Raw genomic sequence first — 60,948 nt, 5'->3', positions numbered from 1 at the left:
TCTCTCTCTCTTGGTGTTGCAGCAATGCTTTTCTCTCTCTGTTGGTGTTGCAGCAATGCTTTCTCACTCTGTTGGTGTTGCAGCAATGCTTTCTCACTCTGTTGGTATTGCATCAGTGCTTTCTCACTTTGGTGTTGCAGCAATGCTTTCTCACTCTGTTGGTGTTGCAGCAATGCTTTCTCACTCTGTTGGTGTTGCAGCAATGCTTTCTCACTCTGTTGGTGTTGAAGCAGTGCTTTCTCACTCTCTCTTGGTGTTGCAGCAGTGCTTTCTCACTCTCTCTTGGTGTTGCCTAACCCCTTTTCTCACTTTCTGTTGGTATTGCATTAACTTTGTCTTTTTTTGAATTCTTTCCTAGGGGAGCAGAAAATGGAATCCATAGAAAAATGGAACAAAGACTTCATTGCACTTAAACTGTTGGACGAAAAGTTACATTTAAAGAGAAATGGCACGACAGGTAATTCAGAAAACAAATGTGTGGTAAACATGAGTTACTTCGCCACCATAACTACTATACATATTCTGAAATATACTGACTTCAGATGTGAGTTGGCAATTTTAAGGTGGTGCTGAAATATTATTGTAGTTCAGCAGGTAATGCAGTAGGCAGGCAGTAATTACCTTCAGCTATATTGCAGCGATTCTGCCTTAAATCATCATCATGTCATTCTCTGTTAAATATCTGCCAAGTCACTGTAGACATATCAAAATGTCAGTCTTATCACAAGAGGCATTTTTATGATACGTTTCAGTCAGTTTTGCATAATATATATATATATATATATATATATATATATATATATATATATATATATATATATATATATATATATATATATATATATACACACACACACACACACAGTGGCTTGTGAAAGTATTGACCCCCCCTTGGCATTTTTCCTATTTTGTTGCCTTACAACCTGGAATTAAAATAGATTTTTATTTGGATTTCATGTAATGGACAGACACAAAATAGTCCAAATTGGTGAAGTGAAATGAAAAAAATAACTTGTTTAAAAAAATTCTAAAAAATAAATAACGGAAAAGTGGTGCGTGCATATGTATTCACCCCCTTTGCTATTAAGCCTCTAAATAAGATCTGGTGCAACCAATTACCTTCAGAAGTCACATAATTAGTTAAATAAAGTCCACCTGTGTGCAATCTAAGTGTCACATGATCTGTCACATGATCTCAGTATATATACACCTGTTCTGAAAGGCCCAAGAGTCTGCAACACCACTAAGCAAGGGGCACCACCAAGCAAGCGACACCATGAAGACCAAGAAGCTCTCCAAACAGGTCAGGGACAAAGTTGTGGAGAAGTACAGATCAGGGTTGGGTTATAAAAAAATATCCGAAACTTTGAACATCCCACGGAGCACCATTAAAGCCATTATTAAAAAATGGAAAGAATATGGCACCACAACAAACCTGGCAAGAGGGGGCCGCCCACCAAAACTCACGGACCAGGCAAGGAGGGCATTAATCAGAGAGGCAACAAAGAGACCAAAGATAACCCTGAAGGAGCTGCAAAGCTCCACAGCGGAGATTGGAGTATCTGTCCATAGGACCACTTTAAGCTGTACACTCCACAGAGCTGGGCTTTACGGAAGAGTGGCCAGAAAAAAGCCATTGCTTAAAGAAAAAAATAAGCAAACACGTTTGGTGTTCGCCAAAAGGCATGTGGGAGACTCCCCAAACATATGGAAGAAGGTACTCTGGTCAGATGAGACTAAAATTGAGCTTTTTGGCCATCAAGGAAAACGCTATGTCTGGCGCAAACCCAACACCTCTCACCACCCCGAGAACTCCATCCCCACAGTGAAGCATGGTGGTGGCAGCATCATGCTGTGGGGATGTTTTTCATTGGCAGGGACTGGGAAACTGGTCAGAATTGAAGGAATGATGGATGGCGCTAAATACAGAGAAATTCTTGAGGGAAACCTGTTTCAGTCTTCCAGAGATTTGAGACTGGGGCGGAGGTTCACCTTCCAGCAGGACAGTGACCCTAAGCATACTGCTAAAGCAACACTAGTGGTTTAAGGGGAAACATTTAAATGTCTTGGACTGGCCTAGTCAAAGCCCAGACCTCAATCCAATTGAGAATCTGTGGTATGACTTAAAGATTGCTGTACACCAGCAGAACCCATCCAACTTGAAGGAGCTGGAGCAGTTTTGCCTTGAAGAATGGGCAAAAATCCCAGTGGCTAGATGTGCCAAGCTTATAGATACATACCCCAAGAGACTTGCAGGTGTAATTGCTGCAAAAGGTGGCTCTACAAAGTATTGACTTTGGGGGGGTGAATACTTATGCACGCTCAAGTTTTCTGTTTTTTTGTCTTATTTCTTGTTTCACAATAAAAAATATTTTGCATCTTCAAAGTGGTAGGCATGTTGTGTAAATCAAATGATACAAACCCCCAAAAAATCCATTTTAATTCCAGGTTGTAAGGGAACAAAATAGGAAAAATGCCAAGGGGGGTCAATACTTTCGCAAGCCACTGTATATATAATACACTTACAATTTATTGTTGCACATATTCTAGCTTTTTTATAAAGCAAACTTTCTGGGATATAGCCAACAAAAAACATATAACCTATAAAATAATATATATTCTTTATAGCAGTATAAAAATATTGATTCTTTTTTGATCAAACTAGAATGCTTTCACCAGATTAACCAATTTTTAACTGCAGATTTGCTTTGTAAAACTAGTGCAAGGCAATTCATCACTAATCTTCAAAATACAATTCCTTTATTTGTATAAGATTGTGGGGTACAATTAGTTGTTAATAAATTTGCCACCAAATGTTGGATCCCTTCTATCGTGGATAATTTCATTAAGGTCAAACATCTGCCACAGTAGGCTCCTATTAATTCAGAAAAAAACAAATACAGAAGAGCAGCCACATATAATAAAATGGCTCATGGTATGGGACTTTGGTCTAATGTAACATTGATGAAATATATTGTTTAATTTGTAAGAATGTAAAGTTGGAGCACTCCATTAACCCGATTAGTGTGCTTTTCAGTTGTGTCTTTGTCTGTGGTTGTTGGTTACATCTTGTTTGTTTCCTTGCAGGTGTGATTTCGAAGCATCTTCACCAAACATTTAAGATCCACAATTATTTACAGTCGACCATTACCCGCTCAGAATGTGGCACAGGTATGTCAGTCTCGTTTAAAGCCGAAAGCTCATAATGCACACACAGCAAAAATTTCATTGGCCATTCTGTGTCAAATCAAGTAGTTCCTGATGCCGACCCCAGATGTTCAGTCCTGTCAGTGAACTGTTGATTCTGATTTCGCGGTATGTCATCCATGGGTTTGGCTGCTAAAACTGTTTCATAATTGGTAAAAAGAACCTACTCTGTGAATCGAAACAAAAAAAAAAAAATACTGCCATTAATCAGATCTTATAATTAATATGAACAAAATACAAGATGGCTGTGACAGGTATTTAAATTGGTACTCTAAATTGTACATCATGGTATGTGTCTTATTATTTAAGCCATACTTTTAAACTGTGTCAATCATAAGAAACACACACACTATGGTAATCCCTGAGTCTAGTTCTTGGTGACCTGTTTGTGCACTATGTCTTGCTAATTAAAGGAAACCTATGAAACAGTTTTGTGTTGAATCAGCCTGAATAAAAACTGCAAAACTGAACATACTTCCCAGAGATACTGCATTCAGGGTCCCTTATTTTTATAATGCCTTTATTGTGTCATTCACTGGAGATTTGGAAGTTACTTACAATTTTTCTGGTTCTTTTATTCAATAAGGAAGAACATGCAGTAAAGAAATGGTGAAAGCTTCCCTTAAACACACCCTGTAACTGGCTGCTTACCCTTGCATAAAGAATTCCAAACATCAATACTGAAACTGCATTATCACAGGCCACAAGAGATGTTTGACTTCTTTACAGGCCCTCCGTCATGGTGGCAATACATCTGTGCTAATTAGTTTCAGTGACGCATGCAAATATTGACATTGCTTTAATAAAATGTGTAGCGTGCATGTGTGTTTGGTGTTAATATTTAGCCAGTTACTGCTGGACTAATATAGGTCATCCTTTTTGTGGATAGGTCAGTAAGCTTTTTGTTCATGAGTTTTTCTTATTCTTGGTTGAATGATAATATGCTATGTTTAAATTATGCATAGTATCGATGGTCTTCTGTAGCTGTTAAGAAAAGGCATTTTAAAACCCATTCTTGGCACGTTGTTATACTGGCTTGTAGCGTTGGGACAATTTACGCTAACGTGGTAATATTGTATCGGATAGAAGTCGCAATAAAAAAACTTGCATTGTAAAAGAGTTATCAGAAATGTACGATGTTGTATTCATCATGGTGATTTTTAGCGACCGCTGAATTTTTTATGCTGTTTTTGTTTAGTTATTCCACAAGTAATTCCAAGTATTCCATTTGTTCTAGTCATATTTAATTAGTACGTCTTGCAGAGTATTAAAGCAACTGCCCCCTCCGGCCTAACTTGCGAGATTTCTTTGAGAAAAGGTGGGGAGTAAAAGCAACAGTGAGCACTCTTTTAAAACAGCTTCACAAAAAAGAAAGTTTCAAGCTCAGTCTCTATTTTGGTATTCTTCGAGAAAATGGAGGTGCCCTATGTGCAAAATGTGCTACACTAAGGTTATCGTACCAACAGAAAACAGTTGTGGACTATTTTAGAAAAGAACAGGTAGGCTATATGTTTTACACACACACTGTAAACTGTTATATGTAAATTTGTTTATTTCTTTGTGTGCAGTATATGCAAGGTACTATGTGGTATCATAACTTGTAAATGCGGCAACATTAACCATTTGGTTGTTTTGTGTGCTATTAAGCAGTTGGGTAGAAAGTAAGTTTCAACTTAAAATAATATTTTATTCCGAATTCTACAGTTGTGTGAACAGAGAAGGCATGATTTATTTGTGTGCTACTGTTATTTACAGTAGCGTATGGGCTAAAGTGAAACAATGCACTGGGTATTCGTTTGATTTTATTATCTCTTAACTGTACAGTCATTCTTAATGTCATGTGTACAAAGAACACAACACAGAAATTGTATTTTAGCGAAAAGGGAAATGCATTTAAAATAAATTGAGCAGTATAAATGTTCATGCTTTTTTTTTTTTTTCTTTTAAAAACCGGACCCTTATTCTACCAGCTAACCCGTCCTCGGCCAGATCAATGAATGTAAAAAAAAAAAAAAAAAGACAAAAAAAATGTTGGCATTGATTGTATAAGTGCAATGTATATTCTAATGTGATTGTGTGAATAGGGAACGAGGTATTCCTACAGGTGTAAGTACAAGGCTTAGGTCAGTTAAGTGCTTCATAAGCAGAAGTGAATGTTTGTTAGTTTTTGTAACATTAAGATGTTTTCTATCGCCACTCCTTGTAACCCACATCTTTCACATTTGCATAGCAAATTGCATTTGTTCCACTTCAGTCATGATTCATCAGCTCCCACATGCATGGGTTTTCTATCAGAGAGCTGCTCTTTTGACCAGTTTTTCATTCTGAAGGTTACATGTTCTTAGTATTGGTACATTTGGCATGCAGGGCAATATTAAATCTTTTTATCTACTATACTGATAATGAGAATGAAAATTGTATTAAAATGGTCTGGTTGTAATTCTATTACACCAGCAAGAGAAACGAGATCAGTCAGATATAGGCTACAAGTTAAAAACACAATGCCAGTAGTTGTAATATTAACGTCTTAGACTTGCATTACAGGATGCTCACTTCACTTTCCAAATGTATTGGTTTTATGAAGAAACATACATGTGGTTGCCTAAGATATTATAGGCTATATCTTGGGAACCTATTGGTTTGGTTAAACTGGGCATGAATATTTTAGGTAATGGGGGTCTGCATTTTTCATAATAAAGAACATGTTTTTTATATCCTTAGTGGGCGATATGTATGCTACTGACGTGCATGGTATTTATAGATATTTCTCTTTGCCAGGTTCCTGTCCAAACCTAATCATGAGTAGAAGCGAGCAGCCCAAAAAGAAGCCGGCGATCATGGCCTTAACTCCCCAGCTCCCTGTGCGAACCCACCGCCCTCTCTGCCTGTCCGTCTCTTCTGACAGCAATGGAAGGTTCAGAGCTCTCGAATCGCAAGACTGGAAGAACAACCTCAAAGCTCAGGTACACGTCACACGTTGTCTGCAAGGAAACCTTTACAATGTTAGTCTGCAGAACTCTTGAATGTTATACTCATACAGCACGTGCTGGTGTCTGGTTTGCAGTTCAATAAAATGTATGTTAAAGATTGCTTGGAGATGGTCAGAAAATATCCAAAAGGTTGTGATTGCTACATTCAAAAAGGTTTTTACTTCTATAAATCCACTAAAGTCTCAAGTAATTGTTAAATCAATATAGAGTCATTGCAGTATTTTCATATGTAGAATTGTATTACAGTAAAATTTATTGGTTAAAGTAATCTGATTGTAACTGATCTAAATGCTACTAGATTGAAGACTTTCCGTGTTGAAGCCATAGCTGTTTGTGTAAGGTAAATAGAGTGAGTGGAATTATTGACAAATTGCCATTCTTCTCATTATTCTGTACTAACAGTTTAGGTGGCTGTTTATCCGTAACAGAAAGAGATAGATACCTTGAAGATACCAGTGTGCATGCAGCCTGTAATACGTGCAAAGTAGAGTAACCCTGGCCTCCTCTTTTTGTAGATGGAGCAGGCACACAGTGCTGGGGCAGCTAGCAGCACCGGGTCTCTAGAAAGAGCATCTCTCTTCTGTGCTTCTGGATCAAATACACCGAGCTACAGTTTATCCAGTCCCGTCGAGCCTCTAACCAAGAGCAAGTCCTCCAGCCGCTTCTCCTTGTTCTCACCTCCCTGGAACAGCAGCTCTGAATCGGACTCCAACCCACCATCCCGGTCGGGTTCCAAGAAACTCCATAATTACAACAAAAGAGGGGGGAACAAAGCAGAGGACTCCCTGGACTCGAAGCAGAGCATCCCAGAGCATTTCCAATTCTCAGAGCCGGTCATTGCTAAAGTGACAGACTACATCTACGTGGGGAATCTCAACGCTGCCTACAGCGGGCGGATCCTTTGCAGAAACAGCATTGACAGTGTTATCGACATGAGCAGCTTTGCTGGTGAACACAAGGTGGGCCTCATCCCCTGTACCTGCTCCCGGGGCACCAAGCACAGCTGGTCCCGCCTCAAGGTTGACATCAGCGGCCTTTCCGACGAGGAGAGTGTGGCCGTGAAGCAGCGCAGCTTCGAGGACATCAATGAGTGTATTGACGCTTCCACAGAGAAGCGAAAGCGTGTTTTGATCCACTGCAGGGATGGGTATTCGTTGGCTCCCACTTGCATTATCCAGTATTTGATGGTAAAGCAGAACATGAGGCTGATTGCTGCCTATGAGCTTGTGAGAGCCAAGTACCCAGTTAACATTCAGGCGTGTCATCAGAATCTTCTGGTGAATTTGGAGAAATCGCTGAGACCTGGTGGGAACGTGGATCCAGAGTGCTTCAAACAGGCCATATCCCGCAAGATGGCGTGGACCTAACCTTACTTTGCTCAGTCTGTGGTTATAGGGACTAAGAAATTGAGTTCTCATTTCAGCAAAAGGGACTGCAGGGTAATTGAGCTATAAATGGCTGTAGACTGGCCAAATCAATTGATGGGCTCTGTCTTGCAGGCCATCATTACAATTTTTAGATTTGAAGGACCCCTTTTGTAGTTTTTATGGAACCTGGTTTTTATCATAATTTGGACTGGGGACACTAATAATGGACACAGAGTACAGACAGTTTTACTTTTGGAACTGTCCAATTTTTACTGTGTTATCAGATGTATGACTGCTGAATTTATTAGCTGTAGGGCAGAATAATAGGCCATCAGCATGATTTGTTGTTTATTGTTATTATTATTATTAGTAGTAGTAGTTTTATTGTACCTAGGGGGATACTGCTGTTTTTGTAAAGCTCAGGTAACAAGGATGAATCCAATGCCTGTCGCTTTAGGGAGATAGAGGCAATGAAGTGGTTCACTCCATACTGCCCAGAATCACACGGCCAGGGCAGCAGTGCTAGATCAAAGCTTACAATAGTAAGGAAATCATTTTAAAATGCATTTGGTGCAAAGGCATTGACAGTTAACACCAGATTGGCAGCTACTGTGAAACAAGTGGCAACTTGTACCTAGGCAGGCATGTTTACTGCAAGTGCGCCCAGGCATCCCCGAATGAAAGATCTATTTATATACACCCTCAATGAGGGTTCATTTGGTGGACGCTGCAAAGTTGTTTTTATACACAATTAACAAGATCCTCTGCGCTTTTATTGGCTGGACACTAGATGATTCCACCCTGGTCCAGATGTTGTATTTGTTTTGTGAGTATCTTTTGTTCGTTTGACTTGAGTGTCCTGACCCACTGAGATAATGTTAGGAGCCTCAAAATACATTGGAATTTATGAATATTGCATTGAACTAATACCAGCATTACTTTCTAAGATGCATTTTACGAAATAGTGAGAGTAACTATTTCCGTACAAAGAAACCTATGTAGAGTACATCCAGTGCAGTAATCGACCAGTTTGTTTATTTTTTTATTTTTTATTTTTTTTATAGTACCTTTTTTGTGTCTGTTTGTGTTGATACACACACTGCTGGTAATATTTCGTGGAATATCCTGGGTCTCTTCCCGTTGTGGCTTGTGAAAACTGAGTATATTTTTAACTGGTTAATAAATAAAATAAACTAGTCTTGGTGGTGTAACTACTGTATAATACAATGGCCTGTGCAGTGGCAGTATTTGTGTTTTTAATGCAAAATGTGGTGACCAATGAATGATATTGCTTTAATACCATCAAAATGAAAATATGTAATTAATATATATATATATATATATATATATATATATATATATATATATATATATCTCCTGTACTTATTGCTGCAATAGCGGTTTGCACCTTTTGAATAGGAGACGGGGGCATAGTTGGTATTTTCTAACTTAATGTACAGAATTTTTTTTGTTGGACAGTTTGTCAGTCATCCTATTCTGGTTATATGAACCTTTGCACTCGGGTGACTTTTTTTTTTGTACGTCCTGTGTTTTTGGTATTAACATTTGGAGATTGAAATTAAGTTTACAGATTCTATTATGCATTTTCATGTTCATGCCATGTGTATTGTACATAATGTGATTAAACGTACAGTGTTGAAATGCTGCCAATCCTGTGTCTTAATTGTCTGTGGTTTTGTATTATTAGTATTATTCTTATGTGTTTTTGACTTTACCAGAAATGGGTTTGTTTCTACCAGAGCTCAGCTTTTGCCCAAACTGCAAGATAAAATAGACACACAAAGTATTAACTTATAACTGATACGCTGTCACTTTTCTTGGATATGCACTCATGTGCTGCATCCTTAGAGCCAGACTGCTCAATTAATATGTATCTGTAGAGTGGCAGTCTAGTTATGGAGATGTGATATGTGAAATAAATATTCACAGTGTACAACTTGATAGGTTTAAACATGTTTCCAAGTCTTGAACGTTTAGAATTGTTCTTAAATGTTAAACCATTGTCGAAGATATGCATGCCAAATATAGATGCTGTGGCATCTAGGCTGCTGTGTTTATACAGTAAGATGTGGATAGTGTAAGGCTATTTAATCAGATATCATAAAGTAACAGCACCCTACTAGAGAGCTTCTCATGAAGATTGGTTACACAAATTCTTGGTATGGTTAAACATTTAGGAAATTAAATGGAATCTAACATCCCAGCATTGTTAACCCCTAAAGCTCAGTGGTTTGTTATATACTGTACCTGTGTTTTAAACCATAGGCTCAATAGAAAACTAGCTTGAAAGCATATTAGAACGTCAACTGGGAAGTTAATGTGACTTTCCATCTTGTATTAAGGAAGGACATCATTTTTTATATGCATAATTAGAGTTGGAACTTGTGAATTTAGTGCTTCTACAAAGTGAGTGACAGTTGCACACTGACAACTGTAATGCACAGCGCAACTTTCTAAAGCAGATGCCTTTTTCTAAATGATAATGAATGATCCTCCCACTAGATCAGACCACTGCATTGAAACACAATATAGATATTATTGATTGCTATTACCTGTTGTATTCATTATTTATTACTTTTACATGTTTAAGGGAGCCCATGTGGTTGACAGTTTGTGAACATGCTCAAACTAGAAGAGCCTCTTGAAATGTCAGCGTTGATTTGAATACCCACTGAGTGAGAATGCTGGTCATCTGAGCTGGACATTTGAGGATCTATCCAATTGACACCTGCTTGCAACCATGTGGTACTTGAACTAAAACACACCACTACAGTACTGCTGTAGGTGGTTACAAATTCAATTCCAGCTCTCATTGCATAAAAAGACTCTATTTTTATAACTGTTTTAAATTTAATTAAATTTATAATAACATTTTACCGGAACATACAGTGTTCACCTGTTTAACATGGTCCTAACAAGTTAACAGCTGCTTATGAATAAAAGTGTAAAACCTTTATTTATTTATTTTTAAAACTTGCTTCTTTGGCATAATCTTGGATAGAGCGTGCAGTGATGTTCAGTAGTATTTACTATAAAAAAGGTATTTTTACGATACAGAAATCTGGGAATGCTTGTTCTTAACAATAAAGAAAGTGTAATTAACAATTCTTTCACTGCAAGGCTTACATGATAGGTGGTGTTCTGCATACAAGAAGGTGACAACGTACAGATTCTTACAAACGGTCTTACAAAAGTCTACCTCTAATCTCCTCTTCCTGGTTTTCTAAGTTATGTCCGTTCAGTCCAGATGTATAACTGCCTAGCTGGAGCTGATGCAGATGTTACTATATCCTCCCCCAGAAATACGAAAGCAATTTTAAATATTCACTGTAGTCAGGATGGCCCTTCAAGGTTGTGGTTGTATTTCTGGAGCTGCTTGTCCAATTGGTTCAAGGATCTATCCACTACCATAAAGAGAAAGTTTTTGTTTCGAGAGCTACCCCAGAAAGCCATTTATACCACCCACTGCTTCAGCTGCCTGTGGCTCGTCAGTCTTTTCCACCTCCCAGTCCGGTCTGTCTTGTTCCTTTCTGTGCTAGGTAAGACATTTGCCTTCCTTAACCTTAAATCTTTTATTCCTTGCTGCTGATTTACATTTACAAAATGTATGTTCAGGTTGTTACTGGTGACTGCCAATGTGTGAGACAGTAGTGATCTATCGATATGACAAGGACAATGATGGTATAGCTAATTGAGTCAAATGCTCACCCATGCACAAAGTCTAGAAAGCTTTTATAGTACTGATGCTAGTCACCAGCCAGATAAACACACGTTTAATTATCAGAACTCGAAAAGAAAAAAAAAAAAAAACAGAAGGGTTTTATATTTAACCCATAATAAACCATTTCCGCAGGTGTCTCACTTTTCATAAATAATGGTGCTAGTAAAAACCTTGTATTTGAAAATCCAAAGGATTCAGCCATTCAATATGTAAATGTACCTAATTCCTGCTTTTTTTTTTTTTTTTTTTTTTTTTTAGTTATAAGTGAAAAATACAAATCTCGATCTTGTTACTTTTATTTGGAGTTATATTTTCGTATTATATATAATCTGTGTGTGTATAGGCTCATTAAAATGTTAACAATTAAAAGATCTTAGGTCATATTTTCAAAGCTTTTTCTCGGTTCTTTAATTAGCATCTATTTTTTGAAAGGAGAAAAAAATCATGTCAGTAACAAAATGAAAAACAACTTTATAAAGAGCTTAAAGAACTTGAAATAGATAACTTAGTTAATTGAAGACTGGAGTAAACACTTTGAAAACATGGTCTCTTGTGTTGAATAAGCACATTAACAAGTTGTAAAACATGCAACTTCAATAATTAAGTGAACCTGATAGCGGAGGATTTTAAATGGAATACGGAGTACCGGTATGTAAAAGGTCAAGTGCAAGCAGGGAAGCTGACCCTGGGCATTCCTATATAGTGCTGATGATCATAGCCCCTATAGTCCTTGGAAGTCTTGCATTCCAACTGTTAGGTGTAGAGTTTATTGGCTTGCTGAAAGACTGCTGACCTGACTTGTCATTCAAATCAGCTGCATGTAGATCAAAACCATGCATCAATGGGGCAGAAAAGGGACAGTTAGCACCCTGTGAAAGAGGCTCCTAAAATGAAATAGGGAGGTGGTGTACGAGTCCAATTTTAGAAAAACGCTTTCTCTTTTTAAGTAATTTCTAATGTGAATTAATACAATGAATAGAACAATAATTTTGTAGTAACACTGCTCTAACCTCTATACTTTTTATGTAGTAGTGTACATAGCAATGGATTTATAGTACCGAAATGACTGTTAAAATACAATATATACCCTTGAATTACTGGAACAGAATGCTGTAATTGGTGACAGTGTCAAATGCCTATCCCAGACACATTTATATCAGTTACGGCTTAAGTAGTAGTTTACTTAATTTGAAATCATGGTTGCAAACATTTCTCAGAACGTCCACATTTTTCTTTTGTTGCAGGTTGTAAAAAAAAAAAAAACACAAATAAAAATGGGAGAGTAAGTATATTTTTGGTTCTTGCAATTTTCTAATTATTTTGTTTTCGAAAACTTGATTGTTTATCCTGAACTTGAAAGTGACATTTGTATTTCTTTTCCTCCACCACTCGCCAATGAGGTAAATGCAGTGTTGGTTGACGGGTTACGAAGACCACTGGTCATGACTGTGTAGCTTCTGTGTGACAGCTGCTGTAGCCCCTATTCACACACAGTTTTTTCTTTCACATCATGCGACTCAAAAACCTGTAAAAACACTACAAACCCCTGGACCTTTGTCAGACTTAAATTTTGACACTTCGGATTAAGCCTAAATTCGAAGTTGTTGTTTCATGTTTATTTATAGATATATATATATATATATATATAATATATATATCTATATATATATATATATATATAATGTACATTACTTTCACATTTAAATTATTTATTTATTCTCCTGTTGGGAGAATTCAGTATTATTAACAAGTTTTTTTTTTTTTTTTTTTTTCCTACATTATTTTAATACAAACCACTAGCACTTTTTTTAAAACTGAGTTAACATGCTATTTATGTTCATTTGCTGTGCTAACTGCATTGGGTTGCAAATACAGTAGTATATTTGTTTAGACATCGATAAACTCGTATCTTGTTTTCTTGTCCCATCTGCAGAAGAAATCCAAGATGTCCTCCAGCCGTAAGCAGAATCTGAAAGTAAAGTATCTTTTGTTAATTAAAATTCTTAGTTCAGTTTTTGAAGAATTCTAATTCATCCATAAGCATAAAAAAATCATAAGGCAAACGAGTAATGCCACCAGTATAGTCTTTCTAAAGAATAATAATTCCAAAGAACTTTGTATGCATCTTTTTATTTAAATTCATCAACACTGTATCAGCATTATTTCAGAATACCTTAGACACTACAATTTGCTGTTGATTTCTAACATTAACCTCATTTTGGACTGGATAATCTGAGAAACTACATATTTTTTTTACTGTGTGCAGTTATATTTTTCCAGTATAAACAGGTCTTTGCATTTGAATTTCATTTTGATCTCGATTTTTGCAGTTCATGTAACTGCTGGGCCTGTAACTTTGCCAAATAACGATTTCTCTCTCTTTTTTGTTCCCCAGAGCTTGATGCTCCAGATTGCCAAGCTGGAACTTCAGAAGGAGGAAGAAGAAAGAGTGGCTGAGAAGGAGAATTACATGGCAGAGCATTGCCCTCAACTGAGCCTGGGTAGTTCCATCCAGGAGTTACAGGTACCACAGCTTACACCAAAATGTAACAGAAAAAAAGCATAATGTTCTGCACTGTGCAATGCAAATAGGTATAACACCATGAGAGGGCTGTCCTGTGCTCAAGTACTGCATACCAACTTGTATGCATTACCCTTTATGTTTTTAAAATGTATTTACCATCTAAATGGACCTTGTGAGGTTATTTCCATGCAATAGCAGCTGTATGATACCAAGACATTTCAGATGATCTAAGTGACATCTCTACATTACAACTGTAGTGTATTGAGACAGTTATGCTATTTAGTAAACGCTTACTACTAATATGTGTTCTAGTAATTTGGCACTCAGTGGTCGCCTGTACTAAATGCAAGTTCAAAATATCTTTTCGAATAAAGCAGTTGCTGTTCAAGTGCATGGCGGCATCCGTCTCAGTCAATGCATAACAGAAACAAATTGGTGACAAAAAAGGGATCTATAAGGAGGGCAAGACTTGTCAAGTTGAACAGAAGGCTCCATGCCAAATGCCATTGCATCTGTACATCGACTTTGCACGACCATTTCAACATGTCATGTTTATGATTGTGGTGGATGCTCATTTGAAATGGTTGACGTGTTCAAAATGTCAGCAATAACTTCTCAAGCTACCATAGCTTCGGAAGCTGTTTGCATCTTATGGACTGCCTGAACAGATTGTGACAGACAACGGTACCCACTTCACATCACTTGAATTCCAACAGTTTGTAAGACAAAATGTAAATCTGTGCACCAGGACACCCTGCTTCGAACGGGCTCGCTGAGCGATTTGTTCAAACTTTCAAGTCAGGCATTAAATAACTTACAGCTACTCCACTAGATATAAAAGACAGGATTTCATTGTTCTTGCTGCAGTATCGTAACACTCCTAATTGCACCACAGGGCACTCTCCTGCAGATCTGTTCTTGAACAGACATGTTCATACCAGGCTTGACTTCATTAAGACTAACAAAGTGTTAGCGGTTCGCAAGAAGCAGTACATACAAAAGTTTTACTATGACCAATACGCCATGGACAGATCTTTTGAAGTTGATGACACTGTGTACCTGAGAAACACCTCAGGAAATGGTCCAAGATGGATTCCAAGAATTGCATGTGAGCAAACTGGACCAGTGTCTTATGAAGTCAAGGTCCGGGACAGCGAAAACACCTACTGCAGACATGGGGATCAGCTGAGACCTTGTGTTTCTGCTTGCACATCCAACATGCACCTGCTACTGCAGATGAAGATGCACCTGCAGAAAGGGATTCCCGGGGTAAAGTCCAACACGTCATGGCCGGTGTTCCAGACAGCTCTGTACCCAGTGTGACGGACAATTGTTCCAATGACCTGACTGTTTTGCGTTGCTCTCACAAAGATGGAAATGTGAACTAAAAAGTAATTATTTTGATTGAGATGGACATTTCCATGTTTTTGTTAATGTTATACACGTCTTAGTGCCAGTGTTATCATCCATTAAACTCAATCATAAAAAGGGAGTGCAATCCAGCCCCTCTACAAACCAGCATTCTGTCCAATTAGGTAAGATTTTTTGGGTTCTGACCAAATCCCAATTGAAATGAATGGCATAACCCCCTCTGTGATCCAGAAGTGGTCTATTCGGGAATGCGTCATGTTTGCAAGTCATGTGATTTTTCTTTTCTAAGTTTAGAATCAAGTATGTTGTGTAAATATGCACATGTCCCACAGGTATGGTACGGCTGCAGTAAAATCATTTTTACATTAAGGAGAAAGTAACATTTTAATTAATAAAATCCTTGAATTACAGGATATATACTTAGCCTCATAATAAACTTATATCACTTATATTTGAACATTAAAAGAAACTTATCTCTTATATTTGAATAAAATTAACTTGATGTGATCAAAAAATGACAAACTCTGTTTTAGAGCAGGTGCAATGACTTTTTATTGTGCTGATTAACACAAAGATGCTGCTGATCGATCTTGGGCAGGTGTTGTGACTCTTGGTCTCCCAGTTTTTTCTGTGATTTTTCTTTATTGTTTCTATTCAAGCTTGTAATTCAACAGCTGAAATTACTCCATATCCAGTGTCCAATCAACTATCTCACTAATTACGTGATTAAGTGCATGTGCTTCAGTCATTGTCACTCAAGCATGTCATGGTCAAGGATGAATGATCGAGTGATTAAAAAGAAACCAAAAACATTTCATCAATGTCCATCATTTATATGCCTTTTTTTTTTTTTTCAAAAATAAACGTGTTAAGTTTCTTTTGATGCTTGGTATAACTTCATAGTATTTCTACATTATATACCTGGATTTTTTTTAATAGTTTTTAGATGCAGTATTATATTTTACAATACCCCTGTAAACTAGCACACTGTATACGGCACAATTTTCTGGTCCCACAACTAGATTCTGTGGTGGATGTCCTATTTAAAGCAACTTCTAATAATCACTGTTGCCATTTGTTTGCACATTTCCCATTTGTGCGAATAAGAAACTTTGACTGTGTACTTAATGAACACAGAGTTCACTGCAATAATAACTGTAGTGCCTTTTTATCCTTAGGATTTATGCAAACAGCTCAACGGAAAGATTGAGTCTATTGATGAGGAGAGATATGACTTGGAAGCCAAAGTTAAGAAGAACAACAAGGATGTAATTATTATTTTTTGTATTATTTAATTAGGCAGACACATTTTATAGCATCACTAGCTGTTGTAGATTGCTTCTAGAATATTATATTTTATATTGGCCTTTAAAAGTAAACCTAAATCATAGGAAGCAGCATGGCAAGTTATTTGTCTTGAACTGTTTAATCCACAAGTTGTCAATACAGTGGGAGGGTAAGACTACATCAGGCATTACATGAGCTTCTCAGTAGCCTATTGTGAGTACAGAAGAAATACTTTAGGGACTTGTTAAATTTTATATATGGATGAACAATTACTGTCACAAACAAAGTTACACAATATTCAGCTATATCTGTTGTACAGTGTTTGGATTGAGTGCAACCCAGTCATCTCATGAATGCATAGTTATTATTTTTATTTAATAAGATTAAGACTTCTTTTCTGAGAAATACTATGTCATCAATAATCATTTAACGCAGTTGTTCAGAGATTCTGCTACCCAGAGTGAAAATAGAGGTGGAGAAATACCAATCTGCATATTGAGATAGGAAAACCTCCATTTCATGGCTCTCAAAGCTAAATCATGCTTTACCTGTTACAGATTGATGATCTGAAACAGAAAGTGTTTGACCTGAAAGGCAAGTTCAAGAAGCCAGTTCTGCGCAAAGTGCGTATGTCTGCTGATGCTATGCTGCAGGCTCTGCTGGGCTCCAAGCACAGCGTGTCCATGGACTTGAGAGCCAACCTGAAACAAGTAAAGAAAGAGGAGAAAGAGGTAAGAGCCTGCTATGGAGTGGTGGACATGTTCAAGCTCATTACTTCAAATTCAACGCTCTTTACTGCACCAGTGCCCCAACACAATGCCACTGCATACTCTCGTACTTTTGTATCAACAATAAACTGGAGATTCTGGAGTGTTTTATACATTATGACTGTGTATTACGGTAAAATTAAGCATCCACAATTTAAGTACTAGAAATACTGTATTGAAAACTTACAACAAAGAGATGCAGTTTTTATATATTACAGAAACATGGTTGGGGATTTGTATAACAAATTAATCAAACATGTAAATGACAATATTATTGTCCAAACCCTGTTGTTTTTATTTGTATTGACTGCTTTTCTATTTCTTTAAAAAGCAACAAATATCCGAGCTAGTTTTTCTAAGATTACAGCATTCGAAAGCGATGACTAATTAAAAAAAAAAAAAAGAAAAAGAAACGAAACAGTGGGAGTTGCAGTAAGATTCCTCACAGCATTTTCGTTCAAGTTGTGCAGACTCACGCAAGTGCTGCAAACCCCTTTTTATTCACCTGCCTTTATGTTACAGCTGCATGTGTGTTTGCTTTGAGAAGACTTTCTAAACGTTGTGCCCCTTCTCGCTTTACAGGCAGATCTGCGTGACGTTGGTGACTGGCGTAAGAATATTGAAGATAAGGCTGGCATGGAAGGCAGGAAGAAGATGTTTGAGTCTGAGGCTTAAACTGTGCATCAGCAGCCATTTTTTGTTTCAAATTTGATACACTGCATCACCCATAAGTCTTAAATACACTCCTCTCTTCTGCTGACCCTGCAGACAGACTTTGCCAAATTTTAAAACCAGAGGCAAGATTTTTTATTATTATTATTATTATTATTATTATTATTATTATTGGGAACTGGGTGGAGGTCACAGCTGTTGCCATAGTGATAACAAAACACACACAGCTTTGTAAACAGTTGATGTGCAAAAAATATGTTTTGTTTAGAGATATATTTTAGTGCAATGTAACAGATGTAAATAAACTATTTAAAGAAAGCTTTCATTTTTAAGCCTATTTGACCTGAGTTCTATTTTCCCCTGGCTTCTCTTACTGTGTCTAGGCATGGGTAAAACTCACACTTCCCACCCAAGGTAAAGGCACTCGCTCACATGATCCCTCCAGAAGTCTATGCAACACATTCACTGTGTTTTGAATGACACCTTAAAACTTGAAACTAGAAATGGTACATTAGGAGGGCTGAATCCTCATCTGAAGGTCAGCTAAGGTCTTGCTATGTGTTTCTGGAGAGTAAAAGGTACACAGGGGAAGTGAAATGTTTATCCTGAATTCAGCCAGGAGATGGCGATAAAGACACCATTGTGATGCTGGATAATCTCTGCTGCTGAAGATCTTTTGGCTCTGTACTTGTATTTAAGTCAAATTGGAATGTGCATCTATTTCACCACTAGAGATGAAAGATGCTGCTGCTTACAGGTAGTTCATGTGTTGGACTTTAAGTTCACTATAGCACTGCAGTGAGACCAACAAAGGTACCATGATGACAAATAAAAGGCAGACCAGTAATAAAGCCACAAACAACTGAATATAACTATAAAAAAGATGTTGTCAGAGATGCTTTTCAATGTGTAATCCCAGTTCCATATATTAGATGTTCAGTCAACATATAACAGGGAAAAGATGAAGCTTCACTCAATGAGTTTAGTTACACCTACATTCCCAGTTTATATTGAGTACTATTTCATTTTTATTATTGAATGAGCATTCAAGAAAGTCCTTGAAGCCAGCTTGCAGGGAAGGTCTATTTATAATGAAGGAGGGCGAGGGTCAGGATTGTATTTCTGGAGCTCAGGGTCTAATTGGTCTGAGAGGTTATTCATTTCCATAAAGAGAATAGTAAGGTTCTGCTGAGCCATCGAAGAAAGGCATTTATACCACCCCACTAACACAGCTAACCGTGGCTTGTGAGTCTGTTACATTCCTCCACCAGCTCTCTGTCCGGTACTCCATTCTTCTAGGTGAGACTTTTCCATTTTTTTACTAAAATATTTTAAGAGGAGGACAAAATGCTTGTCAAATTAGATTTGTATTGTTATAATCAAATAAAAAAAAAAAATCTTAAATTTTATTTGACTGAATTACATGAACTGGGTTAGATTTATCCAGTAATACATTGTAATATATACATATATATAATTGTAATACAACTGTTTTTTTTTTCCCCTGTATTTTATTAGGTTGAAGTTATTGTTTTACTAAAAGGTGCTCTGAAATGTGTGAATAATTAATCAATGTACTGATTAACCAGTTTGAAAGAAAATGTCACAAAGTAAACTTATAATATTAAGATATGGGGCAAACAAAGATATATGGTACTTTAATCCTTACTTTAAGTTAAATGATGAGAATAAACTCCTAATAAAGTGGTTTTAGTTAAATTCATTTTATAAATATTTACTTTGAATTAGGGAAAATACAATGCTTTTATTTATTATAAAATAGATTTGTATGCTTAAAAAAAAGCTAATTAAAAAAAAATAATTGGTGTGCCTAAATGTAAACAATATTTAAATCTGAGATATAATTCTGTTAATAATATAAAGAAATAACTGTACCAAGACACCATTGTAAATGGGACGGCTTCATCTCAATGGGCATTAAAAATATTTAATATAAAAATAATTATGATAGTCTGAAACACTGACTTTATTTAAAATGACAAGAGAAAACATAACCGCTCACACCCTTTCTACACCCTAGGGCCTCTGAACTGACTTCTTCTAGAACTCTAGAATGCCGCCACCTGTCATGGTGTTCAATTCTACTTAATTCTTGGGAGAAGGGGGTACAGATGAGGGCTGCATACACACGAGCTGTCCAAGGAGACAGCTGTCCTTCCACTTTAAAACCTGCCCAAATTTAGAAGCATCTTCTAACTGGCTCTGGACTGTGGTTTAAAATAGATACCATGGAAATTCCAAGACGTGCCATTACACTTTGAAATCATGCAGCAGAATACCACAGTTAAAGCATAGCTAAGTATAGTAAAGCATGGTAATCACTGTGCGCAGTAACAGTGGGGAATCTTTACATTTGAATGTACCCAGTGAATGACTACTATTTTTTTGTATACATATATGTAGATACTGGCTATGCTTACCGATCTTTTTATAGTAAATTTGTGTCAGGTAATTTATAACTTGATATTAGCTGTAATAATCGACACGTTAAACATACATATATATATATATATATATATATACACACACACACACACACACACACACACACATATATATATATATATATATATATATATATATATATATATATATATATATATATATATATATATATATATATATCAACACGTTCAACCTTACTAAATTTTTTTATTCATTATAAAAAATAATACCATGTAATATTTTTGCATGTGGTACCAGTGAAAACGAACAGGCTAATGGTTAAATTGCTTGAACGATAACAAATATGAATTGTGTTTGAATACAAAAACTTAACACGTCCATGTTTTCTGTTGTGTGCGGTTTTGAGACAACACACAGCTCAAAATTACTATATATATATATATATATATATATATATATATATATATATATATATATATATATATATATATGTGTGTGTGTGTGTGTGTGTGTGTGTGTGTGTGTGTGTTTAATGCACTTTAATGCTAGTTATACATTTCACTTGTGTTTTATTGATGTGAAACTGACATTTTTCTTTCTTTCCTTCCACAGCGAAGAGGTAAATTGGCAGCTTTGCGTGGCTGGTAACATTTGAAATGACTCTTTGCTTCTGATAAGCAATGCTGTGACCATGCATTCAGTGTAGTGAATGCTCAGCAACTTGAATACAAATGATACAGGCTAAAGCAATAAGGAAAAAAAAATTACCTTAGCTAGTCCATGATAGAATCAAATCAGTCTGTGAAACCATCCTTTCGAATGTTCTACCCCTTACTGCTATTTCTAACACGTAACCCTTACAACAATTAGACATATGACTTGCACTTAATCCAGGCACTGACAACATCATTTTAATTACCGTTCTTATCTATTAAAAACACACATTTTTATTGGGAGAGTGAGTGTTTCCAATCTACACAACCTTTATGTTACTATTATTGTAATACTATTGTGTAGATTTTGATAAACCCTGTTTTTTCTTGTCAATCTGCAGAAGAAGAAGATGTCTTCCAGCCGTAAGCAGCATCTGAAGGTAAAGCGTATTTCAATAATCAACAGTTTTAATATCCAATCCAATCCAGAACTATATAATACTTGCAGTAAAGCTAAAAAAAAACAAAGTATACTATACGAATCGTCATGTACCGAGGAATCATGATCCTTTCTTTACATGATATGTTGCATCACAATAGAAGTATGTATTGTTTGTATTGTGATACATGATCAAAAGCACAACATAGCTCAATGTAGATCACCATATGGTTCTTGAATGAAGAATAAGTGTGTTTTACAGTTGATATGGATACATACTCACCCTATCTAATTACATTAGTGTCTTTTAACAAAATGTCCCTCGTTAAATGACTATTTGATCTTCTTATGCATCATACCATGATACATATCGTCGTGCGACATGCATATCGCAATGCTGACTGTATTGTGAGACTAGTTTATCGTTACACACTTAACATTGACTAGAACAAAAGACTACCATTCTACTTCCATTCTACATTTGGCACATTCATGTTTCAAAGCAGTTAAATTTCTCAATCTGCTGCTTATATACAATTTAAATACCAAGTAACCACGTATCATTCAATTACACCAAACTAATGAAATATGTACGGTGCTGGTGCTTTATTTTTAATTATCGTAGACTTTATTTGACAATACCAGGGACTTTATTGAATAAGAGTCACTATTTTTTATGTCTAAGTCAGATAGAGACTAACATACTGTAGGAGCAATGTGTTGCAAAGTCTTTAGTGATTATATTGGGAATGCCAGTGCAAGTTGTCTTAATACATGTTGCAGGCCGTTTGAAGATGAATAATACTGTTACATAGTCCACTGAATGGTCATTTCTGTATACACAAGTTCCACTGTATGACAAATACAAATAGAATATGGATTGAAATTTAAAGAAGAAACATTTAGAGCCATAACCCCAGCTTTTACAGCCGTGGCAGTCTGTCGCTGGAGTCGTTTCTCTTGTTGTGCTGCAGAGTTTGATGCTCCAGATTGCCAAGGCTGAAATTGAGAAAGAGGAGGCTGAAAGAGCAGCAGAGAAAGTGAGCTACTTGAACGAGAAATGCCCTCCACTGTCCATGGGCAGTGGCTTGAAAGAACTGCAGGTACTGTATCACTGTATACTATTTTGATAAAGTAAAACCTGTTGCCTCGTTTCCACTGCCTGGCGCTACAGGCTTCGGCTGCCCACAGCTATCCAATGAAATCAAAAGAGCATTTTGCTGCTTATTTCTAAACAACCCGGATAATTCTTGCAGGTCACTGGGGGATTGTGGGATCATACTGTTTTTAGCTTTCAGTGTTCTCGTTAAAATAAAGGCATCACACTGCTAAATGTAAAACAATAATACTGTTGTGTAGGAAATATTGCTTTAATTTTTTTCGGCTAACATCGCTTAGTTTTTATATATCATGAACTTTCATCAAGAGCTTAAACATCTCCATGGTTACAAGATGATGCACTTCTTTGTAGCCAGACCAGAAATCCACGGTAGTGGAAACACCCTGTTTTGTTGCAGTGGGCAGCTATTAAAATATATAATTTTCTGTGTGTTTGTAAAATCGAAGTAGGGGGACTGCTTATAATCTAAATTACGATTAAACATGTGTTTACATTTATGGACATTTCTTATTCTGTTCCACCTTTATTAATCAGTTCCCTCAAAAAAATTGATGTTTGCATGCGTGAACTGTATATCACACCATTTAAAATGTACCTCTGCTAAATATTGTATGTAATGCTTTCATGCCCTTAGGATCTATGCAGAGAGCTCCATGGAAAGATTGATGTTATTGATGAGGAGAGATATGACATGGAAGCCAAAGCTAAAAAGAGCACCAAGGAGGTAATTTCATTGCCTTTTCGTATTTTACGTTCGACGAGGCTCTCAAAGCTAAATCATGCTTTACCTTTCACAGATTGAGGACCTGAAACAGAAAGTGTTTGACCTGAAAGGCAAGTTCAAGAAGCCAGTTCTGCGCAAAGTGCGTATGTCTGCTGACGCTATGCTGCAGGCTCTGCTGGGCTCCAAGCACAAGGTTTCCATGGACTTGAGAGCCAACCTGAAACAAGTAAAGAAAGAGGAGAAAGAGGTAAGAGCCTGCTATGGAGTGGTGGACCTGTTCAAGCTCACTCCAACAGTTACAATTGTATTAGCATAGTCCCTTACACAAATGTATTGCAGTTATCCTACAATAAAATCTGAACAAAACACCCCATTTCCCTAATTTGAGGGCAGTTCTTTAAAATTATAGAGTAGATTTTTTTTAACCAGATAAAGCCTCTGTTAAAAACAACCAGCCTAAAAAAACTACAACAGAATCACTCAAGCTAATTGTTGTAGAAAATTCTACAACCAAAGATATAATATGTTGTCATTTACTTTGATAAGACCCTTTCTGAATTTTGTGCTCCTTCTTTCTCGCTTTACAGAAAGATATATGTGAGGTCGGTGACTGGCGCAAGAACGTTGAAGATAAGGCTGGCATGGAAGGCAGGAAGAAGATGTTTGAGTCTGAGGCTTAAACTGTGCATCAGCAGCCATTTTTTGTTTCAAATACATTTTATATAGGCCGATATTGCATCACCCATCTTTCATCCCCCATAATTCCTCTCTTCTAATCTGTTGTTTGCATATGGTCGGCAATCTCTTCAGGCAGACTTTGTGTACTTTAAAAACCAGAGGCTGGCTTTTAAAATTATACGTTTGGCTGCTTGTTACCATGGCTTTGCTCTGTCTGTGCTGTTGCTGTAGTGCTACCACAACATCCAGCTTTGGAAACAGTTAAATATATTTTGTTTAGAAATATATTTCATTGCAAAGTTACTTGTGTAAATAAATGGTTTAATGAAAGCTTTCATTTTCAAGTTTTTGTGATCTGAATTGTCTTTTTTCCTTGATTTTTTTGCAAATGCCTGTATCAAACGATGCTCATTAATTCATTGTGAAGACTAATGTATGAAATGGCACTTCATGTAGTTTGAATCTCATGTGCAGTATGATTTGTGGCTTTCAGAGTTCATTCTAAATTATTAAAAAAAAAAAAAAAAAAAAAAAAGATGTGATTTGAGGCCATTGTTTGGATGTGATACAAAACTAGTATGACCTGAACCTGTACAGGACTCAAATATACACAGCCACCAACTCAGCCTCAAAAACAAATGAGCATAAGAAGCAGCTTGCCCAGCAAAGACTCTCTTGTCCTTGCTCAATTATATCATGCAAAAAAAAAGACATTTTAGAAAGCTTTCTTTCTTTAATGAAAATGTTTTAATGTATTTTGATACAAGGAACATAATCTGATCCAAATCAAACTAAATCTAAGAAGAGAACGTAACCAAAGTCTAGCTTACTAGATGATAGAGTATATGAAGGTTATAACTTTAGTTTGGGAGTGAAGACTGGCCCCTACACATATTATGTCATCCATTTTGGGCCTATCAGAGAAACATAAACAGTCAGGTAACTTTCCTCTCCTTGCATTTGATTAATTTGCCACCCTTGGTGCTGTTATGGGGGGTCTGCTGCCTCATCCAGTGGGTTTGAGGCAAATGTTCACCCCTGTAAACTAAACCAGGACCAGGTGCTGCCATTAACGCATTACCAGATCACCACTTAGTAGCGGAGGCAGTTAAAAGAAGTTTCACTTCTTTTATTAGCTTACTATTCAAGTCATTTTTACAGAGAAATGCAATACTCATTAAATGTATTTTAAAAGTAGATGCTTAGTTTTTGAGGTGTCAAACAATTGTTTATTGCTTTATACTGAACATACCTTTATTTTATAATGATTATTATATTATTGAAAATGTATTTCATTCTTGGTGTGTTATTGTTATTATTGTTGTTGTGAAGATGTGAGGCTGCAACTTCACTCTGCCATTTAATTTTTGTTTCTGTAGATATAAAGCTTAATTTGCACATTTCAAAGGTTTGTGAATGGCTCCTTTCGAGTCTATACCACAAAAGCAATAACGCAATTAAAAGCAAATGCATGAAGTGCTTTTAGGTGAGAAATAATTAGCTGTTGACTGTAGGAGAAATCCTGTAGGGCATTGGATAACTGAAGTGTAAGGCCCCTACAGTATTACAAGTTAAGTGGCTTCTCTTGCAGCAGAGATGGTCAGCTAAACAGGAAATAACATCTCTAAATGAACTATCTGTATTCTTTCATTCTATGAACCTCTGACAGTTATAGGTGTGTCTGATCACAGTGTTATGCATTACCTGTTACAGCATTAATAGCACAATGCAACACGTTTACTGAGCTCTTGTCTCTAGTGCAGAGTTTGCAACACATTTTTGCATGTCCCTCGTGCTATTCTTGGAATACCTTTCCATTGGGATTCCATTAATACCATATTGGAATACCTTTCCATTGGGATTCCATTAATACCATATATCTATTCCATTGTCATTGTAATGCTCTGGTATTGCCATTGAAGATTATTTAGTTTATATGATTCCTAAATAGTTTAGTGAAGCTGTAATCTGTCATTCTCATTATTTGACAATACCAGGGTCTTCCTTTATAACACTTTACTATAGTAAAAGCTTATCAAAGTATAATAAAACACAGTGAAAGCATGGTAAAACAAAGGTGAGCATTGTACAGGCCAGCAAGTTATGGTAAAGCATATTAGCTATGGCAAATGCATAGCATAAAGATGCAAAAAATACCATGGTAACCTTTTATAAGGGCTAAAATAACTTTCTAACTCAACAACTTGGTTAAGCTCAACACCTCGTGATGCTCTGACTGGTTTCCTGTATAACATTTAATTTTACATTGCAGGAAGTGAATGGCAAGAATTAAAAAAAAAAAGAAAAAAGTTTTGAAAGTACGCTGTGTATTGCAATATAAATTAAAATAATGGAAGAGTGATACAGAGGAGAGGAGCCAAACTGGACAAGAAGGACTAGCAGCAAGTTGGTGCTTTTTTTTGTTTTGTTGTTTTTCCCTTATAAAAGTTTAGCAAGAAAAGCATATGTGAGCATTGTAAAGACTAACAAGGTATGATAAAGCATATTAATAAACAAGACAAACCCGGGTAAACTATGGCAAATGCATGGTATAACCATGGGAAAAGCATGAAAAAAACGCAAATACAGTGCAAAAATACTGTATTAAACTTTTATAAGGGTTGGCAGGACAAGAGCCCTCTCCATTATCCAAAGGCAGAGATACAGTGATCTATTCAATGTTGACATTGAAGGTGGCGTTTTAAGCCTTTTAAAAAAACATTTAAGGAGTGTGTTTGTTTTGTGAAAGGCAGAAAACAATTAGCTGTCTTGTATAAACTATTGTTCTGAGCTGTGTCTTGATAGATTTAGATGCACCAGTAAAACGATGGTCTTTTGCACTTGCTTCACATGGTTTTTTGATTTATTATTAAAAGTATATAAATATATTCGTTTAGTCAGCTCACAGTCAGTCATTGCTTGATGTGGGTGATTTTGTAGAGACAGCTAAAGTGTGCCACCTGCAGGATTGTTTGCAGAACTTCATGCACCTAATTGTTTTAGTCATGATGAATAGCTTATTATTATGTATTAATATATATATATATATATATATATATATATATATATATATATATACACACACACACACACACACACACACACACACACACACACACACACCTGGCACTATTTAGAGCTTGCATAGTCTGTATGGGTGCAGGGAAACAGTCTATAAATGTTGCCACAGCTGCTGTTTGCTGGCTCCAGGGTAGGGCTGAAACCTATAGTGATTTCAGTTTAGGTCACAGTCAAAACCAGTGTGGCTGTCTCACCAGTGGACTGCTGTCCGAAGCATTAGATTAACACGCACTTCAGTGAGTGTCAGTGTTATCTGAAAAACATGTCATTTTGATATTGATTTTTTGTCAACAAAGGGGAACGTTTATTTTTAATATAAATTGGGTGGCAACAGATTTGGTATCGCTTTATTTTGCAGATGAAAAGTAAGTATATAAATGATATGCAACTACCTATTACAAAGCTCTAATAAGCTATATCCTGACATGAATAAAAAACTAAATTATTTGCATTGTAATTATTAAGTACTGTTATTTTAGCATTACTCTGTAGCTGCAACGCACACTTATAAATATAATAGTAATGTGGATTTAATTCAAAGTTTTATCAATCCGTCTATTATCAATATAAATGGTAAGCATTGATTACAGAGTATTTAAATTTTAGTTTTCAAACAATTACCAAGACATGCCCTGAACTGAAAGAGTTGCCCACTAATTTAAATTCTCTATTGTTAGTCTATAATAAGCCTGTGATTCTTTGCCAGTAGACTCCATTTACTTTCAACAGCCTTTGGGAACTCTTAGCTGCCCATCTATGGTTACAGCAGTCTGTGGGCTACATCCTTTCTCAGGCCTTAGTCAGTCATGTCAGAATGGTCTTCAGTTACTTTAAGAAGCTCAAATAAAGGCCAGCAAGGAGATGGCATGCTAAACATATTAGAGATATGAGCTCAGTACTGTAAGAGGGATGCCTCAGTTCTATCTTTGGAGTGACTGACTAAACTGGATATCACCCATGGAAGAATCATTCAAGAACATTCCTAATTCAACTAGCAAGAAGAGATGGAGTAGCTAACTGTTTATTACACATTTGGCATGTGAAATATGCTTGGTAACTATATAGGGCTTGTTGTAATACATAATGGACCTTGTTAGAGCAGTTGGTTCTTCTTGGAAGAGTCCTTATGTGCTCAAAAATAACATTAAAGCAATAAACTTTGAATCCATAATTCTCAGGACCAGTTTCAAAATAAATATGCAAGTGCTGAAAATGAAAGCTTAATGTACCATCTCCATTTTTATGCCAAACAAGTCTCCTTAAATTGTGAAATCCTAGTACATTTTATAACTATCTGTTACTACAGCAGTGCCAAAATATTTATTGAATCGGTTATGAAGTAAAAGAACACCAGGAGAATGAGAAGGTTTGCTAGCTGTACTCCTACTAAATAAATCAAGTCCTTCTGAGGTTTTGACTTTTTCAGATGGGAAGACAAAAAACAAAAAACAAAATTACATCTGCCAGCTAACAGAATAGGCACAAGGGAGGGAAAGAAACAGAGCCAATACATACAAAAGATAGTCTTGATGAGGTGCAATGTGAATGTGGTTTAAATGAAATGTTTGGCATGTGCTTGCTGAATTTAATTGAATGAAGACTTTGGTTGATGCATGAGGAGGAGGAAGAGGAGAAGAAGAAGAAGAAGAAGAAGAAGAAGAAGAAGAAGAAGAAGAAGAAGAAGAACTTCTTTAAAACATCTGTTTAGTTAAAAGATTATTTATCTACTCTGATTTATGTTTATCTACTATGATTTATCAGTAGACGCTTCAAAAGATTTGTGGACTTTAACATGCTATCTCCTGCTATGCCATTGGTGTTCATGAAACTGTTCTGAGTTTATTTTAATTTCTTTTACAAGAAAAAAGTTCAATGAATGAAAAAAATGTATAAAGCTTTGCTAACAGGGTCCACTTCACTGGACATGGTCTTAAGAGTTAAGCTAACAGCCCTTTTCACATGTTTCCTATCCTTCCCCAGCGACATGTTACTGCTGAGTCAAACATAACCAGATATGATACACATCAACCTTCTGACCTAAAGGAACCTATAAGACAGATATTTAGGTTCGGCAATGCATAGAGTTTACATGCAGTTCATTCCAAATGCAGTATACATGACCACTGCTGAATATACATTTTCAAAACCAGAATATTTAAATAACCTAATATAGTATGCAGCTTTCTAGTTTTATTTTTAGTTTTTTTGGTGTGTGTATTTTAAAAATTCTTCCTCTGGATACTGAAATACACATTTAAGTAATCACTAGAGGGTGCTTTGATTGTACAGCTAGGAACATAATTTAGATATTTTATTTAGCATCATGTAATCAAAGAAACTACAAAAAAAACATCACAGTACAGCATTTCATGTTATTTCTGAAATGTCACATTTTTCAATGTTTGTTGGTTTGTCATTAAGTATATGGAAAACTACAAACTTTTGTTTTTAATCACAAGTCTGAGTTTCTTTTTTATGGATAATAATATAACAAAAAATAATTAATTTCAAGACAGGCAGCCTACTTAAGGGAAAAAAAATCCTTTTCACAATTTTTAAAATATGGACTTAAAAATGTTTCCCTATTGTATCTTTACAGCAGAATGCCTTCAAGTGAATGCATTCTCAGTTCAGCCAGCCCCATTGCAGACTCAACCCTTTTTATTTACTCATATAATTTACAGTTAGCATAAAGTGAAGAATTCAGAATACAGTACCCAACATGAGCTTCCACAATTCTAGACTATTCCATATAATGTTTTACAAATGTTACGAATATCCTGTCATTATTCATTACGCAATTTCATTTCTAATACAACTCTACAATCTATGGAGCCAAATTAAAATTAGTTTTTTATGCATCAAATATATATTATTTACATAGAAGGTGCAAATTATATAACTTGGCCAGACATTGGCAGACCAATATTAGAGTGGTGTATGACAAATAATGTGCAACCCTAAGGCTAGTATGTTCTCCTTCCAACACTCTGATCTGATATTATTATTATTATTATTATTATTTGGCAGATGTCGTTATCCAAGGCAATAGGGCAATTACAGTACTGGTGTAATTACAGTAAATGTTGTAAGCAGTTAGATTAGTTGAGTTCTGATGGGTATTTGCTGTTCAACACAAAGTGAGATTAGGCATGTTGTGGCAAATAATTTTTATAGTCAAAAATTTGACTAGAAAATTTTTAAATGTATACCAAAATGATATCTGTAATACATTAAATATCCAGCAGGTGGTGTTGGTGTGTATAATTATTCTGCTTTAGTCATACAGATAATAATATCTTTATTTGTATATAGTGCCTTCATAGTGGACCACCATGTGAGCCGTGCATTATATGCAGAGTATCTTACAAGGTTATAATAGATTTATGAAATCAAGAAAACACCAATGAGATCATTTTACATTGGGGTGCAATGTTGGGTGACATGACATGATTCTTGATATTATCTGTGGAACAGTTTGCAAACTATCTTCTGTAAGTTGATTTGGATAAAAGCATCTGCTAAATAATAATAATAATAATAATAATAATAATAATAATAATAATAATAATACCATTATTTTTTCAGCTGAATTTAATTTAAATTCTAATTCACAAAAAAAAAACAGTATTATACTGATTTTTTGCTTTCAATTGCACAGGATTTAAGATAATATTTATTTTACATTTAAACCACCAGAGGGCATCTTTGTTTAGGTTTTTTTATTATTTTTTTTTTGCATTACAATACTAGCTGTCATTTTCCAACATGTAATATACATCTTACACAAAGTTGTATTAATCACGCAAGAATGACTTGTAAACATTTAATATATTGTAATAGCTTTTCACTGAGAGAAAACGATTTTGGAAAGAATTGAAATTCTAAATAAATTCAATGACAAATGTTCCGACTAACAGTCTTTCTCAATATCCACAAAGGGAAAAAAAAAACCTAATAAATAGTGAGGCCATGTTTTTACAACCATTATTATTTTTTACACATTAAAATGGGGTTCAAACTTAAAATGTCAAAAACATTTAAATAAAGGTTACGTATATCATATTTCTTTATTACCGTTCCATCTGTTAAAACTACTTGTCCAGACAGCAATGCCATTGTATTCAGTTTCCTATCTATTTTGTTCTGTTTGCTAGGGTTTCTGGTGTGCTGGATCGTGTTACTTGAGTACAGTAAGCATGATAAATAGCTTTTTAGCTATTATAATCCTTAATCTAATAAAGGATTCAATGTTACAAGTCCATACCAGCAGTGTTCTATTTTTTTGTGCAATTAGGTTTTTCCAATATGCAAAAAAAAATACATAAATAAATAAATACAAAACTCTGTGCTATGTGTGTTAAATTATTAAGTGCACTCAAAAGACTAAATGCTTATTTTATTTGCTGTTCCAGCTAACTGCACAGCAGTCTACTTTCGTTCATGTGAAATCTCTGATTCGCACTTGGAATATAAAGACTGCAATGCAGACATGATGTAACCGGATGTTAGTACAAATCTGTAGAAATATCGCTTTCATTTTTTCCCAAACCGCAAAACACCAGTGGCCACTGCCAGATATTTCCTTTTCTATTTTAATAATAATGGGGCTTTTCTGTGGTGCTACAAACCTCTTATTGAGAAGTTCAGCTGTGTTTCTGCGGCCCACATTTCTGCATTATAGGCACAGTCGACTGTGACAAAGCAGGAATGATTTGGATTCTAGCTGTACAGCACTGTCACTGTTTTATGCATTTACTAGGCAGGTTTGTCCAGAATTTTTAACTGCTATTTACTGTGAATGGGTTACATGTCTTGGCAGTGCTTGATTGTTTCTTTATTTGAAATGCTCAATCGGTCCATTAAAGAGGTAACAACCAAGGGATTAAAACAATTTTCTTTTTTTACACTTCATGCAAGTTTAATGAATATACAGGGCAGAATAAAACAATATCAGGTTAATGTTATGCTAATGAGTCCTGAAGTTATTGATTTTGCATTCAGCCATGTTAATTCATCATGCTTTAAAATATTGATTAAGGGTATTTAAATCCACAAGAGTTAACGAGGCAGAATTAAAAATGAATTACTTCAGCACGTAGAGGAATAAGATATTCAGGTGTTATTCTTGTGGTATTTAGTTGGAATTCATTATGAAATTGCGACCATTATTTTAAGGTATTACCAGTGTCATTATAAATCTGCTTGATACCTAGTAAATTAGGAGTCTTGAAACTTCCAAGTGTGATCAAGGGTAAACATTAAATAATAAAAACAATATGTTTTTTGGTTTATAATAGCAGTAACACAAGGCAGAGTGCATTACTAATAAAAAAATAACCTTGTTTTTCATTTAGGGTCCTGCTCTTCATCTCAAGTATTGCTGTTTATATAATGATATAGTGGAGAATTGAACAGGGGTCTATGTAGTTCTAATGAAACGGTCAGTGGTTTTGTTTTCATAATAAAAACTACTGACCACATTCATTTCTGATTGCAATTTAACTTGCTAGCTTATTTAAATATACCCTTGTACATTACAATGTTTTATTTCTATAAGAGTGCAGTTTATGAAAACAAATCCAAATTTAATGTGAACCTTGTTGCAGGTGCCTGGAAAAAAAAAAAAAAAAAAGCTTTTAAAAACATGACTCAACAAATTCTGTTCTTTCATTGCCTGGAATTCAGCAGCAATCTGTTACTTGGCTGGGCTAATACATGATTTCAGTAAACCCTTTGTTGTAGACTTGGAGAAAACATCATTATTCATACTTTAATGCATGTGAGAGGGATTAGGCTGTGGAGGCATTCAATGTATATGAATATGTTTTAGTAGCCAAGCTAAACAGCAGTCAACACAGTGCTATGGAACAGTTTGTGACAAGAGATCTCAAGAGAACAGAATTGGGCTGATGGGAAGATTCATTTCAGATGTTGGTGAGTTTAAGGTGGATAAAGCAACCTGATATTTTTCTGCAGGAGGCTTAACTTATGATAGCTTTTAGTCTGAAATCTGGTTTCAGCATCTGGTAGAAGTCATTAGAATGCACAGTGATAGAAGTGACTGGATGTTGCTTGTTCCGATCCCTGTACAAATTCACTAATAGTGTGTATATGTGGTGTTCTTAGCAGTCCAGTGCTAAGAAAATCAAGGTTGTTCTACTACTGCTATGCCAGGCTGAATAGAGGTGTCAGTAGTGGCTTGCAAGTTCATGAATTTCATTGGTTCACGCATTTACCGTTGTTGCAGATATCCTTGGAAATCGTGTTGGTGTATTATCATGAAGTAACAACAATGGCAATTGCAGTATTGAAGTGCATTACACTGCTATCCTGTGTCCACCTAGACCCCACTAACTTACCTGTAATTAACAAGCTGATCATGTCTATGAAAAAGGCTAATAGCAGAGTTTTTAACTGATTCACTGATAATATTCACAAAGCAATTGTCAGCATACTCCATTTGCACCACAGTTTTATAAAACAAAAAACAAAGCTAGCAAGAATCAACTATGGTGCATTTAGTGAATTGGCCATTCGTGACGTCCAAATAAATAACAACTGGATATTGTATTAGTTTACCGGTCTTCCGTTTTGAGTGGCGTTATCTTTCCTATAATGGTCAGTGATTTGAAGTGAAGTTGTCTGTATACAGGTTTGCAGTGTTGAAACAGTTAAAGACCCATTATCCCACAAACTTCACCCATGAAGGTTATTTCAAAAGAGAGCCTCTCAAGTTGCAACATAGCATTGAATTGTGAAATGTGAGACCTCTTAGCAGAGGTCTAGTTTCACCCCACCCACAACTGTCCACATACCCAGGCTTATCAAATGCTTGAAATATTCTTAACGCAAACCCCTTACAAATACTGAAAACCCCTTCAAATATTGTAAAGATAAATATAGCCTGCAGTTGATTTAACACCTGAGGCTTTTTGTTTTGTTTTCTTGCTACAATGCTCACACTGTGCTTCAAGACTTTCCCTTCACAGTGAGCAATCAACCCTCAGTACTCACCTGAACCTGACATTCAGTCCTAGGCCTCTCTCAAGTTGAGGCTGCCAATTGAGAGCTGAATTAATGTCCACTGAACTAATTTCCCTTGTCAACATAATTGTACGACATGAGAAGTCTGGTGAATAGGATGGGTATGGAAACACTTTGACGTCATCGTCATTGGTTTCTCAAGTGATGGTTGAAGTGCATATAAGAAATAACTTAAAGGGGTTTATTTTGAAATTTATTTACACATAACTACAATGTTATTATCCATAGTTACAATGTACTTAATGTGTAAACCTAGCCCCCTAACCCTAACCCTTTTCTGATACAACTGTGAAATTGCATATATCGTTCAAAAATATGTAAATATGTGTAAGTACACATTTATTTACTAAGTAACTAGTATGTAAATACATCGTAATTTGAGAACTTAACGTAAAGTATTACACAGTTTTGCTATTCATTGTCTTCCCTGCTTGGATTATATTATCGCATAAAGTCATACTGGTTTTGAGAACCAAATTCTGCACATAATGTACTTCACTTATTTGCAGGTTTTAATGATACAATTACAGGGTGTCAACTTCCTCATAGTCACAATGAAATACAAAGTAGCATTCCAAAGTCCTTACAGATTGCGATATTTATTACTTTACCTTTAAATCTTCAACATTTTTTAATTCATACATATGATGCTAATTCAAAACGGGGTTCTCAGAAGTAATGCCTAAGTCAGTCCGTCTTAATAAATCAGCATAATCCTCTCAAGTGGCACATAAACGCAACTCAGATTTTTTAATATAATCTTTTATCTCCGTGTTTAATTAAACAGTGGTGCTGCTTTCCTGCACCTGGGTATAGCCTGGGGTGTGTAATGAAAACAGGAAGCTCAAAGTGATCACAGAAGAGTCCCATCTGTTTCTCTCCAACTCCTCCCTGTCTTAGCTGGCAGGATTGAATCCTCTGATTGCCTGCGGTGTAGATAACATACGCTGTCCTTCTTTACTGAGCTGATAAACACATAATGCTACTTATGCTGTTCTTTTTGTATCTTGAAACCTGTAATTATAAAATGTTCTCATAAATAGTAATAAACAAACGAGCCAGTGGTGTAGCTAAGGGGGTGGTTTTAGGGGTATGCTAATTAATTAATTTGCAGAGACTTTTGTCTACTTGTCTCTTATAGTTTTACCTGCCAATGATCCTGCCTAAGCCTGTCTGGGAGGATCACTCTTTCTGTAAGTTCAGTTCCATCTCCCTATTCAATAATAGGCTTCTGTTTATTTCTGACACTGCCTGCAATGGCGAGTATACTGAATTTTATTGTATTTTCATATGGTGGACTTCTGGGCTAAATTGTAATATCACTTATACCAAAATCTGAATGCAGGCCTCCTGTGGCAAAAAGCCTTATATTAACCCAAGTCTTGATAATATAGTCCATGACTATTTTAGAGTTATTTGTATTTTCGTGGGTGCATATTGTAGGAACTTGGGTTAACTGATGTCACTATTAGGGGTGTAGTTGTATGTAAGAAGTGATACCACAGTGTGGGTCTTGGTAAAATATATAATTAATGTCAATACCTCAACCATCTGTTGCTGCAGGTGTCTACTGTAACATACTTTGTATATTTATTAAGGCAGCGACATGGAAAGGTGTAGGGTTTCTTCATGCATATAAAGTAACAGACAAGGTTGTGCTGGTTTATTATTTTAACATGTGCTTCATGATTTGTGTGATCTACATTGTATAGTTTTTACAAGTAATTGACAAGCATGTTAATTGTTTAGTAAGTTACTGAATGTGGTCAAATGTGTGAAAAAGTAGGTGGCTTTTCATTCTAAAAATAAAAGTGGAGTTATTGTCATCTCATGTGTGCATAGTGTCAATGGGAATTTATTTTCCAAGAATGCTGACAATGAAAAAGATGACAGACTTTCCATACAATGGGATAGATGTTTACATTATGCACAACCCCAGGTATTTAAAAGCCTTAAGATAGCTTTCCAATTCTTCGTATTCAGTATTTTTTATTTCAAAACAGCCAATTGTCCCTCATGCAGACTGAAATGCCTACTAAGTCATAATGTTTCTATACCATATCTTTACACACTGTATTGTGCATGAACTCCCTCAAGCCAGGAAACAGAATCATAGGAGGCAAGAGCACAGAAAAAAATTAATTAATCTCTGCTACACCCTGATCTATTTTGCCAAAATATTCCCTTGTACATCTCTGTTTTTCATCACCTTAATGAGGGCCTAAAACGTTATATAAAAATGCACATAGAGGAGGCCAACATTTTAAAGTTTAAAATACAAGAGGGTTAAATAAAGTATACAGCAGAAGACAGATTGTTGGACCGTTTGTTTCGAAATATTTTTTTTTTTCTTCGAACTAATCTATTGTTAGAGTGCTTTTCAAAATTTGTAGGCTTCCATGCCTAATTGCTTGAGCCTTCTGCAAAGTTTCAATGCAATATATATTTTTTTCATTGTGTATTTCCATAGAATGACATATACCCAGACATTTCTGAAGCAGTCCAAAGATAACGCGTCTTTATCGGAGCTGCACTGTAACCTTACTATACATTTGATGAATGGTGAAGCTCAGTGCTGCACCTAATTGCTGATTGTAACCATGGTTCTTTACATCAGCTTTCGTTAATAGGACAGTGCTGAGTCATTGAGCTACTGGACTAGAAGAATATTTGATTCATACCCCTAAATATATACTGTAGATAGCAAACCTATGCTTTTACTATTTAAACATGGTGTGAAAGTGGAGGTTGGCAATGTGCTGTTTACAGTGATGAAATTGCTCATGCTGACATTATGAAGTAAGAGTAAACCCCTTTAACAGTCATGTTTCTGTTGTTGTTTTTCTAAGCTTTCAATTCCCTTTTTACTGTTCGCAATCTGTCTGCCCAGGTAGTTACCCTTTCGTAGCAGCAGTTGATTTAGCTGCTAGTTAGTTAGAAATGCAAGCGTGAATTCCTCCTGTCTGCGTGGAGTATGGTTACAAGATGAGGCGATATCTGCTTTTCTGAACGTCTGAACTGTGTTTCATTCCCCGTTTGTTATTAGGTGGCGTTACGATGCGAGTTTGAAACGTACTCAACTCTAAACCTAACATTTATCTAGCTTCACTTAATTTACACTGCAGTACAGTGTGTGGAACCTTGTGGTCTGGAAACTCTAATATTGGAGCAACATAATTCAGGACCACTCAGAAGGATTAAAACCTGTGTAAAAAAGCAAATGGTAAATCACTACATACAGCATGAACAGACAGTGCTCAAATGGCTGTATATTCAAAGTCATAATAATGTTCCTGCTGATGGCCCTAATGCTCTTGTGGCTTCTGTCTAGACACATAGCTGCATTGCAATACATTTTCCATTGAGTCTTTGCAAAACAATACATAAAGTAGTAAGTTAATGAAATTCTCTGTATCCAAATGCCGTAATCCAGAGTGCAATTATAACGGTGTACAAGTCCACCTGTGTACATTGTTGCATGCATGTTGTAAAATCTCAGGAGAGTGCTATAAAACTGCATTATACATAGTCCTAACTCATAAAATTAGAGGGGCAGCTCTAGTATGGATTTATTGCCTCCATAACATAATATACCTCCATAGTTTCTTTTTATTGTTATTATTAAGCTCCTCAAATAAAACTATGAACCACCACATTTTTGTTTTCCATGAAGAGTAGGGCTGGCAGAATAGGACTAACAAGATCAAGATCTGAAAAGCATGTCTCAGCACAGGAGATCCATGAAGGGGTTAGGATGGGTTACTTGTATAACGCAGGGTAAGAATGAAAAAAGGACAGCTGGCTTTATCAGCGAGTTCTTTTACAGTTATTGAAAAGGTGGTTTATATAATGGCTTGTGTGATCAGAGGATCCAAGTGGTACTATTGATAGATAATAGAGTACTGGTTGGATCTCTTCAGAGATCACTAAGCTTTCTAATCTTACCCTACTCAGGTTTTTCTTTTTCAAGCTCTGTGTTGTTGTGGGATTGTTGTGGCTGATGCACTTGGCTTTGCTCCATGCCTATGAGTGCTATAATTCTACAAGCATGCACACCTTGGCATGTGGTATTACTTAAAATTACACCTTTTACTTCAGCTGGCATACTGCTGCCAGACAGTTAGTGGACTTTCCAGTAAATGTTTTTTTTTTTGTTGTTGTTTTTTGCGTTTAAGACCTCAAATGAATCAACATTTTAATACTGGTATTTGAACTTTAATGCCCAAATCAGCAGACCATTTATTACTTTTTCTGTATTAATAAACAAATGCTCATGCCAGACCTCACTGCTTCAGCAAATAACAGTTTTGAATAACTAATGCAAATTTCGTGGTGATGGTGGCTCTTCACTCGCTGACGCTGTAGACCACAGTCAAGGAAGGGGGGCTTAGGGGCACACCAGATTCATTTCATTCAACGAACTGTTGATCTTTGAAATCCTGCCCGTTCTTACATTTTCATTAAAATGATAAGATATTCTAAAAAATAATTCTGAAACTATAATACGACGTCTAGGTTTTGTGGCGCGGTTGCTAAGGATGCCAGATGTGAGACAGGGTGCTTTGTAGTCTGCAGTGTTTGCTCAGTACTTGCTTCTTTTCTGCCAAATCACCAACTCCTTATTGGTAGATAAAGCTGTCAGCATGTCAACACTTAAGCTACACAAGCCATTTCACAGCCTAGAAATCCCCTATGGAGTCCAAACAGATATCGATTCAGATGGTGATGGATTACTTCATTCTCAGAACAAAGAAGATTCCAACAAATGACATTTTATTTTCCAAGTGATCACCCAAAATGGAAACTGATCTATTTTATACCGAGAAGTTGGAGAACCCCCTCGTGATTACATTTCCCTTGCATGAAATGTCCTCTCCAGACGTGCCGTACTGTACTGTGCCAATTTAAACGGGAGACAAAAATGGCTTGCTGCAAATTCCTGTGGTTGGAAAATATTCAAAAATAATATGGCTATGATGTTATAGTGTGATGATCCTCTTTTCCAGGGTGTCATTGTTATACCTGTGGGCCGTATTCATAACACTTCATAGGTCTGCAATATCGGTTCACTCTTTTTTTTATTATTACGGCCCTGTATACAGTTGGGTTCTGAACTACAACACTAGCTGTAGTTGACTGTGACATAAGCAGGCACAATAATGCCCAGCATATCACCCAAGACTCCCAGTATCATTGTATCACAACTTTATTTCCCACCTTTCAGTTAATAAAGCTCCCAATAATGTAATTTAATTTCTACATCTGAGTTTGCTGCTTGAATTTTACTGAACATACAACTTTGCAAGTATTGTCTGTTGATGTTCTGGGGAAAAAGGGTTGCAAAATGAATAGGAATGGCCTTCCATACAGATGGTGATTTCATCAGTGTGGATGATGGATAACCCAGCCACAGGGCAAAGGTTAGCCAGAATTTGTTTGTTGAAAAAAAGAAAAAGATAAATAGATGAAAGATTGGCCACCAAGTTCTACTTATTTCAATCCATCTGGGAATGCCAAGGACCTTCTTGGAAAAGTTTGAAAGAAAAAGCCAAACAATGAAAAGTATTCAATAGCATTGATAGTCATGACTTTGAAGTGCTCTTAAACTAGAAAGATAGAAATGTCTTTCAAATGTATAAACCAGTATTCTTTTAAATTACACTGCAGTGTATGTGTGTTAATACCTTAGAGTTTAAACAGTTACACATTTTACAAGTGTTACACGTTTAAACATTTCCCTAAAAGTTTCACTATTGTCAAATTACACAAGTCACATTTAGAGGTCTCCTGTAATGTTTGTACAGGTTGGATATGTACACTACAAGGTCATTTTTTTTTATATTTGATTCCATATATACATAATGTTGAACATGTAGTCTCATCCACATTATTGTTTTAATAAATTCATAAAAGCAACTGCTTCTCATGTTGGCTTTTATGATTGGTTACAGAAATCCCCAATATGTTTAAATTTAAACATCTAAACATATTTAATCCTAAAGTTTAAATCTTTAGGAAATTAAATGGAATCTCACATGTGCGTAGAATGAGTTAATTTCTAACGTATTTTCAAAATGAAACAGAACAAGGGGAAACTGACCATAGTTGGCCCATGGAACCAATTATGTTAACTATCCAGACATAGCATAGATACAGAAGATAATTAATATGTGTGGAATGTAATGGAGTTTCCTTATTTCTGTGATAAAATGCTCATTTAAACCAACTAGAAAACAGCAGACTATTTTACGCTTTCACACTATTGCAACAAATTAAAAACGCCTCTGCCTGTATCATATTCAACCTCCCCCACTCCTTCCACACCTCCCCTCTCCTCTTCCAGCTACACTGGCTCCCTGTCTATTATCGTTGCCTGTTCAAATTCCTTACCCTTGTGTGTAAATCTCTCCAAGGTCTTGCCCCACCTTGTCTGGCTGCGCTGATCACCTGATCTAATCTGTATCTTCCCACCCTAGTCCAATAAACTTTATTTTTCATCCATTTTCTTGATTGTTCTGTTTTGTTTAAACTTGTAAAGTGCCTTGGCTAAAGACGCTATACAAATATAAATAAATAAAAAATAATTGACAACAAAGAAATCATATCTTTTTGCTTAAAAGCTTCCTCAGAGAGAATTGCTGTCTTTTTTTAATTCCTGTCCCGGAAGAAACTGAAGTACAACTTACAAGGAAATCTAAATTTAAATAAATAACAAATGATCCCTAAAAGCCGTAATAGGTAAATAAATCTGTGGATATTTTAATCCATAAATGACAGTTGTATGTTTTCAGGTTCTATTGCCAAACATTTTTTGATCTGAGTTAAACAATAAAGTCAGTGCATTATGCCCAACAATTCTCTTTATGTCTACCACTGATTATAAGAACCTGCCATAACATGTCTGCTGGTATGACCACTTAGTCATCAAGAACAAATTGGTTTCCAATTTGTTTTAATAGAGATGTGATTATCTATTACATATATTTTTGATGTAAAGCTATTAGTTCTCCAAGCACTCTTAGAACATGCTGGCTCAGAATGCTGTAAGCTGATCAATCTGTAGTGCTTCTGAACAATAGTATTAAACAGGTCACATAGCTGTCCTCTATGACCTCCTATTGCTGCAAGCTGGCTTATCAAGTGATATAGCAGCAAGCAAGCAAGCAAGCAAGCAAGGGAAGCGGAAGCTTTCCATACTAAAAGATCTTGTTTAGTAATGCAAGAGTTCTGAACTAAGGGGTAGTGGTATAGTACAAGGTCCAGAAATAAACCACACTTGAGATGGAGAGCAGCTATGTGTCTGAGGGAGTGTTACCTCTCCAAAAATCTTTAATAGCTGCATTGTCACAGGTCAGTGCTCGTTGTAAGATGATACTATGTCCAGGTTCTTTCTTGACACAAATCGTTAACAAGAATGGAATGCTTGAAAATGTCACGCTACTTTTATCAGTCTCTTAGTTCAGATTAAAATGAGAAATATTTGCAACCACCCTGTGTTTTCCATTTCAGTACAGACATCACTCCAGTAAAGTTGAATTACATCTTCTCCAAGGTCATTCTCCTCCCTGAAAAAATGCACCTTAGCCTTTTATGTTACTTATTACAAGACAAGGTGGTGATTGCAAGAAATTTTATTAAAAAAAAAAAAAAAAAAAAAAAAAAAAAAAAAGTGTGTACAAAGGTGTTGAAAACATATATGGTTGGGATACCAGCTGAAGAAATGTTTTAATAGTATGTTTTAATGTTGCAAAATAAAACTTGATTTTATGAGACAGTGGACCAGGAATAAAGTAAAGCAACCTGTTCAATGCAAAATCCACTTTTAAGTGATCTCCTGTTCCTAATAGCAATGTATCCAGAATAGCATATGCAATACAAAACTGTGCTTTACCAAAGAGTGAAAATAACCTTACCGGTTTTGGCTGTAGGAACTTTATTGTAGATCATGTAAAGTGTTTCATATAGTATGGTATGTATCAAAATGGATGTGCAATTCTGTTTCTGAACCTTGTCCTTTTTGTTAGTAAACACAGCCTCCTCGTTCTGTTTTTGATGTTTTATCCACCCATTACGTTTAGTTATAGGTTTTGTAGTTAGATTTGTAGGTGTTTAAAGGGGTCTATGGGAAACTGGTCCTTTGATAGAGGGCAGGCTAACCACAAACCTACACCCAACAGAAAGTTTCCTCTTTACATGCTGGGGCATTGAGTTCAAGCCCCTACTGAGTTTAACATATTGACCCATCTGCTTAGCTTCAGATATCTGACAAGGTCAGAATCCAGCTGGTCTGGTCACAAATAATAAAGATACTACAACAAATAAATATAATTACCCAAACCTTTGTATTGCTTAGCATGGGGTCTAAATATGTCCTTGACTCACTGGAAAAGGGCCACATTCTTTTTCCCCATCACAAACAAAAACGACAGCACATTTCAGGCAGCTGCAAGGAATGCTACAATGATATGAGCCATTGGTAGAATGGGATCCCATTGGTTACATTTTCATTTTGTGACATACAGTAGCAGAAGTATTACTGATACACACTGGTATCCATTGCAGAGCTATATTAGTTCCAGTGTGCAAATGCACTATATGGCATTTTAGCTGATAAAGGACTTTTATGTTCATAATGTCTTCACTATTATCAGTAGCAGAAGCTTACACTTCTTAATACATTTTCTTTAGTTAGTCTTTGTCTGCTCTATTATCTAGGCTGGATATGTTCTATGAATTGGACCCGTGGGAATGTGATGCTGTGCATGCTGTGCACACATGCTGTGCACCTTCCAGTTAATAGAAATACATCAATATCAGCCTTCTTATTTATTACCACGTTCACGTCTCAGTCCTGGTCAGTATGCAAAACTCCCATTGTACTGTATATCACAAGTATGCTTGCTGTCCTTTGAGATATACTGATTTGTTTTTGATTCTTAATAAGATGCATTTTTCAAAACTTGGAAATAGATTTCCCAGCAGCCTTTGATATTAATTTGCACTCACTTGTGTCTAAAGCACATAACTACATGGATGGAAATAAGACTCCTATGGCATAGCAGTTTCACACATTCCAGGTTTTAATATGAGGTTGATTATCCACAGTGAATAGTTAACAAGCTCAGGTGTGTCTTATTAAACTCATAGTTAAACCAGGAACGGATCAATCCACTATGCAAAGTATTTGTGTGGATGGAGAAGTGTTTATCATTGTTTAACTATCAGTCAAAAAAGAATTATTAATAGTATAAAATTTGTTCCAAATTCTATATACGCCATGTCTGTTCTTTCTTTACTCACAAACAACATACGTTACATCCATACTGTACATATTGGGGAACAAGTGCTTTTACTAATGAAAGGAATCTACAATACTTTTGCATGATTCACAAAACAAAGTTCACATTTGCGAGCCATGTCTAATGACCTCCCTCCTCTTTCTTTTCTTAATAATCACTATGACTGGGCATTCAGCCACTGTCTGAATTAAATGTCACAAGAATGCACAATAGAGCTACATTAGAGCTGCTAGCTGATGAAACCCTTATTTTGTGTTTGATGCTAGACTAATTCATTTAATTGACAAAAAGCAGCTGGTTAAGGTAGGCAGGTAAACAGTGAAGAATAAATATTCAAGTCTTATATATTAAAAACAGGAAGATCTTTAAAGTATTTTTACTTGTAAAAAACAATACATTTACTGTTGTTGCTCGTTTACAGCATTCCCCGTGAGACATCAGATTTTAAATTGATTGTAACTATTTTCCTTTTTAAATGTTTTATTTTAAATACCAATTCACTTCAGCAAATTTCAAGGCTTTGTGTCACTGAACCACATTACTACATAGTGTATTGAGGTTGCAAGTACAAGCCAATGAGCTCCCTAGCCAGCTCAGACTAGCTGATAGCTAGCAGGACCAGCTCTGGACAGCTTCAAACCAATGCTGACCACTGCTGGAATTTGAAGCTACTTGAGAAACTAGTGGTTTGCTGTAAAGCAACCTGATGTATCCAAATGAGATCCTACCCCATTTGTTTTAATACTCTTACCCTGAGATAGTGCAGCACACCTAGTACAGAGATCATGGGCCTTGCAGCACTGCTACTGCCCACAGGAGAAATGAGAGCATTATAATTTACTTGTTTGCTCGTTGAATAACATCAAATGACTTTGAGCAGTGGTGAAATTTACAACCAGCTGTATTTATGAATGCATTAATGTACCTTAAGTATGTATTCCAGGCCAATTACACTGACAAAAAGGACTGTGTGGTATGAATATACTGTGGTACTAACTGAAACTACTCACTTTAGGCCTCTCTCATTGTCAACCTCCATGTTTATAGTCATCATTATGCAAAACTTCCTTAATTGTTTCAGTAAAGCACCCTCTGTTTTTCCTGTGTTGCTATGCATGATCGCTGCTGTTTTCTAAAGCATGCTTGTGTAGACCCCAGTAATTAAGGGGGGGGGGGGGGGGGGGGGGGGACACGACACCATTGATCTAGGGAGTGTATTGAAAACTGAGTGTTCTGTGTCCAATAATAGTCTTACATGTAATCATTAAAGAATAGATACATCTGCAGGGCTGAATACCTGTCATTTTGCCATGGTAACTGTATTGTCATGTGTTATTAGTCCTCAGGGGAATGGCTGCGGCACAGACAGAGGAAAGAGCTTGTGTATGGTTTCCAGTGCTGGAAAAGCTGTCTGCAGACCTTTGTATGTAACTGGTGTTGAAAGCTCAATGAGGATGATCGAGTGTTGAGAGCTAATTTTTCAAAGAATTGGTGTTAAAAGAAACAGAAGACTGTGTGGGACGGCTGGGAGTGAGAAACAAATATATTTTGAAGATACTATTGGAATGGTTTCCCAAAAGAGAATTCAGCACATTTTGAAAATTGCTGTTGGCTTATAGTGATTGCATGTTTCTTTTTCTTGTTGCTGTGAGAATCAATTTGACCAGTATCCAGCACTGTATACCAGTATTTTTTAAACACACTGTACAGACCATGCTTTGAAAGCTGAACTTTATATTTCTAGATGGTAATTTGACAGAGGAAATCCCTTTGTCCTTGTATGAGGTAACCCTTTGTATCAGCCATGATTTTACATAAACACAGGATTACATAACCCCTGCATTACTCCTTCTCAAAGTCTTTCTAAAGCCTTTCTAACCCCTTAAGACTGTTGCATTACAACTTCATACAGCCAGGCATACAGCATGCCAGATCATTGCATTGAATGGTGGGTGTGGCTGGATTGGGTGGGTGGCTTGGGAATGTAACCCTGAATGAACCTATCCATAATGTAGTATGTTTACTTGTGACTTGAAATACATTTGTTGAAGGGGGTGAATGGTAATAACTGTACCATAATGTATTTAAAAAAGTTCCATAATATTTAGTTACACAGGAGTAGGTAACATCAATGAAAATATTAAGAGTACATGTCTGTTTTTTTTTAAAACACTGTACTGTATGCTGTATTTTCTTGTTTGCATTGGTACACAAAATCATTCATGGTTTAAATAAACAGGATTAAAAAACATTTAGGAAACCCTTTGCCTGTGATGAGAAACTGATGAGATCTCTTGTGAAAAAAAAAAAAAAATGGACCTGAGCTGAATTTGACCTACAATTGTATCCCAAGTTCTGGCTCTTGCAGCTCTGCAAAACATTTATGTAGGTCTGATATCATGGGGTTTGCAATAAACACACACCCTGGCAAACATGTATTTTGTAAGGGATAAAGAGTGATATGTGAATCTGTAAAAATAATTCACTGGATTATATTCTCACTGATTCAAAACTTTGAGTTGTTGATGCCACGTAAAACATTTCTTCCTAATTGATACTTTTTCAATAATGAGATTGAATTGATTGTTAATTTGGTAATTGGATTTGGTTTTACTCTTGTTATGTTAGTTTAAACAATTAAAATGTGTATCTCTCCCATTGCATGAACGTTGTCAAGAGTTTGAGTTTGAAATCCCACTTACACAGACAAAAGTGTCTGTTGCAAGTGAAGATAGTCGCAAGGATTATATTTTAGATGTACAACATGAAAGTGGCATTACAAATATAAAAATGCAAAAAACTATGGAATGTGAACTGGGAATGGAGAGTAAAGTTATTGATCATTTTGCTGAACCTAAAACAGATATAAATAGACTTAAATATCATTGCTAGCAATTGTTGTTTTCGAGAAGTACTCAAAATTATGAAAACTTTTTTTTATGTTGATGTATAATTGCATTACTCTTCTTTACCAAATATGAAATGCTTAACTGAAATCACTAGCCCTTTTCTATGTTCCTTGTTGATTTGTAGCACAAACTGTGGATTTGTTAATCAACAATATACCTGCCCTGCACTCCCCTTTTCTTCAAAGGCAAACAGACACTTTTAGTTAGAAGATTTGTACAACGAATCAATAAAAAGGGTGATGTCACAGAAATGTTTTAATGATGATGTCATATTTATGAAAAAAAACACAACACATGTGCTGCTATTTCAGGTTTTTTATTTACTTCCTTTTGGGTTGCCCTTCACAACTTGTGTTTCCTGGTGCTGTATTGACTGATCATCAGCATGTTCCGGGTTCATGGAACTTTGTCTGCATGCCCTTGAACCCTCTTACATCACATGTCATGCTTATTCATCAATTACCTGCTACTGACTGGAATGATTAGAAGCTAATCACTGAGGCCCTTTGTTGTTATATGGACTAGATGTCACACTTGCGCATAGTAAGGGTGGAAGCAATGCTGTTCCTAGGACTTAAATGTTTGAAATAGCTTATGCTGATTCCAGAATAGTTTTAATATGAAAATATATGGCTGTGTAATGTGTGCTGCTTAAAACCATAGTATCTGAGAATTACATGGGGAATGCTCATCATGAACATTTTATCTGATGGGTATGTATTTCTTAAGATATGGGCATAATTACAAACAATATATAGTTTTTTTGTAAAAATAAAGTATTAACAGTACAGGGTGTGGGACAGAAGATGAGAAGCTACAAATTTAGGTTATATATTTAGGCTTATATATGTGGTAGCTCATCTGAATATGTTGAAGGTAATTTTACCTCAACTAATTCACACTACCCATATAATGTATGATCGTCACATATGTGTAAATTATACCCAGGTGTGATGTAGCCTTAGAGCTAGAGCCGAGAACTGCAAGACACTATATAATTTCTTAAAGAAAAACACAAGACACAGACGCAAAACTAATTGCTGTTAATATTGATTTTAATACAATGTCAAGCGTCTAAAAAAGTCAGTTTCAAAGAATACAAAATGAGTTTTCTGTTTGTAATTTAGTTTACTTTAACATCAAGCATGCTAAAACAGCAACAGTGGAAGCTATTCATGACTTAATTAGCGGTGTGTTCTGTTAGAAGATCTGTGTAAAAGCCAGGATGTTGCCAAATTTTTCTTCCAAGTAGCCAGGCAATAGGCAATCAGGCAGTTACAATGTTATAGCTTTGACTATGTGAGCTACCGAGAACATATAAGTTAGCTATCTTTTGACACCTTTAATGCCTTGCAAGAATACAAATTCAGCCCCTTGTCACTTTTTTTCTGGCATCTAGCATTTTCTTGTGAGATATCCCTCAGGCAAAAATGCTTCACTAAATCTGTTTGTTGTGCCTTTGGAGGTAGCAGCATGCGTTGTGTGTGGTGAAATCCATACACCTTCCAATTGTTTCTGGCAATACTTTTGTATAGGGGGAGTGCTTGGTATCATCTTACTTTTCCCCCAGGACATGTCACATGACCCTGCAGTCTGTGGATTCAGGCAAAGTAGGGTAGTGATGCATAGCCAGGTTTTTAAAGCTCTCAATGAGAACCACATGCAGGATGAGGGAGGCAGGGCACTGACTAAGCCAGCCTGACTAAGAGAAGCTGTGCTGAAAGAATCCCTCTCACATTTTCACAAGGCAGCAAAGGGGACAGGACCTGAGAGGAAACCCTGCAACCCTGAAAAAAGGCAAACAAAAAAAACACATTGTATCCTTCCTGGAAACTCACACCACCCCAGCAGGATTGTTAAAGAAGAAAGACTCATTTTTAGTCACCAGAAACAAGAGTTTACTCAAGGGGTTGACTGCAAAAGCTTTTTTACTAGCAACATGTCGAGTGCTATTGTGAGAAGGAACTCCAGCAAGATAGGTTTGCAAAACCTCTTAAGGTGAGTGGATACCAGTGTTCTGGGACTATTGTTTTGTGTAAATGATGCTTGGTGAGTTGGTTCTGAGTTGCATGTTTTTGCTACTTGTCAACAAGGCTCTGCAGGTTTAAACAGAGCCTTTAGTTCTGAAATGAACAAAAGAAGGAAAAGAGGTGGCTCAGGTAGACACAGAGTGGTCTGGCTCGCAACCACTGTGATACTGTAGGGACAGGTAGTGTTAGAAAAAAAAAAAAGGTTTCAATGCTTTCTGCTAAGGTAAAACAATTACAGATAAAATTTATATAAAAATAAAACATGTTTAAAATGTTTAAAATATATCACCATACTAACGTTTATATTCAAACTATTATAATCGGTTTCCTGTTTATTAGGCAAAGTTATGTATTTATAAAATATCTTAAAATATACACATCTACAGGTACTTCTAGTATTCTATATTTCTGTTTTAAATTTAAAACTGACCAATGGGTTTTATGATAATAAAGCCTATAGATAAAACCTTTAACCTAAATGTGTATCCTTAAGTGTCTGTAAGTGTAAACAACACACTACAAAAAAAAAAAAAAAAAAAAAAAAAAATGTTGTAAAATTATAAAAAGTATAGCGCAGTTTTATCCCAACCAGCAAGATATATTTAATAGTAATAATCTACGTGTTCCATTTTTTGGTAAAATACACAAATGTTTTTTACAAAATTAAATATATCTCTTTATCACATGATAGGCAATATTGTTGTTTTTTATTTAGAGAGATAAAATTGACCACAATGCATAGATTAACCTCTAGGCTGAGGTTTAAGGTCATATTTGACAGCCTGCAGTGTTTTATTCTGAGTGATTAATAGGTATACCTATTGGAGCTTGTCTTCCAGTCTAGATTAAACAGCCACTGCAAAACCACCTTTGCATATGTGTCTCTGAACTAATACCTTTCAACAAAACCCGTGTGTCTTAGACACAGCTTTTCAAATTAAACCCGGAATGTGACCCAACTCACATATATCAAAGTTTATACTGAGGTGGTATACAAAGATTAAGCTTTTGTTCTGTGGCATGTGCAATACTCTCTACTGTACTGCACCTTTGAATACCTACTCACAAATCAAAGAGGATTAATGAAACCAAAGGAAAACAAAGATGGTTTATTGTTTAATGTTTGTGTCCTCTTCAGGCACCAGATAGTCATAAAGCAGGTGAGAGAACTAGAGGGGGAGAGAAAGAGTGTAAAAATAACTCTGCAGTTATTAAAGAAATATGATTTTCTAGGAATTCCTCTTTTTGCCCTTTTGCTGAGTCTCTTTGTTCCAATACTGTACATCAGCACATCTGGTCTGGCTCTGGAGTTCCCCATTGTTACCATGTCTTGAATATATACAGTGTATATAATATATATTACAAGGGGAGTGGCCTTTTTATTTGGCAGATGTCACAATTCTCTACAGTCACTGTCTTCCACTATTTGTTATTCCTAGCTTTTAACCACACGTGTGCCAATCTGTAGGTGTTTTCTGAAAGACAGGTTGGTCACTCAAGGGGAGTGGCCTTTTTATTTGGCAGATGTCACAATTCTCTACAGTCACTGTCTTCCACTATTTGTTATTCCTAGCTTTTAACCACACGTGTGCCAATCTGTAGGTGTTTTCTGAAAGACAGGTTGGACAGTGAGATACAGATATCCTAACTAGTTTGACACCCACTACTGTATTATGCCCCTTTCAAACTTTTATAAAGCTTAATTTCTACTAGTCATACTGATTATCAGCCATCTAGGTCATACTGCTTACTTAATAGGTCATGTGGGTCCATTTTTTATTGCACAAGATTGTCTCATGATAGGATGCATTTATGCAGTTACATATTTGTAAGAAGTATTGACTTTCCATGTGGAACAATCAAGACTCCCTCTTTTGCTGTCCAAGTATCAATGCTGCCCAACCATGCTCATTTCAGACTTGAATCTGTTAGGCATAAATCAAACCCTCCATCTCTTATTCCTTAAAGCTCAGGACTAGTTTGCCGCCATCCCCTTTTAAACTCTACGTTCCCAGTTTTTGTAATACGTAAATGCAGAACATGCATTAAAAAGACAAATATACTTTTCTTTCTAATTCATGTTGGTTTTAAGTAATACAATAGTGAGGGGAAGTTTATAAAATTTCAGACAAACAGTGCTGATGTGGAAACAACATTGGAGTTCACACATAGCTTAGCATTGGTACATATCTGGGTATTTATGTGTCTTTAAATGTGGTTATCACCATTTCGTAGAAACTTCTCTTCCTAAGTATGTTTGTCATGTTGTTTTGTGGAACTCAGTTAAAATAATCTGTGTTATTGGTAGTGTTGCCTACACCCTTTAAATTCTAGAGCTACTTAAATTCAGGGCTTCCCAATTCTGTTCCTGGGGACCCACTGTGTCTTCTGGTTTTCATTACAACAAAGTTCTTAATTATTTCATTAAACCTTTAATTGAACTAATAGTGTGCTTAATTAGACCTTTTTAATTGTTCTCCGCTCTTAAAAAGCTGTCAATTTCCTGTTATTTATAAAATTGTATAGTTAACTTGAAATCTGCAACTGTTCAAAAACTGAAAACAATTAAAAAGGTCAATTAAGCTAATGAATAGTTATTTTAAGGGTTCCATTAAGTAATTGAGAACTTAGTTGGAATGAAAATCAGAAGACACAGTGGGTCTCCAGGAACAGGATTGCGAAACCCTGACTTAATGCACCCAGTGTACCAAGCAGCAAGCATGCTGAATTTTCTATTCTTTTAAAAATGGAGGCAAGGTCAATCTAGCATGAAAAAAAAAAAAAAAAAAAATATATATATATATATATATATATATATATATATATATATATATATATATATATATATACACACACACACTCAGCATTATACTGCCTGGATAATAGATTTTGTCTGTTTTATTTCTCTACTATGACATTCCTCTGTCAGTCTGAGCTGTTGTAGTGTGTAGTGTTTTGATCAATAACACTTTGAAAGATGATTTGTGCTGTAACACAGAGCACCTCCTATGTTAATGTAGTCCGTCATTGGTTCTAAAATACCACCATTTGTTCACAGTTTATTACTTATGTGGAATAGAAGTATGCTGAGTGGTAACATCTGTATTGTTGTTTGACATTGTTGTTATTGTTGCTAAGACCGTTGGAAAGTGATTGATATCCCTTCTTCTCTGTTGGATGCATGAGATGAGATAGTTTTCTATTCACTAAAAGGAGACATTATGTGGAGCCTGTGTAACTTTAAGTGGTTATGGTTCTTTAAAAAGATAACAGTCAGCCTCACTGAGACTAAATACACACAAAACGTGATACTCAATCATCACATCATGATATGCTAGTTATTTTAAAACTTCACAGTTTAATATCAAAAGTCGTAGTAAAGACATAAAGAACTATACATATAGGCCTTTTTATATTCTACTTGAAGGAATATGAATGTCTTTATATAAATAAACATTACATAGTAAAATCAATTGAGAATCCAGATGTATTCACGGCTAATTTGCTCAAAATATAAACTGTATATTTATAACAAACAAATAAAAAATGAAAAGCACCTTTAACATATCATCCACTCTGTGGCTTTTAGTTGCAGCTGCATTCTTGAGGAGGAAAGATAACAGACAGCTATACATAGGGGGCCTAATTGATCAAGTTCTTACAGTATATGTTATTTTGTCATTGTATTATGGGTAACGTATTGTCTGAAATCCTCTTGCAATGTATCCAATGCAACTTTAAAAAACCCTGATAAGTTATTGTATCATAACGTCAGCTGTGGAATTGTATTTGGCTCAGTGTCCTCTTTCCAAACAAAAATTGTTGTGATTACCCAATTTTGATTTCGCTTGGCTGACACAAACGGAGTCAGGAACAAACAGGTATATGTCTGACAAAGCCTATAGCTGCTATTAAAACAAATTGAGCCATCAGTATTAAAACGTGCAGAAAAGATGCCTCCTTATCCCCCCAGATTCTGATACTATCAATACTTTGTGCTAATGACAGACACATAACACGTTAAAGGAGTTTTTCCAAGTCTCATCACAATTGGATAAATGGTTCACTCTAATTCCAAAAAGAAACTCATATTTGGTTGCAGTTGCAACTGCTGCAGATGCAAGCACCTGATCAAGTATGTGGTCAAAACGAACATGCCACAAACATGTTTATGAAAAGGCTCATAGACAGGTCAGGTCAGACTTGTACAACATGCTCATTTTAAGAACCATTTCAATCTGAAGCTTTATAAGACATTGAAAAGGATAAGAGTTAAACTGCAGTGCAGATGTGGTCTTTAATTACCATCAGGAAAGGAACTGGGGAGTTGCAAGACCTCAGCTGATCCTTCAATCCAACAACTGGAGTTTGTAGGGATGCTATCTAGCTTATTACCAAATATTTTGGCGAACATGACTTAACACTTCTGCCAAATGAGCAAATGTAAAACTTTCCACAGGCAAACCCAGAACAAAAGCGTCTTCTGATACAGTTCAGAATGATTATTTTCTTGAATTTTACAAACCAGCAGACAACAGACCTCAACCCTTTCAGTCTCTTTGTATTGCTTAGAAACTTATAATTTTCTTGTACAATGTATTGTAAACCTGTCAGCTGAATTCAATGGTTCTCAAACAGGCATTGTCATTTGATACTTGCCCACCACGAGAAGAATGTTCACATTACAGAAGAATTAACTAAATGTGTCTTTGCCAGACTTCACAACACAGATACAAATTCAGAACAAAAAATAAATAAAAAACTATTTTTGCTGGAAAATTTATGACAGCAGCAGCATCCTTTGATACAAGGCTTCTTATGGGGTAATGACTATGGATGGCTCCCAAAGCAGCCACACGTTTCACTTTTTGTCTCTTACCTTCTCCAAAACATTTGTCAGCTAATGATAGTGTACTCTTCTAAAGTAGATGTGTATGACTTGAAATTTTTCAGTTAGAATTGTGATGACTTTTAGTTACAGTGTATAGTTTAAAATATTTAAGCTTCCTTTAATAAAAAGTGTTACTGGGATATCATTGCAAATTTCTTGAATCGTAGGTTTAGATTGTACATTATTACATGTCAGGGATCTTCAACAGGCAGGGGAAGATAAAACCACTTTATTTACACATACTTTTCCACTGGTGGCGATGAACATACTAATCTCTTGAGGTAATTTATTGTACACATTTTCTTTTATCTGGAGGAATTGCTAGGGAGTAAGTATACTGGGCTCTACAGACAAAGATAACCTTAAAGAAAAGTCCTCTATAGGCCTTGAACATCCCACTATAGGCTTTGAACCCATTAATCACATTACCATTTAACATGTAATGTAATACCATCTGGCTATATAACAGTGCTCTGATTCTGTTTAGTTTTGTACATTATTCAAGCATGACGATACATGTTTGTGAATAAAAAAATTCCATGGTTGCAAGTCATTGTAGGTCAATAACGTGACAATGAAAGGATTCTCAGACTGTGGAGTGAGTGTTTTTTTTTTTTTTTTTTTTGATGTAGTAATGGGCAAGTTGACTCCTATTTTAATTTGAAGCTAACTGCAACCCTTTTATAAACATATATTTAAGCGGTATAAGTATATGATTTAAAAATAAATGGATGGAGTCCAGCTATCCCCACTTTAGCTGTAATGTTTACAGCTAAAAAAATTGCACAGCCCATATTACAGACAACTAATACATTTAATATAGCTTTTGGCTTCGTGTTGTCTTGTTCTTGTTCTTATTCTTGATCTTGTTCTCCTATTTGATTGTACATTAATTGATAGCCTTGTTTTCATAACTGTGAGTTGTTTTTGTCTGTAAGATGGGTATTTTTTATGTCTCCTATTTGTGTGGTTTTAATAATATACCTATGTATAGGGTGATAAGAAAGTGAATTTACCACATCAACACACCATATCATTAAACATACTTTCTAATCACCCTGTATATTACTTATATATATATATATATATATATATATATATATATATATATATATATATATATATATATATATATATATATATAATATATATATATAATTATACATATATATTGTATATTTGCACATAATATATTGTATATTATGTGCAATACTTTCTTACTTATGTTTACCTATGTATATAGTAATCAAAGCCTTAAGTGTAACTTGTAGTGTTTTTTTTTTATGAAAAGTCCTTATTATTTAGTAAATAAAAAAAAAAAAATGTAAACGTACATACATGAAGTTGCTATATTGGAAAATATGGACAAGCTTGTATTTGCATGAGCAATATAATACTGATGTGATACAGGTATCTGCAATTTTTTAGTTATCAGATGGAGTGCATATAATGTTTCAGATGGAAATTATGTCACATTAAGATGATATTCTAAAACTCGTCTCAAATAGAATCATTTAAACTGCTTTGAGTACATTTTACAGAATTAAAAGCTACATCTTGTTCATTTAAAAAAAAAAAAACAATGGTGACTCTTAACTGTATTTTTCCATTGCCTTCTATTAATCTGTCTTATTGTGAACTTTACCTTTGCTTCACCCACTTAACACAGAATCTCTAAATCAGAGACAACTGACCCTGCCAAAATCTGTACAATTTAAATGGGCAGTGTGTAAGGAAGTATGGCAGTAAGGACGAGGGTTTTTTAAAAGCAGACTTTAACTATACTGAGAGTACCCTGTGACAAGTACAGGCTGCATCTTGAAAGTTATTGTTTGCCTCTGTGGTGTGTGGCTACATTGCTGAATGGCCATTCAAAATCCAATAATATACAAAGTGTGGGTAGTTAGTTTGGCTTAACAAATTGTATTTTCAGTTATATAGATAGAACAGAGGATGAATACTATTTATGCTAACATAATGTAAATATTTGCTGCACTTCAGTGAGTGTAACCTCTATCAATTTATCCCGGTGCTCCTCTGAATAAACTGCACCACAGTGTCACACATTTTAAAAACAGCAATGGGAGCCGCCAAGCAGCTGGTTACACTGTGTGAAATCAACTGTCTCTGGGAACCATTTACTCCTACAGAAAGTTAAGGGAACATCCATCCCCTCCAGCACAGTTCCACAAACCCTGATTGTGCGGCTTGGGAAATCTGCTTCTCCAGACCCAAACCTAATTACATCAGGGATGTGACCTCTCAACCTTTTCCTGTAGACAGCGTGTTGATCTAGTCAACTGGCTAGAACTTGAATAACATGAAAAAGCTGAACTAAAAATGGTAAGAAATGCACTCTGTTTATCCTCTAAACTAATTTGACCTGAGCCAAATTTTAACCTGAGACAAAAGGTTAGTGTAACCCTCTCTGCCACCTTGCCACCTGCAAAATCCAGTTTCTTTTAAAGACTATAAACCGCCTGCATTGTGGCTATTGGGGTACCCTGAATTCAGGGTTTCTGGAACAAATTAAAACTGCATTATTGTCCATCCATATTTTGGTTTAGTTAAAGTGGTTTTGAACCAAAGTAAACATATACTGTTTCCTAATTCCCAAGGCACAGATGGGAGTCCTGCTGCTGTTTTCTTGGAGCCCAAGAGAAAACGAGGGCAGCATACAAGTAATTAACTTAAAAACATTGTTCACAGAAAGAGCTTTGTTGTGGTATCCATAGTTGAACATTTTTACCTGATTGTATTACACTTTCTGATGCTTTACTGTTGTTTTGCGTTTCTCAGCTGTGTTTTGGCAAGCTTGCTCTACAATTTACTACCTTGGAAAACTGCATTCAACTTTTAAAACAGAGGTAATGATGTTGGTCCTTGGCTGAGGTTGACTTGATCTGCTTCTGCTTTTTGTCTAAAATGAAGGAAATAATAATTCCCATTGGGACCAGCCTTAGCTGCTCAGTCTAATATAACTCTCTGGAGAGGAGGTGATTGTTGCCTGAAGTTTAATCACATTGAAAGCATGTGAAATGTTGCTGGGTCCATCTTAGCTAATAGGTATGAAAACAAACCAACCTGAACCACATGAACAGTAAATTGGATAAGATAAACTATAGAATTTCTGCACACCTTTAAGGTCAGCAAAGTATGTTAAGAATTATACCAATTCCCGACACCCCTAGCATTGTTACAGTGCCACTGGCTCAAACCTGTTTAAAAAACATTTTAGACATTTGACCTATTATGCCTATTGTTTTTGCCACATTGGCCCTTAATGATTTTGCTAATATATTGTATGGCATGAAAATACTTTATGTAGATTTTTATTTTTTTGTTATTGCTTCTATTGTGTCTCGTGGAATTGTTCAATGCATGCTATTTTACTCCTTGAAAATAGTGAATCAAAAAGAGTTATGCAACTATACACTTCAAAGTCATACAAAAGTCATTTGAATCAGAACAGAGTGTCTAGTTGCACAATAGTGAATCTTCAAGTATACTTTCCCAGCTACTTTTTGTCTGTCTGCTTCAAGCAATAATTACGATTGAAAAGCCTTGTTTTGGTTGCTAGCAACAATGTCAACAGAGATGAAGGACAGCATTTGTTTGGGATCCTATTGGGAACATAATGTGCTGGAATGTATCGGTATATGAAATTACAGACAGAAGCAGCACCAGTGTGCACCAGGGGGCGAGACCAGAGATATATAAAAAGTTCATGATTGTTATCGAAACCATACTAAAAATCTTTGCTGAATTGTTACTGGACTGTTGCTGAACTTTGTCAATCTGAAGCATGGCTCTGTCTGAAAAGTAATTTTAACACTACCAAAACTTTTTGTAGAATCTTATACAGTATTAAAGACCTGTGAGCCAGCTGCTCTTAATACTCTCTTATAAAGTCTATAATCTTCTTGGTTTTTTTTTTCAGTTAGCCTATTTCAAAAGCATTTTCCAACTTCATAAATCAAACCAATGACTAGAAACAGCCTTTCACAAGACTGTTATGGTGAAACACCCTTTAATGCCACTAAATAAAACCAGGCAATGGACCAACATCTTAGTATATTAGATGGTTCCTCACACTCTGGATTAAGAAAGATGAATTTGCAAGCCTTCCACAGTCAGAGGCTAAACTTTCTTCTCAATGTTATGCATTTCCATTGAACAAAAGCCAGCTAAAAGAGAAAAAAAAATAAAGAGTGCATTCTCATGAGGATATCTTGATGATAGCAGGCTCCTAGTGTATTAGCAGGATTATATTGATTTCCTTGTGTTAGCTTTTGGAATATAGCCAGAGTAAAGCCTCCAAGGTTGTGTTGCTGCATTTTCAGTTCTGTACAAACAAGGTTTTATTTTAGTTTTTCACCCAACCTTCCTTTCATAAAAATAATTTTCCACCTTTACACCAGATGGGAAATGTGAGGCAGGTGGGGCTGGATCAGTGTCTCCCTTGGAACCATTGCCTATTTGTGGGCCACTGACAGTGCCAGACATGTAGCTGCCTTGCTGAAAGCCAGTCTCCTGGGGTCTCCCCCTATTCAGCCCCACTCCAGACAGTCTGTAATCCTTTTTAATAAAGAAAGTGACACAACAGCCACCTTACACATGGTGCAGGTCTGGGAAGCTGCTATCTACCAGATCCCATCTTGACTTTGAAGCTTTACTAACTTCAAAATAACAGCAACTAGCATGTCCCATTGCTTTGCTCACAGTCTTCCATGTTATCCTATAAAATCTGTTTTTAAATCTGCATACCCTTATAAATGTTTCCCATTATAAAAGTATGGCAAACTGTAATAAAGCACAGTGAAAGCATGGTTAAGCACAGGTAAGCATTGTAAAACCCTGAGGGGTATGGTAAAGCATATTAAAAAGCATGGTAATCTATGGTAAAGGCATACTATAAACATGAGGAAACTACATAGAAAAATTCTAGTAAATTTGTACAAGTGTTACCCAATTCCCTGTATTTTGTTATTTTTATACTTTCCTAATCCTATTTTGGCTTCTTATTTGTTTCTAACTATGTTGTTAACATGTAATTGATTCAAGTGTAATTATACATGTTGCATATTGCACTTGTGGCCCAGAGTAACACAGAAACAGAACTAATTGACTGTACTGTATCTGAAAATTGTGGTTAAGTATAGTAATGCTATGGCAAAGCAATGCTAAGCCAAATACAAGTGTGGTAGAACTTAGAGAAGCATGGAAAACACTATGCAAAGTATTTTAGATTGTGTGAAATTAACCACTATATAAAATATGGGCCAGTATAAAGTGCAAAATTATATATATATATATATATATATATATATATATATATATATATATATATATATATATATATATATATATATATATATATATATATATATCTCTTACACTTTAGTGCTAGTCTGATCGAAGATTTAAGGACAAAGCATGAGTGTCAATTCTATTTATAGTTCTTGAAACTTGTCTTCCTGGTTTTAGCCTTGGTTTTTTGGAAGAAACAATATACATTTGAACTGAGATTTTCAGATGTCCATCATGAAGAACAAAAATATGTTATTTGTGTAAAATTGTCTGTAAGAACAGGACTAGCTGAGAAAAAACACCTTCGGTATCCATAGAAGACATCTTGAAATCTCAGCTCAAAGTTATCTTGTTTCTATAAAGAATACATGTTAACAGGTAAACTAGCTAAGATCCAAGTGTAATACTAAAGAAAGGCTGCAGTGTCAGAATTTTTTGTCTCTGTGTGTTTTAATTGTATGTTACTGGGTTTATTAAATCAACAGTTTATTTTGCCTTCACAAAACAAATTGCACTATGGTGTAAAGACCATGAAACTGTAAATCTGGCCATTAATTCAGAGGTGAAGAAAGATGAGAGACAGGCGAGGAAACGTGTGCAAAAAATGTTTTTTAAAACTGATCAGACTGCTGTTATTTAAGTTCCCATGGCTTCACCACTATGCCCACCGATCACACAACTGGAGCGCCAGAAGAAATGTGTCAAATAAGTGGGCTGTGGGATTGGGTGGGGTTGAAATCTGCCCTCATGGTGTAAAAGTCTTGTAATAAATACAAACATTCCTGTGGGTCTAGGAGTGCTTTACATCAGATCTGATATTTGAATCATCGAAGTCGCCCCATTCATGATAATGCATTGATTCACCATGCTGCTGCTTCAAGTGCTTAAATTACATTTCTCTCAGTGTAGGCCATAATAGATTTGCTTGTGGAACAACCCTCTTGGGAGGCCAACCAAGGGAGGTAAACACAGTGACTTAAATGTTTCAGATTTTAGTTTTATTTCGATCTGTTTACACAACATAGGCGCTAAAACCAAAAGCTAATATACAGCTATGCATGTACACCTCTTATAACTATGTCTCCATGTCTTATTGCTGATCCTTGAAAAGTACTAGATCTTTGGAGGGTGCAGTTGTGGGTTACATCCTAACTAAATTTCATGGAACTTTGCTCTGAAACTCACTGATTCTTCTTCTTTCCCTGACAGGCTGACAGCTCAGAGGAGTATAGAAGATGAGGAGGAGATAGCAAGAGAACGCCGTCGCAGGGCTCGAGAGGGGTTAGGAAGCCAGAGCAGCTTCTCCAGCACCAGCCTCACTTCCCCTGATAATGTCTCACCGGAAGAGGATGGGCTGTAAGTTCTCAACAGATTCATGGGAGGGGTCTTTAAGGAATACCTGGGAGTCCATAGAATGTGACCCGCTGATTGCAGCAGTAGAGGTCTGTGCAGGACATAGCCAGGCCAAGCAAGAAGGTTATTGAGGCAGGGTGTTGTCTATTGCAGGGATCGGGGACACCAGATGTTTAACTGCCTGTAAGGTCCCAGTTCCAGTCACTATTTGGTCTGTGTGAGACATCTGAATTGCATAACATAATGACACATCTGATGCTGGTTTTACAAAGGCAGTACTCACATTTTTAACAACTGTGTTTGCCAAACTTTCAGAGAAGTAACAGTGATCTCCAAAGAAAGCCTAGCAGATACATTAGCAGACCGTGGAATTACACTATCTAACACAATTTTTGTTCCTGGGTAGTAAGTGTTATTTTCTAATTGCTTATGCCTCAAAAGTATAGAAAATGGCTATTATTCCCCACAAACTTTGCTTTTGTGACCAGGACAGTGATATTTCAAAATATCACTATTTCCAATGGGAAAACGGGCAAATGTGTGTCTTTTCGTTCACATAAAGTCAGAAAAAAACAACATATGAATCCAAATTAACATGTATTTATACTAAAGTAATACAAAAATGACTACAAAAGATTTTGAAGTGAGTAGTTTTTCGAGATTTACGATTATACTGTATTATACACAAATGACTACAAAAGATTTAGAAGTAAGTATTTTTTCGAGATTTACGATTATACTGTATTTACATTTGCCCGTTTTCCCATTGGAAATAGTGATATTTTGAAATATCACTGTCCTGGTCACAAAAGCAAAGTCTGTGGGGAATAATAGCCATTTTCTACACTTTTGAGGCATAAGCAATTAGGAAATAGCACTTACTACCCAGGAACAAAAAAAAAAAAAAAAAAAAAAAAAAATTGTTACACGGTGTTATCAGCCAAGGCAAGACCATTGTAACAACTGTCCACAGTGGTGCTGACACATTAGCACACAGTACTGATATGCTACCATGATATTGCCGTATTGTTCATACCATTGCAGTACATCAGTATGGCAA

General features: G+C 35.9%; 4 protein-coding genes across 5 annotated transcripts in view; all 4 read left to right on the top strand.

Moving 5' to 3' along the window:
* Positions 1-221: 221 nt before the first annotated feature.
* On the top strand, positions 222-9,225 carry LOC121330289. The gene is made up of 4 exons (XM_041276688.1): positions 222-457; positions 3,088-3,171; positions 5,986-6,170; positions 6,713-9,225. Exons 1-4 carry the CDS (start codon positions 370-372, stop codon positions 7,562-7,564), a joined length of 1,209 nt encoding a protein of 402 aa, XP_041132622.1. The 5' UTR covers positions 222-369; the 3' UTR covers positions 7,565-9,225.
* Positions 9,226-12,582: 3,357 nt separating this feature from the next.
* LOC121330291 (troponin I, fast skeletal muscle-like) lies at positions 12,583-24,312 on the top strand. The gene is made up of 7 exons (XM_041276691.1): positions 12,583-12,588; positions 20,967-20,973; positions 21,409-21,447; positions 22,421-22,549; positions 23,201-23,290; positions 23,364-23,537; positions 23,878-24,312. The coding sequence occupies exons 3-7, from the start codon at positions 21,418-21,420 to the stop codon at positions 23,968-23,970; spliced, it is 516 nt and encodes a 171-aa protein (XP_041132625.1). The 5' UTR covers positions 12,583-12,588; positions 20,967-20,973; positions 21,409-21,417; the 3' UTR covers positions 23,971-24,312.
* Positions 13,231-24,312, top strand: LOC121330292 (troponin I, fast skeletal muscle-like). Its single transcript, XM_041276692.1, has 6 exons — positions 13,231-13,281; positions 13,702-13,830; positions 16,380-16,469; positions 17,046-17,219; positions 17,838-17,963; positions 24,004-24,312. Exons 1-5 carry the CDS (start codon positions 13,252-13,254, stop codon positions 17,928-17,930), a joined length of 516 nt encoding a protein of 171 aa, XP_041132626.1. The 5' UTR covers positions 13,231-13,251; the 3' UTR covers positions 17,931-17,963; positions 24,004-24,312.
* A 23,626-nt stretch (positions 24,313-47,938) lies between these two features.
* Positions 47,939-60,948, top strand: part of LOC121330049 (non-muscle caldesmon-like) — a 44,475-nt gene continuing 31,465 nt past the window's right edge. The window contains exons 1-2 of one of the 2 annotated variants that reach the window (XM_041276293.1): positions 47,939-48,302; positions 59,745-59,891. In XM_041276293.1, the coding sequence (XP_041132227.1) occupies positions 48,244-48,302; positions 59,745-59,891 (206 nt within the window). In that variant the 5' untranslated portion in view covers positions 47,939-48,243. The remainder of the gene's footprint in view (positions 48,303-59,744; positions 59,892-60,948) is intronic. The other variant, XM_041276292.1, reaches the window with a different exon arrangement.

This window comes from Polyodon spathula, chromosome 17 (assembly GCF_017654505.1).
Source record: "Polyodon spathula isolate WHYD16114869_AA chromosome 17, ASM1765450v1, whole genome shotgun sequence".
Classification (NCBI taxonomy): domain Eukaryota; kingdom Metazoa; phylum Chordata; class Actinopteri; order Acipenseriformes; family Polyodontidae; genus Polyodon; species Polyodon spathula.
The sequence above is the reverse complement of the archived record's forward strand: the minus strand, read 5'-3'. Positions and strand labels throughout refer to the sequence as shown.

Coding starts and splice junctions, on each gene's coding strand:
- LOC121330292 (XM_041276692.1), top strand. CDS start 13,252: ATGTCCTCCAGCCGTAAGCAGAATCTGAAA. Junction 13,831..16,379: donor GTTCCATCCAGGAGTTACAG/GTACCACAGCTT, acceptor TTTTATCCTTAG/GATTTATGCAAACAGCTCAA. Junction 17,220..17,837: donor TAAAGAAAGAGGAGAAAGAG/GTAAGAGCCTGC, acceptor CTCGCTTTACAG/GCAGATCTGCGTGACGTTGG.
- LOC121330289 (XM_041276688.1), top strand. CDS start 370: ATGGAATCCATAGAAAAATGGAACAAAGACTTCATTGCACTTAAACTG. Junction 3,172..5,985: donor CCGCTCAGAATGTGGCACAG/GTATGTCAGTCT, acceptor TCTCTTTGCCAG/GTTCCTGTCCAAACCTAATC. Junction 6,171..6,712: donor AGAACAACCTCAAAGCTCAG/GTACACGTCACA, acceptor CTCTTTTTGTAG/ATGGAGCAGGCACACAGTGC.
- LOC121330291 (XM_041276691.1), top strand. CDS start 21,418: ATGTCTTCCAGCCGTAAGCAGCATCTGAAG. Junction 21,448..22,420: donor GCCGTAAGCAGCATCTGAAG/GTAAAGCGTATT, acceptor GTTGTGCTGCAG/AGTTTGATGCTCCAGATTGC. Junction 23,291..23,363: donor CTAAAAAGAGCACCAAGGAG/GTAATTTCATTG, acceptor TACCTTTCACAG/ATTGAGGACCTGAAACAGAA.